Below are 72,089 nucleotides of genomic sequence, written 5' to 3'. Positions count from 1 at the left end.
TCATTTAGGCTGAAACAGGGACGGTGCACATTGGAGTAAAATCTTTTTATTCACTTGAGTCCTTCTTCTCTATTCCACATTTTTCCTCACTTTTGACGTTTACTGAGCAGAAACTTTGGCCACACTGGTTTTGTCAACATTAGGAAATGAGAGAGGAATCTTGTTGTGATTATCAATGTCTGGTATGGAATCATCTGATATACATGATGGACATACTAAAGTCTTGTGACTTCATTGATAATTGGTCAGAAAATTGTCCTTAGTTGTGTGGATTGAAGCAACTTCAATAATGTACCCCACTGACTTTCATGTGCTCTTTCAATAGTTAAATAATTTATAATAGAGTTTAACATTTCCAGTTTTGAATTGTAAGCTGTTTTGCAAGCAGTTTCACCATAGGGACCAGGACATTTTGAATAGTGATCATTATGGTTGGTGTGGGACGATATGATAATTTAGGCTACGGTGGATTTAATATAGGTGGGGCAGTAATTCCTCATTCATCTTTGGTAGTACATAATTCATTGAGACCAGGTTTATAGTCGAAGTGGAATTTAATGGCTTTTGAAAAGATAAGGCACACTTTTTGTTGGGATTACTTGGTCTCATTATCAGATGATGAAAAATTCAGATGTCCTGTGGGCATTGGTCTGGCATTCAAGGACCGTAGCTGCTCCCAAAATCTAGGACCTCCATTTGGGTTCATTCAGCCCTCATAAATCGAAGACCTGTTCCCATCCAATAATCTGAAGCATTTGATGTTATAGATCTTTTCACAGGGGGATTCAGTTTTCCTTTTTAAAGTGTTCATGGGAGCATAAACAGGAGTATTGAGTGTGAGGTCAGGGGTTGGAGAAGGCAATCTCTGCTCTTTCAGTGTAGGGTCATAAACAACAACCCAGTGACTCAGAGGCCTTCCTTTAGAAAGAGACTTGTCCATGGTAAAATAGAGAAACATGAGTCACACATCAGAAATAGATAAATATAAAAAGAAAAAAGAACTAAGTAAATAGTAAATACATAAATGAATGAGAAACTATAAATAATAGTTAAACTACACTTGGTTTATGGTGACCCGACATCAATGCCTGTAGTCATAGCCGGCGTTTCCTCAAAAAGCACCCTGGGCAAAACCACATTTGATGCCTCTTCTAATCCTTCTAATCCTTCTTCAATGTTCTCCCTCCTTCGCCGCTAAACTTCTAGCCACTGTATACAATAACCTTTATTATGACAACTTAACAATGCTGCTTTTGTGCTATGCGTTGTTTGGGGGGAAAATAAGTTTGTGTGTCATGTCTGTTAGTGCCCTTCCATTTCTGGTGCTTTGCAGCAATTTTCAGTTCGTCGTAGAGTTTCTCGTGGCTCACATGGGTGTAATTTTTTTTATATTTATGTGTTTCCCTCGTCTTCACTGCTTGATTTTTGCTCAGGAGTAAGTGGCACTCAGTCATTGAATGTCACTCATAATTACCTGAAATTATGAAAATGGCACACATCAGCAATCTGAAACCTTGGCAGCTATGAAAATCCTGCTCCGCTGTTTGATGCTGTTATATGTTGTACCCATTATGTCGAAGTAGCGCCAGGAAACCCTCCTGAGGGTAACTATGTGCCTTATGAATATCATTAATTCATAAGTAACATTTTATTGCTGTTATTCTAGCTGTTACCATTACCTTTATCAGAAGACAACAGCGTATGCTGTGGAACGAGCCTGCAGGAGAAACAGGGCAATGTTCAGCGTTATGTATGGTCTGTGTCCTGCCACCTTCCCTGCTCCCAACCACCTTGGCTAACCCCTTGCTTCTTAGGTGGTCTCAGTGGGTGGGGCCTTTTGTGATCACAAATCAGCCTGGTCCTGAGTGATCAACATAGCAGTGAGCTGCCTTTAAACACAAATTTCATCCCCCCCCCTCCCCGTCCGGTAACCTGAATCAATAACCCAGGATAATGGAGGTGAGAGGCTATAGAAGGGGCGGAGGGGAGAAAGTGAGGGATACAAACGAAAAGAGTGGGGAGATTTATGAAGAAAATTACTGCTGCAGCCTCCAATATTAAAAAGTAGGCAGATCATTTAATTGTGTGCTCACCCCAAAACCTATGCAAAAAGAACTATTGATGGACTGAATGCAGAACAATATCATGCATTCACCCCAGTACAGAGATCTGGGCCTAAAGCCATCGTTTTTTTGCTCACCATGCCATTCCAGTTTGGACCCAGCCATATGCAAATCAGTCTTGACCCTGTGCCCTATGGGAACAGTCCAGCCCGAACTGCCAGGTCCGGTCCTCTCTGGACTGGAAACAAGCATCCTAGGACCAGTTTCGGAGTTTCACCCCTCTTCAGCCAGGATAGCTTGATTCCAGTGGCATGGAGAGCACAGGACTCACATCTGAGCATACCCGTCCCACTCAGGGTGACAAATGCAAAAAGAACTATTGATGGACAGAATGCAGAACAATATCATACATTCACCCCAGTACAGAGATCTGGGCCTAAATCCATCGTTTTTTGCTCACCATGCCATTCCAGTTTGGACCCAGCCATATGCAAATCAGTCTTGACCCTGTGCCCTCTGGGAACAGTTCAGCCCGAACTGCCAGGCCAGGTCCTCCCTGGACTGGAAACAAGCATCCTAGGACCGGTTTCGGGGTTTCATCCCTCTTCAGCCAGGATAGCTTGATTTCAGTGGCATGGCGAGCACAGGACTCACGTCTGAGCATATCCGTCCCACTCGGGGTGACACATGCAAAAAGAACTATTGATGGACAGAATGCAGAATTGGAGTCAAGCTATCCTGGCTGAAGAGGGGTGAAACCCCGAAACCGGTCCTAGGATGCTTGATTACGGTCCAGAGAAAACATGGCTTGGCAGTTCGGGCTGGACTGTTCCCATGAGGCACAGGGTCAAGACTGATTTGCATATGGCCATGTCTGAACTGGGGTGGCGTGGTGAGCAAAATATCGATGGATTAAACCTAGATCTGTGACTGGGGGTGAATGTTTTGCCAATGTGCAACATTCCGTCCATCATCTTGTGTGTTTTGCCACCCCTAAACCTAGACAGCCTGGGCCCAGCTCGCCCATGACCAAGGCTTGCCCTGCCTGCAGTTTCTCTAGTCTGAGGCCAACTCACAATCCTCATTTAGCTGAATTCGCTATAACAGGAAACTGCGCGGAAGTTATCACCGACCCAATGGCTAGTAAGTACCACGAGAGGCGCACACGTGGAGCACGGCAGTCTCCTCTCCCTGTGGGCATGTCAGCGGGCGATGGCTTAACACATTGTCATCCCCTCACTCCCCTTACCTGACAGAGGAGCTGTGCGGCGGTCCCTCCTGCGTCGATCCTGCCGAGGAGGACAGCCCTTCCCCGGCACCACCCACGCTGCTTCTGCTACCAGCACCGCGGGACTGGTGGGCTGGGAGACCTTCCGCCGAGGTCTAGCAGTCACAGCCCCCCGGAGCAGGAGGACCACGCATAACCCCCGCATGCTACCCACACCTAGTGAGGGGTACACATAGGAGGAAAGAAGGGCCGTACAGTGAGCAGAGGGGCAGCGGTTGACACAAGCTGGCCAACCTCACAGCAAAGGGATAGCAGGTAGAGGTACGATTCAGAGCTGAAAGCATGGGCAAAGACCACGCCCCCTCCCTCTGTCGGGAGGAGTCAGACGTTGTCCCGCCCTCCCGACAGCTTCAGCTAGAGAGTAAGGAAATGTCTACTTGGCCTTTTAAGCAGGACACAAGTCCTAAACAAGCATTTGCTGTTTAATTGGACTGGTATTTACGCAAGACCTACTGCATTGCAAATGCGAGTACGGGCGGGTGGAGGGGTAGGGGGGGTGAGAAGGTACAAACAACGGGAGTGCAGGTGGGGTGGCTAGAAGGTACAGCCTGCAGGAGGGGGGAGAAGTCACGGGCAGTAAGAAAACCTCATTAAAGAAAATAGTGCTCACAATCTAAATCACGCATACCGTGCAACACTCGAAGTAAAGGGGCCAGTAGCCATGGAAGGATACAAATGACAACAAGGCCGTCATAAGGCGAGACTAAAAAGCCTGTAAACCAATCGGAAGGCAGCATTTAGGAAGGGCAAAGACACAAGCCAATGAAAAAGGTGTGCGGGGGAGTGGGCGGGGCTTCCCTCATGTAGTAAACTACCACAGATCAACTCCAGAGCAGCACTTGCGCGCTGGCTCCAGGCTCGACCTAAAACATTTTAAATAAATGGGCAAGCATTTATTTGCAGGTTGCTAAATACTTGCCTGTTTATTTAACATTTTTCTGAAGATTAGTGTTCAGCAACTAAACTGCAGCTAGTGCTGCTGTTCACCAGAGGGTCCGAATGTGAAGGCCAAGAGGGCTGCAAGCACCCCCTGGACAGTACTTTGAGTATCACTGGCTTATACCAACCATAGTTTGGACCACCACAGTGATGCAGGCAACTTCCGTGTGTACGAGAATGTAAACCTTATGGCTAGCAGAATATGGGTGAGAAGTGTATCTGATGACATAGGGAGAGGATCATGTGAATTGATAACTGTGTCACCGAGCAACAGGATTACGAAGTCCATCTGTATCTGAAGACCTGTGATATCCTTCATGAGAGATAGAATTTCTTTCCTACAATTTTCGACAGCTCTACAGGGGCACCTCATATGGGTACATAAGAATCGAATATCATTTTCCTTGTATTTGTAACATATTGAAAGCTGCCCTTAAAAAACAGACTTGACTTGGATGTACTTTGCAAATAACAAAACGCACAAAGAGACATACATACACAAGTACATATATTGCGACATCTTTTGGAGTAGTCGGCACATTTTTTCTGATTGGTTTTTGCTGGGATTGAGACTTTGGGCACTGTGACTGTCAATCAATGTATCATTGCGTCTGAGCTTGCCCTGTAATTTGTTTACTTATAAACGTGAGATTAAAGTGAATACACCCAACTGTCTTGCCTAACTTTCCAGTAGGGATGTATTACGACATCACAGGGAATTCCCCAGTGGTGTGGAAACTGAATTACACATGTAGGCTCCAGTGTACATTGGCACCACCTATTTTTCTATGACACCATTGTGAGCTGGTTGGCTGCAGTTTAAAACCATGCACTGACATATGTCAGAGCAATGGATATGGTCATGCAGAAAACCCTACTTTTAAACATTAGCTATGTCATCAGAAAGTGTACCCTGCAAGGTCACAGGTTTGTATTGTAATAAATATATAAGTGTGTCCCTCCAGGGAATAACTGCCAAATGCTGTTTGTCACAGATTAGATAAAGTAGCATTTTCATGGGAACGGGCTTAATGGTGAATATGTGTCTATTTCTACATTTTTACAGAGGAAAATCATGGACATTTAAAAATGAATTTTAGTAGTTTATCAATAATCTAGTTCAGTGATTGAACTACATTTTTGATATCCCAGGGGGGAAATTAAGTTTTAAAAAACACACGTTCTGCTTTCTGTGAGCATAGTAAAGTTATACCACTCTTGGAACAACACATTGGAAGCACACATTTCTAATATATGTGAAGAATTGTGCTACCTGGAAAGAAAACACTAACTTCAAAAGGCAGGAAGACTGTTTGGGGGGTCAAACACTGAAATATTTGGCTGGGACACACCATTTTGGAGGGTACAGGAATTGTCCAAGAAATCTTTTATTCTCAAACTAGTATCCTGCTGATATTTAGCATTGTCTTTCGAAGTGAGTTAAGCCCTCAGAAGAAAAAAAAACATACCTTACATAAAAGAGTCATATGAGATACTGGCAAACCACTTTTCATATTAGAAATGTAATTTTGACACATTTTCACAAAAGTTTGCAAAATGTCATAAAAAAAATTATGAAATTTTGTACAATCCATGATAGGGATGGACTTGAAGATTCACAAAACAGAAGTTTTTTCATCCAAATTCGTTTCTGAGACATTTGTTTCAGACTACAGCAGACGGGACAGATTTTCTCAGATCATCAAGACAGGATTTTTCCTCATTTGTATAGGGCTAGATCTGGGAAGTGGTTCAGAGCTCCTTAGAGGGAACCCTAACTTCTTGCCATTTTGGACAAAGGCATCTGCAAAGGTTTACAGGTGCATGTGACAGGAAGTTCTGAAAGATAGTGTTGAGGTTTAATGGGAAATCTCTAGATATTGGGTATAGGGACATCTACAATTGTTTGCTAGTGCACTAGATAAAAAAATAGCACCCCCCACAAGCTCTTCAGGGCATTCTGGAAATTGGAAAACAAAATTGATGTTAAAAGAATACTGACCAATCTAGTTGGGAAGATGCTGAGAGGGACTCTTGCTCTTCACTTGCACCCATAAGCTGGAATAGCTCTACAAGGGTTGGCTGGTTAGCCGATTGTTGCCTACCTCTAGAGCGCAAAAGGCGGAAGATAGGCTCCACCCTCTATGAGAGAACCATGTGCTCAGTTGGGAGTTGACTGGACCTTTAGGGACCCTGGCTGCATAGGGAACTAAACCCTAGAACCTTCTGTGAACCTGGGAGATAGATAACGATTCACCCAGATTGACTTTCCCAGTATAAAGAAATATTGGGATGTACGGTTGTATTTAGAGTTTGGCATTAAAACAAATGGCAGATATCACGTCTGCCGCATTACAGGTGTATTATAGTCAATGACACTCTAAATAAAGTAGCTAAGACATACTACTTTTTGATGGAGTCCACTGTTATCAAAACTTTATAGGAGTCTTTTTTTTCAGACTAATGGAGAGCAGGAACAAGGCACAAAATCTCTCCAAGATAGATGTGACCTAGTTGGCAATGAATTGCTAGTTTGTCCCACACTGAGCTTCTTCTACTGGAGTTCAATGATACCACTCACTAAAGATGTTTCACCAACAGTCCTGATAACAAATTCACTCATCTCCTGAAAAGTAAACTGCACACCATTATCAGTAATTAGGGTTTCAGGAATGCCTGCACATGAAAATTTGTTACTCAAAACCTCTATCACCATTATAATCTTCCAAGAAATGTTAGGCCAACCAAGCTAGCGCAGTTTGTGAATGCCTACTTTGATGCTGTTCCGTAATCGAGGAGTGTAGTCAAGACTGCAACACCCAACGCTTCATTGTGAAACCGGGCATCGTCTTTACTGTGGGCTGAACTACAGTGTTTGCTGCCCGTACTGCAGCATTCAAGTATTAAAGCACCATCTTCAATTGGGGCAATATTTAGAAGTTAGTTGCCCTATTACCAGCTGATAGTGATGCCAGGCAGCATCTTTGAGGAGGGAAAAGTTGTCAAGTGTCTATCCTCCAGTTTTCCTTTACTTCTCTGTGTACTGAAGTCTTTCCCATCCCTGTTTTCTTCAGCACTTTATCATTTGGATCTGCTCAGAGGAGACACCTCAAGCACGTATGGTATTGCATTTACTTAATTCTTGGAAGCAGTTTCAAATTACAAAGACTGTAAATCTCTGAAGGGATTTTACTATGTACACTGTGTATCATTTAGCAGCTATTATACTTCTGATCTATTAGCTTGAAGATTCTGCGGTTCTGTGTTGTGGCATAGTTTCCATTCTTGGTGAAGTTACACAATAATCTGGTAACATTGAGTGCTTTAAGTATGGCATCTTCAAACATGTTCCAGCCACCGCAATTCTTATCAGAGAAAGGTGATCCAATTCTACCCTGGAAACGTTGGAAACAGATTTTTGACTCATAATTATTAGCTGTAGGTGGTGAAAAAATGTCTGTGGTCAGGAAACAAGCTGTCTTACTCCATAACCTTGGTTGTGAAGGGTAGAAACATATGGACATTTAGATGAAATTCAATTAGGAATTGTAGAAGGTGATACTAGTAATGTTTATGAAATGTCAGTTTGCATGCAGGGATGACATTTTGGGTAACAAATTAATGAGGTCCTGGAAAGACACAAGTTTTTCACAAGGGTTCAAGGGAAAGCGTAAAAGATTGGAAATTACATTGCTTCCCTAAAGACACTGATGCGAAACTGTGATTTTGAGAATCTTTTTAGAGACCAGTTAGTGAGGTGTGCCAATAACCAGAGAGTGCATGAAAAGCTTCTTACTTTACCTGCACTCTATGGAAATTGGTGGTAAGACTGTCAATGGTTGTGCAAATCAGGACCACCTTACATCATGATCGGAAATGAGAACCGGGATAGTATATTTGGAGGTGGGGTCATAGAATTGTCTCCTCTCTATAATAATCCTATTGGCTATGGGAGTGTGAAAATTGATGTCCTGACAGGGAAACTGTGGGACAGGTGTATGTGGCCAGACACAGTGACAATTTACTGGGATCGAGACACCAGGGTGATATGGGTTTAACATTTAATCCTGATTCACTGCAGTGTGTGGGGCTAGTGTTGCGTGGTGAGATGCCATGTACATTTATGGATGAAATCCTGAGTGTGTTTGATGAGAAATTGGTCATGATAAAGCAATTTGAACATAAGATCATTTTGAAACAAAGTGCAGTTCCGTGTGTACACAAGATAAGGAAGGTACCGCATATGATGTTGCAACCACCTAAGGAGGAACAACAGACATTGCTTGATCTTGGATTGATTGAGGAGATTGAATCATCAAGGGGGACTTGGCCCCACAGTTTTGCAACCAAAGGATGGAGGTAGGAAGATAAGAATGTGTGTGAATCTCAGAGGATTGAACAAACGCGTTTGGGCGGATCGCGAGCCAGTGTCCAATATTTCTGAAACCTTGGCTTTAATAAAAAATGCAAACTTTTTTAGAGTGATGGACCTGTCATCAGTCTACCATCAGGTACCCTACCATCAAGTACCACTACATCCAGAGTCTAGGCATCTTGCATCATTTGTAACTCCCTTGGGGACTTACACATTTATGAAAATGCCTTTTGGCATAGCGTTGGCTGCAGCATGCTTCCGAAGGGTGATGAAGAGGATCTTGGAAGGCCTTCCTAAGGTGTTAATTCTTTCAGGATGACATTGTGGTTTCTGGGAAGGATAAGAGAGAATATGATGTATTACTCAGATATGTTTTGTGTCAATTACGAGAAGCAGGCCTTACTTTTAAACAGAAAAATGTAGGTTAGAGTAACAACAGTTACGTATCTTGGTCACACTATATCTGGTGAAGGAGTGAGTCCTAAGTTAGATTTGTCAAAAAGCATTGTACAAGCACCTGTGCCAGTCAACAAGGACCAAGCTCGTTCCTTCCTTTGACTGGCAGAAATGTTTCTAAACTTATTACCAGTATTTCTAGGCTGTTACTGCCATTAAGAATGTTGTTAAAGAAAAATGTGAAGTTTGACTGGACTAATGAATGTGAATCAGCGTTCAAATGTATAAAGAAGAATACTGGAGCTTTACCAACATTTGGTCATTTTGACCCTTGAAAGAAAGTTTGTGTGGATTGGGTGCAGTATTGACTCAACTCGTGGATAGGGAAGAGAAGGTAGTACCTTTTGCATCGTGCTCTCTTAAGGGTGCAGAGAAGCGCTATTCAGTTATTGAGCGCGAGGCACTGGCAGTTTATTGGTCAGTATTGCACTTCAAAGTTTACTAATGGAGAACACCCTTCATTCTGAGGTTTGATCATCTCCCTCTGACCCAAATTTTCACCTGCAAGCCAACTACTTTTATTTCACCTAGACTAAGACGATAGAAGGAGGGCTTAACACAATTTAATTTTGTTGCGGATTACTTTCCTGGACCTAAATATTACACTGCTGACTGCTTGCCAGATTACCTATTGAGAGTGACAGTACATTGAATGATTGATGTTTGGTAGGATGGATATGTGAGAATGCGGTTAAAGATGGTGAGTGGATTGATGACTTAGAGATGGATGAAGTGTTGCAAGTGCTGGAGGGAGAAAGATTAAAAGCATGGCTAGACTTTAAGACAGTATCTCAGGAGTTGAAGGGATTCTGGAATGTGCTTGAGAAACTTTGCATTTGGAACGATAAGATCTGGAGGGGTGACATGGTAATTCCTCTGGTGGCCTGAGGGAAAACTGGTCAATCTAGCACGATGGTCATCTAGGTAGGAACATGAGCAAGTCTAGACTTCGTGAGTGGTCTTGGTGTTATGAATGGATCACAATGTTGAATCTGTTGTTAAAGAGGGTTTTTTAGGTGTTCAAAATGACAAGAACAAAATTGGTACGTAATGCACCCTAAGCCCCTGTGGAGATTTTGTCCAAGTCATGGACAAAATGAGATCTTGACATTGCAGGACAATTTGATTTGCTGTCCCATAATGAGCGGTTTGTACTCATGTTGGTAGATTACACATCAAAGTGGGTATTAACCAGGTGTGTGCCCAGAGTGGATGCAAGTGTGGAGATAGAGTTTTTGAGTGAAGGTATTCCTGAAACCTTAATAACTGATAATCGGGTGCAGTTTACTTCACAGGAGATGAGGATATTTTTATCAGGATTGTCAGCAAAACATCTTAAAACAGCGTTGTTCTCTCCACAAGCCAATGGACTAGCAAAAAGGATGACCTGGTTAGTGAAAACCTGTGTTCAGGGGGAAGTGGACAGGACAGGAAGCTGTCATTTAAGGAGGTATTGCGTCAGTCATGATGGGTGCATTGAAACACTCCCAATTGAGTTACTGGAGACCCTTCCTTCTTCTTACAGGCAGGAGATCATCCTCCAAACTTAATTCCATGTGGTTAAACATGGGTAGGGTGAGAGGGAACTCTACTTTATTTTCCCAAAGTGAACTTTGTGTCAGAAGGAAGTCCTATCAAAACAAGTATATGTTTATATATGACACAATGAATGCCAGGAAGTCTAACAATTGGTCTGTAGGGGACAAATTGCTGGTAGTGAGGCTGGGATATGTTAGGAAGGGAAGGTCGAAATGGATGGGTCCCTTTCTGATTAGTGAAGTAAAGAAGAATGTGGCAGTGCTAAATTCAGGTGATATGTAGAATAGGAACATATTGGTAAGATATTGTGAAGTGAGAATCCATGTGAGCTCTGATAAGACATTGTTCATGTGACATGTGTGTTAACTGATGTTGATGATGTAATGGAAAGTGGTGGTCATGGCTCTGGTGGACCTGTGAGGGAGTTCAGAAGAAGGGCCTCTTGGCAAAGGTAGGTGTGTAGGTGTGAGTGGGTGTGGCCAAATATGTCCTCATGCTATACAACAGGACAACCATATGTTGTGGTTTGACAATTGCTGAATTGTGGGTTATTATAAAAGTCACTCAGATATTTGTATTGTTATTTACGTTTTCTTGCTCATTCATACTTATCTCATTTTTATAGTTATGTTTTTCTTTCTATCCTTTTCTATTCATTTTTTTAAAGTGGGAAATGTGTGTTATGTGTATCCTGGGGCTTGGAATCTTGAGGGTTGAATGCTATGAGGTTTTGGGATTCTAGAGAAGTGAAGAATGATTGTTGGAGAGAATAGAAGAAATGTTTGTTGTGGATGGAGGCTGGAGCTACTGGTGGTCCAATATGCTATGGTTAAATACATCTTTTAACCTACATACCTGTCTAGTAGAGTTTATTCAGTGTAACACACTCCTTTACTCAAAAGAAGTACATGATCCTCATTGACTACAGGCTTTTATCTTGCACTGCTGAAGAAAAATAAACAACCAAAAAAGACAAGACTAAGCAAGAACCCAGGACTTAGGCAAAGAACAAATTAATCTCTTTTTTGAAACAACTTTGGCTGCTACAAAATTCATCTTTGTCCCATTCAGAGCTTTTGGTGTCACAACTGAAGACTTTGAGAGGAGCCTGAAAATAGTGTATCAGACTAGACGACCATAAAAAGAAAATCCTGTGTATCAGAGGTCTTCCTTTAGAAGGAGACGTCCATGCTAAAATAGAGAAACATGAGTCATAAATGAGAAATAGATAAATATAAAAATAAAAAAGAACAATTAAGTGAAAAGAAAATCAATAAATAAATGAGATGTTATGAATCTTAGTCAAAACATAACAGTGGGTACTGCATATAAAGAGAGAAGGACATTGAGGAGTGGAAGAACAGGTGCGCTTTACTGTAAGTAACTGTCCAAATAAACATTTTTTGCATACTCGCTTAAAATAGACAGGAAGTCAAAAAGTTTGAAAAATCAAATGATAATAGCATCTTCCCGACCATCGTGTATTCACACATTTCTCTTTTTTTTTAAAAGTACTCCACATGTGTGGGTAGGCATATCAAACTGGACAGGAGAGAGCTAGTCTGCAGCCCTCCCAAATGTTCTTCCAAGAAGCAAAAACTGTACCAAAGTACCTTGGGGGACAGATGCAGTATTTAGGTATGGGGACAGCTGACAATCCAGGAGCCTTACAATTCACAGACAATTATGAAAATTGTAAACTCAGGTTAATCCATTGAGGTGTGGATGAATGGATCATGTCATATTGTGTTTCCCAGAATGGCCTGCAAATTACAACTAACAGATATAATTTTCTCAACACTGTTTGACAACCTTATTTACATTTCCAGGGTAAAAATTGAACAACTAACAGCTTATTTTACCAATAGTACGATCTTAACACAGCATTCGGCAGTCAATAGAGTAGAGACAAGTTGTTTCCCAAGAACACCACAGGATTTGCTGGAGGGTAACTTGGGGCACGCAATCAAGGCACTAAAAACTCAAATTGCATTCTGGATATCCCCACCATTATCAGTGGCGGGCAGAATCACAATATCAAAAATGGTAATGCTTCCCAGATTGCTTTATTATTTCACTAATTTGCCGATTATGATTCCAACAAGCATGTTCCAAATGCTAAACACAATGCTGACTGAATTGGTCTGGGCCAAGGGCAGACGAGTAGGTCTTGGTAAGTTACAACTGAACACTGACCAAGGCGGGTTGGGGGCTCCGGATTTCCGTGCGTATTGCTATGCTAGCCAACTCCAGTGGCTCTCCTACTGGACGGCAGGTCACCACTTGCATGAAATTGATATGGCACGGACTACATGGGCCAAAGGTGCATTACATACACTACTACTACCGAATAGTAAAACCCAGCCAACGATGCAACCATTACTTAGAGTAGCTATATCCTACTGGAGGAAAGTGATCCAATATACCAAAGGACAATGTCCATACGATCCGAATATCCTGCTACTGGGGATTCCCACTCCAACAGGGATGCTCTCCAATAGAAATCTGACTGCCTGGATAGACGAAGGTGTTGGTACGGTGGGAATGCTATACTCAGATAACGTGCTTATGGACCACAACACGTTTGTGAGAGAAAAAGGGGTCCCTAACACACTATACCTAATACATGCTAGTATTAGCAGATATTTGAGAAACACCTGGCCTCCTGATGGTGCAGAACCCCGAACAGATGAGCTCGTCCATATGTTATATCTTATGGGGAATGGGAGCCCCCTGGTAAAATGGCTATACAGTAGCATTAGATCACAAGCGACGGTTCAGCTACACATCCTTAAAACTAAATGGTCTGAAGATATAGGGCGTGATGTTCCAGATAAGGAATGGGTTAAAATATTGAAATGTCCCAAGAAAATCTCGAGAAACCCTAAATTTAAACTAATACAATTCATGATAATGCACAGGGCATACTAGACTCCTTACAGATTGAACAAGATGTTCCCAGGCACAACAGACGAATGCCCTCGATGCGATATGCAACCGGCTAAGCTGCTACACATGAGATGGAACCACCCGAAATCGACACCCTTCTGGGCGACAGTCTATAAACCTGTCAATGAAGTGGCGCCAGGACTGGGGAAGGACAATGTGGAAAACTGTATACTGGGAGTCAGTAAACACAAGAAGTCACAGAATACCCAAGCCAAATTTGCAAATGTATTATTAATTCTGGCAAAAAGAGCAATAACAATGCGCTGGAAACCTGCACAACCCCCGACGAAGCTATTATGGCATGAAGAAGTAGTGCGTTGGGGAAAGGCCAAAAGTATGGAGATAAGGAGAGAAGAAAATAGAGGACTTAGGAAACACCTAATTTCCATAGAATGGGATGTACTATTGGAACAATAGATATCTGTTAAACAATCATTGCACTGAACAACGGCTATATTCGATTTGTTGCTATTATCTAATCCCCCAGTAACCAAGTAGTTCCAGTATTAACCCTGATGAGTCATTTATATAAGTGTTGTAAATTGAAGTATGGAAATGCATGACATGCTAGAAACATAATGCATGACATGTACACTGTCTTGGCTGATAGTATTAACTGTTGATACCGTTACAATGGGTCTGGTGGGGAGGGTGGGATATTTAGTAAGTTGTTATTAACAGGGAGGAGGGTTGGTCTAGATTGTTCAATATTTTGTTGCTACATACCCTGCATACGATGGTTAATTGCAATAATGTACCGTGCTATTATTTCAAAACCCAATAAAATATGTAAAAAATAAAAAGACAAGTTGTTTCCCAATGTGACTGACAAACAGCAGAGAAACAAAATTGTGTGAAACTAAATATCAATAAAATATATACATTTTATTTTGTCAGAATTTAGGAAGACTCAGAGGGAAAACTAGGCTGATAAATGGCTAATCTACCCAATATATTTAGCATCTATCCTGAGACTCGCTGATAAGGGCCCATACTCTTGATGTAAGTACGGAACAAAATCCTATTTTTTTCAAATCTGCTTACCCTATTGTACACTACAGAAGTAAGTTTTCCCATGGGGTATACCAACCAAGGTTTGGACTACCACCTTGATGCAGGCAACTTTCATGTGTGTTGGTGAATGTAAACCTTATGGCTAGCAGAATATGGGTGAGAAGTGTATCAAATGACAAAAGGAGAGGATACGTTGAATTTTCCATCTTTATCTCAATTCCTGTGATATCCTTGATGTGCGAAAAAATGTCTCTCCCATAAATTTCAATAGCACCACAGAAGTACCATTTATGGGTGCCTAGGAATCCTATATCAATGTCCTTGTATTCAGTTCACATTGAAAACTGCCTTCAAAAACGGTAACTAGACATAATATAGAAAAAAAAATATCGAGTAGCCAGAATATCGAGTTTTTAATATCGAATGGACAGAATATCGACTTGCAAAAATATAGTGGTGAAGAATATCGAAAAACAGGTAAGAAATATCGATTGCAATAATATAGAAGTAAGTAATATCGACAGTCATAATATAGTTGTTAAAAATATCGAATTTTTTATAGTGTTTTACGTGTTAGTATATGTGTTAAAAGTATGTATTAATATTGGATAGTATGTTAGAATATTTTTAAATTAATGAATTTTATGTTTTTTTATTTTTTTGTAATTTAATTCCGTAGCGGGTTGTGGGTTTATAGGGGAGTAGGGTGGGAAGTAATTTAATTATAGTACATTAAATAATAATTTATAGGAATTATTAATTATTTTTAATTTAATTTTGCGTTTTACTTCTGTAGCGGGTTGTGGGTTTATCGGGGAATATGGTGGAAAGTAATATAATTGTAAATAAATAATTATTTAATTTATTTGTGTATATTGTTAATTAATATATCTTCAATTTAATTTTGCGTTTTACTTCTGTAGCGGGTTGTGGGTTTATAGGGGAATAGGGTGGGAAGTAATTTAATTGTTATTAGTTAATTATTAATTGGTATTGCAAATTAATTGGTTGTTGATTAATTATTAATTGGTAAATAATTAGTATTAATTGGTAATTAATTTGTATTAATAGTTTAATTGATAATTATGTTAATTGTATTCAATTAATATTTGTAGCGGGTATTGTGTTTATAGGGGAATATGGTGGGAAGTAATATAATTGGAAAAAAATAATTATTTAAATAATTTGTGTATATCGTTAATTAATATATTATAAATTAATTATTAATTGGTATTATTTGCATTTATTAATGTTTGTTATTGAAAAACAATTGTTTGTTAATTAATTATTAATAGTTAATTAAACAAAAATGTATTGGTATTTATAAATAATCAATTCTTGTGTGATTGGTAATTAATTGTAATACTTGTTTTTGTATTAATAATTAATTAATTTAAAAAAAAAATACATTTATTATTTTCTCTACTATTGCACTTACTGGGAATAGTAATTTTTACCCCTACGCTATCCAATGCTTTCCCTATTATTGCACTCTCTGGAGTGTGAATAGTAATTTTTACCCTCCCGCTATCCAACGCTTTCCCTACTGTTGCATTCTCTGGAGTGGGAATAGTAATTTTTACCCTACCGCTATCCAACGCTTTGTCTAGTGTTGCACTCACTGGAGTGGGAATAGTAAATTTGACCCTCCCGCTATCCAACCCTTTCCCTACTGTTGCACTCTCTGGAGTGGGAATAGTAATTTTTACCCCTACGCTATCCAACGCTTTCCCTACAGTTGCACTCTCTGGAGTGGGAATAGTAATTTTTATCCCTACGCTCTCTGGAGTGGGAATAGTAATTTTTACCCTTACGCTATCCAATGCTTTCCCTACTGTTGCACTCACTGGAGTGGGAATAGTAAATTTTACTCTCCCGCTATCCAACGCTTTCTCTACTGTTGCACTCTCTGGAGTGGGAATAGTAATTTTTATCCCTACGCTATCCAACGCTTTCCCTACTGTTGCACTCTTTGGAGTGGGAAAAGTAATTTTTAACCCTACGCCATTTGACGTTTTCTCTACTGTTGTAATCACTGGAGTGGGAATAGTAAATTTTGAACTCCCGCTATCCAACGCTTTCCCTACTGTTGCACTCTCAGGAGTGGGAATAGTAATTTTTATCCCTACGCTATCCAACGCTTTCTCTACTGTTGCACTCTCTGGAGTGGGATTAGTAATTTTTATCCCTACTCTATCCAAAGGTTTCCCTACTGTTGCACTCTTTGGTGTGGGAATAGTAATTTTTACCCTACCGCTATCCAACGCTTTCCCTACTGTTGCAGTCACTGGAGTGGGAATAGTAAATTTGACACTCCCGCTATCCAACGCTTTCCCTACTGTTGCACTCTCTGGAGTGGGAATAGTAATTTTTACCCCTACGCTATCCAACGCTTTCTCTACTGTTGCACTCACTGGAGTGGGAATAGTAAATTTTACCCTCCCGCTATCCAACGCTTTCCCTACTGTTGCACTCTCTGGAGTGGGAATAGTAATTTTTACCCCTACGCTATCCAATGTTTTCCCTATTATTGCACTCTCTGGAGTGGGAATAGTAATTTTTACCCTCCCGCTATCCAACGCTTTCCCTACTGTTGCATTCTCTGGAGTGGGAATAGTAATTTTTACCCTCCCGCTATCCAACGCTTTCCCTACTATTGCACTTACTGGAGTGGTAATAGTAAATTTTACGCGCCCGCTATCCTACGCAGAAAATATTGAATATTTTTAATTAATATTACGTTAATATATATGTATTATTATTTTTTTACTTACTTTAATTATTCATTAATTTTACTGTTATTTAAGTATTTTTAAGTATGTGTCAGTTAATTATATGTATTATTTCATTAATTTAACATTACTTTTAAAACATTTAAAAAATTCGATATTTTGACTAACTATATTATTTACAACGATATTTTGGATTCGATATTTTTGTAATTTCCTGTTTGGAGATAGGACTTCGATATTTTGGTATTCTATATTTTGGCATCGATATTTTTGTAAGTCTATATTTTTGTAGTCGATATTATGTCAGTGATCCTTCAAAAACAGACTTGACTCGAAAGTACTTCGTAAATTAATCAATTAATCAATCAGATTTGTAGAGCACAGCTGCATAAACCTGTGAGGGTCTTGAGGCGCTGGGAGAAAGAGCTGCCTGTTCTTCTCTTAGTTGAACATACAAGTCTTGAGATCCTTAAATAACAATACCCACAAACATGCATACATATGTACATACATATATACATATATTATGAAAAAGAGCATCTCGGGAGTAGTCGTACCACTTCTTCTGGTTGGTTTTTATTGGAATTGAGTTTCTGGGTGCTGTGACTGCCATTCAGTGTCCCAATGTATCTGTTTATTCTCATACTTTCTTCTCCTATAAGGATTGTCTGGAGTAGTGAGGAATATCCACGGCCAGACTGGGAACCAAAACCAGCCCTTGAAAAGAGCTTGGAAAGCGTTGTGCCACTTTTTTTGCACTGGGCCGATATTGCAGACACCCCACCACCACACCTCAGGAGTCTAAATCCGGCCCCCACCCTGGCGGCCCACCAGGGAAATGCCCACTGCCCGCTATGGACAGTCCGGCCCTGGAAGCATCCCTTGACCATAATAACCAGACTAAAGCCCATCTAGCGAAGACCTGCATGAGGACAACCATAAGAATAACCCAGACAAGTCCAACCAGGACATACAGCCCATCCAACATGGATCTAATCTGAACTTACAGCTCCAAAAATACTGAATCCAGTACTACACATGTATGTGACCGGAGTCTCCCTGACAAAATTAGCAAAATAAGTGTGTCAACTATTCGGTTTGTCATGATGTCTCCCAAAGCATTTCATGTACAATGTATGCAATATATAGTTTATAATTTGGTACGGTCCAGCACCCATTAGCTGAGTGGGTGGCATTTATGCTTCTTAAAAGTAACTCTTCTTCTTCAGTTACAGTCTGCCAATCACTTATTGTTCACACATTCTCCGAAATTCAGTTTTACATCAGGCCTCACCAGAATATTCTTTGTTACAGCATTGGACATAAGTAAGATATAAGTACAATAGCTCAGTGAGTTAAGCACCAGCAGATGTGATATGAATGTCAATCACCGGATCAGGCTGCCATCAAAGATGACCTTGTCTTTCATCCTAAGAAGGTCAAATAAATAGTACTAATTTCTGCTCAATATAAAAACATTCGATGTTAATAACAACTGGTACAAGTGCTTGATGGGGAGCAAACTGGTATTTTACATTATAAATCAACTCTAGCAGATAGAGATTACTATTATTTCTGTCGTACATGTTATGCTCTTTGAGCTGACGTGAAGACATTGCTGTGTGTGCCTTCGAGCAGTAGATCTGTGAAGGGCCATATTCACCTGCCTCCTCAGAGTGAGATTAAAACATAGATATAGGTGCCACCTTCATGGTTTCCTTGGCCATTGCAGCTCTCCAGACAGACCTAACATGGATTTATAACTAAAGCAATGCCGGATCTGCAGGGACTCAACATTTCTGCACCATCCCTTCACAGAAACAGCAGAATATGGGAACATTCATCTGGGTTTTAGTTATGTTTCTTTGCGATTCAAAAATCTATTTATGTATTTAACTGCCTAAGTAAACGTTTGTTATAAAATACACATATTTGATTAATGTTTGGCAGAAACAAAGCTTACTTTAATTACCACGAGCTTCTTTTGGATGGGAATGTGCTATACTTTATGATGCATTATTATGAGATAACAACACTTCTTCCAGTCTATTTGAGTTGCTGAGATGCTCCAGGTGTATCAAGTGCTGGGATGTCTTCTTTTCCACTCACCCGATTACTGTGAGGTCAATGTTTGATGGTTCCATTGGGGGCGTGGTTTCTTCTGCTAGTTGACTTTAAAAACAAAAATGAAAGTCTCCCAGGGCACTACGCTGATTGTCCTTTTTGGAGTGTCACCTTCCCTCAGGGCCAACTCCACAGAATGGCTGTTCATCCGGGCACCTCCAGCCATCACTGAGATCAGACTCATATCTTCTGTACGATCTTTGTAAATTCATACGTTTTTCCATTGGTTCTTTTTAGTCTGGTTTGTAATTCTGCCCTTAATGACTTTAACAGCAACCTGAAGAACAAAGAATAGACATGATGAGAGAGAGAAGTAAAAGAGTTTGGATTAGGAAGAGGAAGAGAGCAACAGAGACAGAAAGGAAGAAAGCAAGAAAGAAAGCGAGAAAGAAAGAGAGAAAGGAAGGAAGGAAGGAAGGAAGGAAGGAAGGAAGGAAGGAAGGAAGGAAGGAAGGAAGGAAGGAAGGAAGGAAGGAAGGAAGGAAGGAAGGAAGGAAGGAACAGAATGAGAGCGAGACACAGAAAGAGTCTGATATGATGAGAGATGTTGAACCTGGCATCCTTGACGTAGCCCTAACCATATTCATATCCCCTGTTTTTGTTGACTTCGTTTTTGCTGGCTGTTAGACATGGCCCTTTCTGCAGGATCATCCCTGAAATTTCTGCCTTCCTCCTGGAATTTATTCTGACCTGGTGTTGGTGGTTTTAGGACTCTGGGCACTTTAGCACCGCTGTTCAGTGTTAAAGTGCATGTGCTCTCTATGGTAAACATGGTAAGGTTGGTCTACACCTGTTTAGCGTATTTAATGTACCCATCAGTCCCCAGTAAAGTGGCATCTCATATACCCGGGGCCAGTAAATTAAATGCTACTGGTGGGCCTGCAGCGCAGCTTGCGCCATCCAACAAGGTAGCCTTTTAAACCTGTCTCAGGCCTCTGCCATGGCAGGGCCTGCGCACGCAGGTTACTGCCGCTGTGACGTGGCACATCAAACGGTTGCCACGTCTGTGACTCCCCTTTTACTACATATCAGTCAACCCTAAGGTAGGCCCTAGATAGCCCTATTGGCAGGGTGCGCTGTAGGTAAAAGGTAGGACATGTGCCTTAACTGTGTGGCATGTCCTGGTAGTGACAAACAGCCATTTTGGTTTCTCACTACTTTGAGGCTGCCCTCTCAAAGGAATGCATTGGGGATTCCCTGATGTGTGTTTCAGTGGTAATTCCTGACATGAGAGATGTAGCCTGATCAACTTTGGTATGTTTAGATTAGTGTTAATAACTGCTGCATAATGGTGTTCACAGATTTATCATCACTGTTTTAGAGAGGCCACTTTTAGAAGTGGGCATTTTTGTATGCTTTTTGTATTTGTGCCTGCCTGTTGTGTAATGCATGTCTAGCTCTGGATGACAGGGGATGTGGAGGTGCAGTGGCTCCAGAGGGGCTGGGTGAGTCAGTGCTAGGCTGAATAGGCCAATCTGCATTTGGAGTAATGGGAGGAGTAGCACCTGGACCTGAATAGGACTGTGCCTGCCTTACACAATGCTGGCTCTGCCCCCCTGTGGTGTGTCGGGGGCCAGAGTCTACACTAACAAAAGAGGTGTTTGTGCACATGTGAAGAAATGTGTAAGTGCCCCCCAGAACTGGTTTGGACCGGGCAAAGAGCCCTGTACCAGGGGGAGAACAAAGACACTTGCAGTATAAATATTGGGGCTGTGACCCTATGTTGCGGTACCTGCTTGGAGCTGTGGTGCTGAAGGACTGCTGGGCACCAGGAGCAACCGCCTCAAAGGACTTCCCCTCTGCTAGAGGGCCCTGTGAGCTGGCCTGCCTTGGCCCAGCCCTGCCCGTAGCCAGTTTCACGAGAGGGGCGCTGTCTGCCCCTGGTTGTGTCTCATAGTGGGAGACACCAAGCCTGAAGAGCCTCCCCTGTTGTCCAAGCCAGCGCAGGGTAAGCGCTCTACCGTTCAGGGTGCCCGGTTTGCATTTCTGCTTAAACAATAAATTCCTTTGTCTATTAATCCATCCTCCCTACTAAGATTTGGGAACTATTCACAAGGTGCATTTTGTAGTATGTTTGGTCTTACTATAGTAGTACTACTCATGTACTGCAAAATGTTAATCACTAATCTATGTGTGGAGGTCGCTGTCTCTCCTATCTTTTCCGTGTGGAGATTACAGCCCCAGTTGCAGAAATCTGTGAACATGTAAGCCTACTTTTTGATACTATATTTGGGAGGAGGTGGTTGGAAAATAAGAAAATGGGGAATAATTACTACAATTAGGAGACGAAAAGGAAGAAGTAGGGAAGGTTTTATCGGCGAGATTAAAGACCAACATGTAGCTACCCAGAAAAGAGAAACCCTGTTTAGTTTACAAACTGCACTTCTATCGGTACTACAGCCAAAAAAGGACCGAAAGAGTTAATACACTCCAGCCCAGGAGTGAGTCCAGTACAGCACATGGCCAACTGCTGGTACCGCAGAACAGCTGTGGTCCGTGAGGCGGTGGGGCCGCTTGGGGGGTATTTCGAGGGACGATGAAGAAGGAAAATTAATTATTTATTTAATTTCCCCTCAGCATCGTCCCTCAAAATCTCCCCCACGCGGCCTCACCGCCCCACCGCTGTTACCTGCATGGACCACGGCTTCCGCAGAACCCTTCCATATAAAATAATGGCGGTAAGGACTTTTAAATATATAAAGTTGATTTATTGTTGATAACATTATTTGTAAATAATAATTAATACTTTGTTTTAAAATAGTGTAACAAACTTTTGTAAAAAGATTTGCTTTTAATAATTAATAATTTAAATTGGTTCAATAGATAACTTTTGGTAACTTGTAATATATATAAATAAATATAAATATTTTAATTTAGGTGGATATTTTTTTAACTAAAATATATTTTAATGGATTTAATATATGCGAAAAGAGGCCACGCATGCGTGCATTTATAATAACATCTGAACTTCCCTACCCCCCACCCCTTCTGGCTGGCTCTACCCCTGCAAGAATACTCGGCCATGCAGTCTACCCTGGTTGGCACGTTGTGCCCATAGTGGTATGCGTATAATGTGGGGTTTGGGGAACCATGCTACGTATGTGTATTGTTCTGGGACCGATAGTAATGGGGAAGTTGGCATTGGACGATAATTACCATACTATTCATCATTTATTCTAGGAACAGGAGCAGGTTCTAGGGACTTGAATGCTTCTAATAACAGGTCTCATAATAGTTTAATTTACTTTTTACAATTTCCCTACATCTTACCATAGGAAGACATCAGCTCCCGAGGCAGTGACCTCTGTCAACCTTTGCTTCCATGTGAAAAGTTAATGGTAGTGAAGTGGTAGTGTATTGGCAGTAGAGATGTGTCTCTCTCTACAATTGTGATACCTTTATATTCTGAAATGATGAACAGTCAAAAGTAGTAAAGGTACTACAAAGTGTAAGGGTGAATTGACATGTGTAGATTTACCCACATGTAAATTTACCTTTGTGAGTAGGCCTCTATATATTTAATCACTTTATACACATGGCAAAAGACCCAGTGGATTAGAGAATAGCTTAATGTAACCAGTCAAATGTCTTCCTAAACTTAAGCCCGATATCCATGAAATGGGTATGCTGAGATAGCAGAGGCAAGCTCTAGGTATTAAGCCACACCATAGTGAAATAAATGATTAGATAAAAGGAAAGCCTTGAGTCTAGTGTTTGGGTCTGGGATTGAGTACACAAACCAGTAGTTTTAAGGAATACAATTCCAATAAACTGTAGGTAGAAGAATGTGGTTGCAGTCTCCCAGTTTGGCAAGACTAACTCTGTTAACTCTTAAGCCTGGTGGTCAGTGGAAGAAAATGATGCCTCTCCCCCACAGAATGTGAAGAGGGGACCCTGAGTCTCCCATATGGTATAGCTATTACTTGGCTTTTGGCTGAATGGAGGGTGGGGCTAGAAAGGTTATAGGTGCCCCTGAATGGTTAGGGTCCGTCCTGCACTGCAGCGGCTGCTGGGCCTGCATTACACCCCTGCTGGTACCGTGGGCTACTTCTAACTTTCTTGAATGTGAACAGAAATATTTAAAGTGAGAGCCTTTCACTTATCGCGGATAACAGCGTAATACTGAGGGTGGAAAAGTCCAATATATTCCCGTAATAACAAATGGAACTCAAATTGGGCTGAGGTTTCAATGGAGGGTGAGAAGACACTTTTGGAACAACATGTCTCATGAGGTTTTATTCCCAATATAAAAGTAGATGATTTTAAAACAATATATGGCTATGCAGTTCAAATAACATTTATGAGGAACACCGTCGGGTTCAATCCAGAGAAAGCAAGAATCCAAAGTAAAGGGACATTATCTGGTATGAAAGAAAACATCCTTAGTTATATTAGCAAAAAATATATCAGAAGCAGCCTTGACTGCATGAATGGGGCTTGCCAGAAGTATTAGATGTACACCTTGGCACTGGTTCTGTGTATTAACTTCATGATCATATTACTTCAGAACAAATCTTGGGAGAATCATTTTAGAATAAATGTAATTTACATTGAAGCCTGTAGATGGTGCTGTTGTGTTATCAAAGGGCATTGATTTTGATTTAGATTTTTTCAAATTATACGTTTTATATTGTTAGGTCTCGCCTAGCGTTGCAGCGCGAATGCGCTGGCATCGCTTTGCGAGGCATGCAGTATACACTATAGTGTGGAAGCTTTGTAGAAGCTCCGCCCACTCTCCAACCATTGGCTTAGGTTCTAAATGCTGCCTGCCGATTGGTTTTAAGCTTGTTAGTCCCTCCCCATAACAGCCGCTTTGCGAGGCATGCAGTATACATTATAGTGTGGAAGCTTTGTGGAAGCTCCGCCCACTCTCCGGCCATTGGCTTAGGTTCTAAATGCTGCCTTCCGATTGGTTTTAAGCTTGTTAGTCCCTCCCCATAACAGCCATGTCATTCATTTGTGTCCTTCCACAGCTACTGGCCCCTTCACAGCACAGACTACTTTCTTCTTCTTAGGTCTCGCCTAGCATTGCAGTGCGAATGCGCTGCCATCGCTTTGTGAGGCATGCAGTATACACTATTGTGTGGAGGCTTTGTGGAAGCTCCGCCCACTCTCCAGCCCATCTTCTTCATTGGCTTAGGTTCTGAATACTGCCTTCCGATTGGTTTTAAGCTTGTTAGTCCCTCCCCATAACAGCCATGTCAGTCATTTGTGTCCTTCCACGGCTACTGGCCCCTATACAGCACAGACTACTTTCTTCCTGTGTCCCCCCTCCCGCAGTCCGATGCCTTCTCGCTGCAGCCCCCCCTCATGCCTCGTCACCCACACGCATTGCTATTTGCAATGCAATAGGCCTCGCGTAAATGCGAGTCCTATTGCATTGCCAATGCTTGTTGGTATTACTCTAATCTGTTTTACGCAGTGCTATAGGGTCACAACATTATGTAACCTACCCTGTAGATGAGACAATATCCGCGGTTCAGCAATTAGACGAAAGAAAATGTATGCTCTCCGGCTTTCCCTTATTCGCCACGCCAATGTCAGTGCCGACAGGGTCCACAAGAGGGCAGCAGAGCTCCAAACAAAATGACTTTGCAGCAATTTATTTTCAAGACAATCAAATTGTCCATCTCTGAACCATCATTTCAATGTAGGCTGCAGAATATGAAAATTCTCTATTTCCATACATGTGGACTAAGTAAAATTCAGCAATCCAACACACTTAAGAACTGATTTCAGACATTTTCAATTGTGCGCCCCATGAAGTATTGTCCTCTTGTTCCGATCACAATATTGCTTCAAGAGGAAAGGTTTATCCATTTGTTAAAAAGAGCGGCACAAGTGTTTTTTACACTGGAAAATAAACATCTGGGATTTAATAAAAAAAATCAGAGATTTAAGTACTCGAACATTCCTTGCTGAGTACAAACGTGTCCCCTACCTCTCCTGGCCCGACCAGTCTCCTGTATGTGACAATCTCTTGGGGCTCCCAGACATTTCCCAGGTCACAGCGCGGGCAAGAAGATGTACTCTGCAGGAGGAAGAGAGGCTCTGCTGCAGGGTGAACCGTGCGCAGCTTGTTCTAAAACCCACAGCATAGCAAATATGCAGTAAGTATGTTTTAAAAATGACTTAAAAGGTTTCTCTTTGGTACAGAGTACATGCAGTTCTCTTAGTTTATTGACTCATTCAAGTATGTGAATTGTGTAGCTGTGGTGCGCCAGAGCCCTGGACTGCTCACATCACTGGTGTTACATTTTGAAATAATACAGCCTGCTGTGACAGCTGTGTGTATCTCCCAGCCTCTCCTGAGGCTTACCCAGCACCATGCTGTCATGACACTGCTAACTGCGCCAGCCGGAGTCCGCGAGTCAGCTGATTCTAATTAATGTACGTCATAGGCCCAGAGGCAGCTGGGCTCTGTGTTAGGGCCTCTCACACCCCGTTAGGTGGTTCTGCAGTATAAACGCAAGTCCTTGCTCCTTTTAGTGTTAATTCATAGCGGAGCCATGTGACCTGCTTTCTAGATGTCCACTTTTTTTCTTTTTTCCTAGTGGTGACATCTGAGGCTAATATTAGTAGTTACTTTGCAAGTCTTACTTTCCTGCTTACAGCATTCGCTTATGAATAAGGTGGCCCCTGCAGTGACAGCTTTACCAACTTAGTTCACCCCACTCCAAGTGAAAAACCTTTTCCCATCACATTAATTTTTTGCATGGCCTCGTCTTGGACAACAAACACCACCTGGCAAAAGTGATTTGTTTTATTCTCCTTGTTTTACCATGCTCCTTTTCTTTTATTTTTGTCTAATTGGCATTGCTTCTGCCTTTTTATTCTTATTAGTCAATACATTATGCCAACCAATATTCACAAGTTCATTATATGATCAGCATTGTACAAGAGAAGCAATAAAATAGCAATAAAACACATACTTCCTATCACTTTTATGAAATATTTAAGTAAACAAGACTTGGTGTCAAGAACAGAAGTATGGGCATGCTCTTCAATGCTATGTCATGTTAAGTGATGCTCGCCCTCTTTCATATCTGCCAAGGTTTCAGATTGCTATGTATGATATTTTGATAATTTCGTTGTAATTATGACTCAGCCACCTCATGAATTTGAAGCAATTTTAAGATCTTACAGTTTCTCGTTGCTCAAATGGGTCAGATTTCTGATATTTATGTTTCCCTCATCTTTTACTGGTTGATTTTGCTAGCGAGAAAAGTGTCACCCATAGTGGTTCTAATGGCACTCATAATTACACAGAAATTATGAAAATGTCACACATAGCAATCTAAAACCTTGGCAGCTATGCCCTCTGGTAATTTCGGCGTTTCCTGCCTTGTGCTTCAGCTGCCCGGTGTTTCTCCCACCGGGACACCGGAGCACTAAACCCCGAGCCCTGCAGTGCACAAGGAACTTCACTTCCTTTGCAGTCCATTAAAGGAGCAAGTTAGTCAGAGTACGAGCCCGAAGCACTTCCACATGCGGGGTGTGGGAGCCTGCGACTGGAAAGTGAATAGGAAAGCACTGCGCCACAGTGGGATGAGTGCTGTGTGCATCGTCGAAGAAAAAGTATTTTTCAGATGCGTCAGTGCCTAATTTGTCAAATAATGAGTACCGGTGCCCAAAGCTTTGCTCGGAAGCCCTATTAAATAAATGTCGGCGAGCCGCATACCAGGGCTCTCTAGAATTGAAACCACCCCAGGCCTCTTTAATCCAGTACCTGACACCCTTGGCTCGTTTATTCCTCTTGCTTGTTCCTGCTGTCTCCCTTTGTGATGGTACTTAAGTCTTTCTCATCCTCCTTCTTACCCCTTTGTGTGTTTAGGTCGAGCATTCGAGACCTCTTGTATATACGTTAGTATATACTTAATATATACTTATATGTGTTTGTACTATGTGGGCTCTGCAGATCAGCCCTAAGACTTGTGTGCTTCCGCTTAAGGAATTTTTTTCTGTTCAATTGCCTCTATTTGTCTTGATAGAAAACGACCAGCAGAGGTGAGTAAAATACCAGAATCACTTTAGCATGCTCTAGATTCCAGTCCATCGAAATTGTCTTCCACGAGCACCCGTAGACAAAAATATTTTTTTCAAATCTTGTATTTTCAGTGATATGACCACCGAAGGCCCTAATTTCATATTAAAAACAGAGCTTTGGACTATACCATTTCCCGCTGAAAGGCAATATTCCTCTCCATGTGTTCCCATACCTGGCGGGTCACACAGTTTGGTGCTTACTCTCCCTCCATTTTAAAGAACAGTAGATGTTCAGCACCCAGGCAAATGTGCTGCATAGCTAAATACATGAAGGTTCCCAAAGGCGAGACCGATTGCAAATGCTTGTTTTAAGTGCATTTTACTTATTTTTCTATATGGGGGAGACCCCCACAGCCCTCTTTTTAACCATTCTCTACTCCCCTATTATTTAGCTCTATTTATTTGCTGAAACCCTTAACATGATTTATTGTCCCTTGCTCTTATTTTCACTACCAAAATGTTTATTTTTTCGATGCTAATACCCCAAGATATTTGTATTGAGTCAAAAAACAAGACCTTGCCTTAGGCATCATTGGCTCAGCACCTTCGACCCCCGGTCTCAGATGTCATGAATGCAGTAACAAGAACAAGAAGTAAACATGGCTCAAAGAACCATGCCTGCTTTACTTGATTGCCACTCCATGCCCTTACCACCACAGACCCTCAGAGGAATACTGGAGGGTTTTGAGGGTCTACCGAAGCTATAATGATCATCCTCATATTTCATCTGGATCAAAGGTTTTAGAATGCCACCGCCATATCATGGTACCTAAGAGCTAGGAAACATAAGCATCTTACAAATGTGAAACAACCTTTCACCTGTTAAAGTGGGAATGTTGACTATTTAGGATATTCATGTAAATGGCAATGGAGCTTTCTGGAACGTGACTGTAAAGCTTATTCTGTTTTTCTTAAATCATGACAAGACTCCTATGGAGCTGATGGCATTGGCTACCTTATGATAGTAAACTATATTGAATGCCTCTTATTGTAATTTGTATTCGTATTGGGTATTTGTAAAGAGAGCAGCTAATCCACAGAGGGATATCCTGGCACTAGACTATTATCAATACTGGTTCTAAAAGTGGGTCAATTAGTGGAGGCTATAAAGTTAAAAGAATGGCCACCCATTTGGGATTTTAAAAATCTTTTATAAGATATCAAAGCCTGGTTAGGTGATCTAAGGTTCCATAGATGTTTGTGGAAATTGACTTTTCCATAAAGTGCTCTGACCGTATGGCACATTAACTTAAACATTGCCAGTTTACGGACTGAACGCCAATGGAGCTGGTCAAATCAGGCCGATGCTGAGCTCATTTTGCTTTTATTACTAATAAGTGCAGTTGCCATGTTATGAATAGTCTGGAGCTGTGTGAACAGGTACTTAGCCATGCCTACATATAATGCATCAATTAATCCAACGCAGTATTAAAGCTTGGATTGTAGTGTTCATTCTCCAAGCAACTGGAATCCGTCGGAATAATTTCCAAAGGGTGCGTAGCAGTCCAAAATAAACACTTCGAACCCTGGTCACTTGCTCTTGTAGGGTCAGAGCATTATCAATAGAAAAGCCCAGGTTTCAACCACTTTCTTGGGTTTGAGTGTGGGACCTAACATTGTTGGCCACCATGAATTGTTCCAGTTTTACCAGCAAACTCTCTGATGTATATGCATTTAGCTTGAGGAAATGGATGTGCAGCCACTCTGCTACCTCAGAATGTCACTCAACTAGATTATCCTTTATTTCATTATACTTATCGTCGATAGAAATAATCAGTTGAGTGTCATCAGCCTGCATGATGATCTCAAATCCTCTTTTTTTCACAATGTTAGCCAGTGGTGCTAGATAAACATTGAATAGTGTGGGGCATCAAACAACAGCCCTGAGGAACTCCACAGTGCAGATCTTTGGGGCTAGATCTAAAAGCAAAAGCTGTACCAACTGTGATTTATTCCTTAGGAAAGAGAAGAACCAATGCAAGCTTGCTGAATGTAGACCGGTTTCTCCAATTGACTAATATCTTATTTCATAGATCACAACATCTCCGCTTTAAAACCTTATCCCTGCAACCCAACATTATCTAATATCTGCCAGGCTATCTCAACAAACATTCACCTGAAACCACATAGCCCCCACTAACGATCACACCTAACTGGTATTAATGTAATATATTACAAAGTAACTGGAGTAAATGCATGCAATTCTTTTCTTGAAAGCACGTTATGTCATGTAATGTTACGTTAACTGTATTTGTAAAGTGCGCTATCACTAGCAAGGGTATCCTGGTGCTGAATGATATGACTAATCGCAATACCTAACATTTAACTACTGGATTAACCACTGACCTTGGGTTCTGGAGTAGAGTGCTACTAGCCATAAAGCTCTTCCATGCCTCGTCAGGGGTAGTAAATGCTATATTGATACAATGACAATATTGATCTTCATTTGTCATGCGTTGCCAGTGTCCACAATAATATAGGAGCATTCGCTAAAAATCCCTGAAAACCAAGCTGGTCAGTTCCTTGAGGGTTGGAAAAATGTCATCCAAATTCTTCAAGCCCTTGATTCGATGTGCTGAAATGTGTATGAGGTCTGTCAGCATGCTGATGAAGGAAATTATCCGATTCGGGCCACCTGGGTCACTAAGACCACCTCTCAGCCTTCCGAACTAAATAAAGAGTCTGTCAGGCAGTAGAGAATACAAACCGATAAGTGTTTATTCAGATACACTCAGAGTGGAGACCCATCTGTCCAGTCGCTAGGAGTTCTACAGAGGGAACTGAAATCGACAAGCATAAAGATACATTATGTAGGTTTCATAACCGGGTGGAAACACGCCCACAGTGACATTTTCCAAGCAGTTGCAGTCAAACAGCGGAATACAAAAAAAAAACAACTCAGAGCTCATATCTTACACAAAGTAGCGAAGTCCAGGGCCGTTCTATCTGGAGCCTGTCACCATCGCAATGATGCTGTTAGTGGGTATGGATCCAAGGGGTTCCAAGCAGAACCTGAAGATAATGAGGGAGTGTAGTGAACATTTGGAACTACTCTGAGATGAAGACATCCTGAGATCTTGTGATTCCTAACTGTGTTATTTGATGGTATTTCTAGAGGTAGGCGGTGGACTATTGTGAGACTGTGTCTGCAAAGTCCATGCACTAGTCTAATGTTTGGACAAGTGCTTGATGTTTGACTGTGTTGAAGGCTGCAGAGAGGTCAAGCATGATTAGGCGGAAGGGATTGTTTATGTCGCTAATGAGGATGGGGTCATCGATTACTACTAGAAGAGTAGCTATCTCAGTGCTGCTGCATGTTCTGACACAGGACTGGTAGCCCGGTAGAAGACTGCTTGCAGGTATGCTTTTGGAGCTAGGTAGGCACAGCTTTTTTATTGAACTTTTCTTTCAAGGGTAGAGGGATGATTGGTTGGAAGTTGGTGAAGTTATGTGGGTTCCGGGTTGGTTTTTTTCATCAGTGGGATGATCTGTCCTATAATTTTGGTATCCTGAAAGGTTTCTTAGCTGTTTGAGAATTCACTTTGCTGGAGAGAGATGTCATGCAACTTCTCAAAGAATTCAGATGGGCAGTAGAATGCCATCTTCCAAGGAGGTGGCCTTGCCGAGTTTACAATATGTTGAGTTCAGCATGCAATAGGAGGTTGAGACAGTCCTTTTGGGGGTAGAATGATTAAGGGGGAAGAGACAGAGTTGAGGCCTGTTTCGTGTTGTCAATCTGGAATCTGATTTTCATATTCTTCTCAGAAATGTGATTGATGATGTTGCATTTGCTAACTGATGGTTGGGATGGAGGTGCACAACTGGACTGGCATGGTTCTTGACAGCTTTACAGGGTCCCTTACTTCTTTTAGCTGCTTTGTTGATGGTAGTAGCCTTGTAGAAGATGGCTTTATTTGTGGAAAGAAATGATAAGGAAAGAGTCTTTTTCTGATGGTCACTGCTATGTCTGTAAATGTTACAAGCTGCTGGCAGGAAAGGTGGACAGAGGGCAGTCCTTATGCAAATTCTGCAAGGAATGTATCACAGTTCTTTCTTTTTCCTCAGTAAATTAACTATCATTTGGTGACCCGCTGGAGGCCACAGAGAAACCTTCCTTTGTAACACAAGACAAATTTACAATAGCTGCTCCTGTACTAAGCGCCTCCTGTGGCAAAATGACAATGCCTCTCCTTGTGTCAGATACATAGAGATGGCATTGCCCACTCAGGATGCAGAAAGGGGCAAAGAAAGAAGCTACTTATCTATCTGGTAGGAATTCCCCTCCTTTTTTAATCCCTTAGATTTCAATTCACAGACCCTGCAGAAAACTGAAAACCTTACCAAAGACTTTCTATAGACTCTGTGAGAGAGATATTTAATCAAAACAAAATTGCATAGGTTTACCATGGTACATTTTTATTAAACTTCTGCATTTTCTCCATACTGTTGAGTCAGAACTCCAAGACTGTTAAATCTAATGGAAAAGATTTTTCTTCCACGTTAATGCTTTTACCATGTAAAAGTTCTGCGATGGTATCAAATGCATATTACTTTTATTGTAGTATGTTAGAGTTTTGAATAACGACGCTGTATGTAAAAACACATTCATTTGGATATTTCAAAGTCTTCATACAAAACACCATGAACCTTTGCAGAGTCCTTTTTTTATCACTTCGCACATAACTGTTATATCTTGGTGCGAATAAATGATCTTATGCCTATCAAATAGACTAGCTGTAGGGTTCTTATTATTTTACGTCTGTGTTTTCTCAAACCTCATTATGGGAGATGTCTGAGATGGTTAGGTCCACTCTAATATGTTTTTCTAGCATCTGCAGACTTAGGTCCTGATTACGAGGTGTCATTTGATGCACCTGATAAAAAAAACAATACCACGGGGTACATTATTTATTGGGCACATAAATTTCACCTGTTGTGAATTTGTGTGGAATAACATGCGGATTTTGGTGTTTAATGCACCAAAATCCAAATCGTTCAGTAAATACCATGGGGCAGATTTATGAGGCCCTTGCGCCTCATTTACGCCGCCGTTGCGTCACTTTTGTGACGCAGCGGCGGCGCAAATCCTGCGCCATGGTGCGGGGTATTCATAACGTGACGCATCTGGGAGATGCGTCACGTTGTGAAGCTCTGCGCCACATATAGGCGTTCCGGCGCGGGGGGGGCGTTCCCGCGCAGGAACGCCTCCTAAAAGTGGCTGAGTGAAATCTACAAGATTTCACTCAGTCACTGTTGAGCCCATGCTGCGTCAAAACCCTGCGCCTGCTTGAAGCAGGCGTAAGGATTGACGCAGCATTGTACAGATAGGGCACCCCAGAGCCTTGCTGGAGCTGCGTCGCGCTTGCGACGCAACTCCAGCAATGCGCCACTTTTACGGCACAGATGCGTGACGCATCTGTGCCGTTTTTGCCCCATGGAGAGCCGCATTATAAATGCGGCGCATCCATGATGGCGGAGCTGGGGCGCAAAATAACTGGCGCATCCCTGCTGATATGCAGGGATGCGCCAGTTATTATAAATCTGCCCCCAAATGCCTGTCCCCTGCTAAATTTCGGAAGGTTTGATCTGCTGATATTTAACGAAGGTTGAGTTATTTAACATATCCGATAAATATTGGATGCGTTAAATACATTCACACTAATAATTCTGACCCATGTGTAAATAGAGATTTATGCATGGGTCAGAATTAACCAACCCTATCGTAATCAAACCCTATGCTAAGTGATTTGGAAACTTACAGTGGATTCAATGTTCCAACGGAATGCATAGCATACACCTTCTCACACCCTCATGGCATTAAAGCTTCACAATACAGCTCCCAAAACATTCACAAGCTCATATTTGGCCTTCATAGGTACATTCTGCTTCTTTAAAAGAACCATCTTATTCAGAATCATCAAACATTTTAGACAGTGTTTTCTAAATCCTCTTGTGTAGAACAAAAGACCAAAACGATACGGCAGCTAAAATAATTCTCTCCAACATTGTAACCCAGTTCACACACATAAGCACACTCACTGATGCCACACAAATATTATAAGGTTCCCTGACTTGCACGATACTGCACCATTGTCATTTAGCAAGCTGTGGAATGCTTCCAAACTATACAACATACACACCAGAACCCAACACTGACAATCACAACAGGACACATAAGGCAGCCTACCTGCACCTGTACTGACAAAACACAGCACCACAGTCACATAATTTGGCCACCTGACAACAAGGCACAAACCATTGTGGAACAGACAACCATTCATTTATAGAAAATGTTAGAAATGTCAATGCATTTAGACTCCCTCACTCATAACTAATACAAAAGGATCACATACTAATCTGTCTGGAACCACCCCTAAACCCTACATAGAAAAATCATGGCTTAGGCAGAAAAGTAATTGACTTCCCTGAGTCTGGTCAATGTAAAGTACAAAATTGGGTGGAAGGGCACCCTCCACATTGGGGAGAGAGCTGAGTGGTTACACTAAAGCTATACACGTACTGTACAAATGCTCAAAACAACACATCAGATCAAGCCAGTCATCCAATGCTGGCTTCATTATTGCATCATCTGCAGGTTAGGTGATGATTGGCAGCTTTGCAGTTGTTCATGTTGGTGTGAAGTCTGGAAAGTAGAACTGTACGAAATTAGCTTGTGAAAATTTACTTGCAATGTTGAGACACACACTAGCAGAATTTGGCTGTCTCTGTTGAGGCTCAATATCAGGTAAATTCTAGCCATCTGATTTCACTTGAGCCACAAATGAGAAAGAAAATGCGAATGGGGCAAATTATATTGCTGTATTCAAGGTTAGGTTACAGTGACAATTTACAACAGTAATTCTGTACATAAAAATAAAGAAGGATTATTTGTTTGCAGGTGAAATACTCAGGAGTTGGAAGCTAAGCAATTTAATGCGCCAAAGTGAAGCCACTGTTAAGGGAGTTTCCATGCTTTGACTGAACTGGGCATGGGGAAAGGGTCAAAAGCTGTCTGCTGAACTGAAGAAGGATATGAAAGAGAGTAGAAATTGCTGATGACACCAACGTCTTTTCACCAAGCAGTTTCAGCGAATCCTCAAGCAATCATTGTTGAGTTTCTGACTTTAACGGACACATTTTAGGGGGTTCGGTTGTGTTTTTTATCTATCCCGACCAAAATCTGGAAATGGTCAAGATAGGAATGTAATATAATGTAGAACAAGCAGAGCAGGGTGGCTAAGTAGACGGGTTGGACAGATGCTGAGAATATCGTGAAGAGAATAGGAAGAGTCCTGGGCAACACTGCATGTAGGGTTCTGAAATTTTAACTTAAAAGTTGAGTTAGTGATGACATGGCATCTGTCAGAGATAAAGGAGGTCATCGACATTCGTGCATTGGTCAATTGACTAAACGTTGCTCAAATTACTAACATAATAGAGATGCCAAGATCATTTCTGTTTGTAAGCATTTGCATGTCCTTTTGAGATGAACTGACCACTGACTCGGCACTTCTCCGGGGTGAAGAAGCTCATTCCATAGGTTTGGATTAGAAGGGAAGCTGTAGATTGGTCTGTAATATTTTAAGACAGAGGTTTTAAAGGAGTGGATTTTCAGACACAGTGAAGAACTGCTTGTTAAAATGCTGAAAAGAAGCATCCCGAGGTGAGGGCAGAATTGAGGAGGTTCATTTGGAAATGCAAGTTCCTTTAATAGTCCTGATGCTCAGTGGGTAATTGGGTAGCCAAAGGTTGTGTAAGTTAGTTTCCTCTAAAGTGTTGGAGGAGTCATATACTTTCTATAGGGGATGTAGTGAAGCTATTGAGTAGATGATATGGAGAAGCTGAAAGTGAAATGGGTGATGTGCTGGTATTACCTTGGCTACTTTTGTGTATGAAGAAGCTGTAAAATGATTTTCAAAGAATGATGGAAGCTGGGGTTTAAGAACCATTTATTGTGGTGTGGAGGGCCTCAAGGATGGTTTAGGTGTGTTAGAAGCCCAGCGGATCCAGAAAACGTGGTTGTTGAGAAAAGGACGACTCCTCCCAATAGCCATGGTCCACTCTGCTCAGTAACCATATGTGAAAATTGACAGGTGTCTACTTTAAAGAAACACAGCTAGGCCTAAATCCCGACAGGGCGAACACAACTAATTTGGCAACCTGTGTACATCTTGAATGAAGGTATTGTTTTTGTTGATGGGTATTGACAAGGCACCAAACTCCCCCTGACATCAGGGTTGAGAGAAAGAGCCAAGCAGGGGTTGCAGATCCAGAGCCAGTTGATCCACAAGAAGTTGGTCCAAATCCATTTAGGAAAATATTCAAGAAAAATAGCATGCTTTCCCGAATGAAAGATAACATCTGCTGAGCAAAAATCAGGGACAAAAATCTTGAAGCGAAGGGATGAAGAGGGCAACTAAAAATAGAGGCACTAATGCAGTCCATTGTGTCTTGCCCATGCTAAGGCTGCCTTTTATATACCTGAAAAGGAACTGATCTCAGAAGAAGAAACTCTACCACACCTTGGATTGGGAAGTATTCATAGCTTCCAATATAGTGACCACCATCTTGATCAAGCTCTATATATGGCTGAACTGCACCTCCAAACAGGAATTCATGGTGTAGTATGATCAACATGAAACCGAAGTGTAACATTCTATGCACCATGCAATATCTTGGAGATCCGCCATTGCTGTCTCCATTCTAGGCTGTCCACTGCCTGACTGAGACATTTAAGGGTTCCTGTCAGGGCCAGTAGAAGGCACCGGGTGTTTTACCGGTGGGCCGGAAGGGTCGGGTCTGTTTTAGACCCATGGGGTCCGGTTATGTTATTGGGGGACGGTTTTGCAGCAGTGCTGCAATATCGGTCCCCTGTAACAAAAAAGGGATTGGTGCTTCTCACTAGCACATTCCCTCCCCTGCTACCAGGGCCGGTCAAGCAGATTGCCGGGGTTGGCTACTGTTCCCAGTCAGGCTGTGGTACCAGTAGGGGCATAGACGCATAACTGACTCCAAGGATACAACAGGCTGCCTCTGACATGGTGTTGCTTGAACCAACACACTGTACAGTCATGTGTAAAACTTTTCTTAAGTGTGGGAAATTCTGTGTCTTTCCTTAGTGCTTGGTATGAATGTGACATTGACTTGACTATTTTGTATCCCATAGGGTCACCGAAAAGCGAGTGGGTTTGGATAGAGGCGGTAGCAATGTGGACATGATTGTTCAAGGTAGCAAACTTGAGGCTAATATTATGCAATATGAGGCATTAACCATATGGTTAGGCTCTACAGCAATGATCAGTGCTCCTTTCATCACTACATTACCAATTGAAGCAATCCACATTGCTGCTCTGTAGCATGCAACTCCCCAAGCTCGTAGGCCCCTGATTCACTAACTTACAAGTCACTATTCTTTAAAGATAATGCACTAAGGCTGCACACCCTCCACAACACAGTTCTACAGGATCCCTCCCCTGTGGCCAACCATTTTCAAAGGCAGTGCTTATTTCCCTGCTTCACCTCCTCTCTGGAGTATATTTTACCCGAACGATATCTTGGATATGAACCCACATTCCTACTTAACCTGTCAGTGGCAAATTCAATGCAAACCATATCACTTCCTTCTTGAATATTTGGAAATATTAGTAGTTTTTTTAAAAAACAATTGGTTGGCTGTCCAGCCTATAAATTGTCCAGAGCAGTGACTATTATGTTGGACCACCAAGAAGTGAAGTGAATTTGGGATAAATGGGTAGCAGTCAAACATGTGTAGAGCTACAAAATTGGTGAAGACGTGCTCCCACCCTCAGGTGCGTTGCTTATATGGGTGAGTTGGGCTGGTGGGGAACGCGGTGTGGCTCCGCGGCCAAGGCGACAGACGCCGGAATCTGGAGATCACGGTTCGATCTCCGGCGCTGGCGGCAGATTTGCCCAGCACCATGTGACTCTGGGCAATAGCTTGCTTAATCTTCCTGATGGCCCCCAGCGCCTAGAGACCGTTACGGGTGATTGTTCGCCCTTTACAAATGTGGATTATTATTATTATTGTGAAAGGAGAGTGCCAGAAAGATCTGAACAAGGGATGTGTTGTGTGTACCAAATCCACAAATAACCTCCAGCTTGGAAAAGTAGCCTACAGAATCACTAGAATGCCCGAATCATACAGGTAAAAAAGGTTTCTTTTAAAATCATAAAGGTGCTAATCACCTAGGTTGTATGACATACAAAAACTTCCCTTTGGATAGCTAAAAGAGAACTTGCCAGATTGAGTGGATGGAACCTCACCTTGATCCAGTACATGATTACACTCCCTCTCTTCATTAGTCCAACCTCACTTTGAATTTCAAAAGTACCTTTCTTATACCTCTAGTCAGTAAATAATATCCTCACCTGGAACCATAAGTTTATATTCTAGCTCCAAGTTCTTCTCTTCCAATGGAACACGCAGAGCGCAGTGGTACATCCCATCATCTTCTACCTGAATCTCATGAATAAAGAGAGACTCGTTACCATCCATCTCAGATTTGCCATCTGTATTTGCTTTCCGTGAATCTTTAATTCCATTACTACTGAGGAGGACATTTAGGTTGCTGCCATTGAGCACCTGCGGGGCAGGAGAGAAGCATTTCCTGTATGGATGGTGCAAAGAGGAGCAGCTTGTCACATACATTATCCCAGTGATAGTGTAGAATGTCTATGTGGGATTTTGCCCTCCAGGTTTGGTTGGGTGGAAGTCTTTCCAAACTAGGTCTGGCATTTTGTCTCAGAAGAATGTGTTGAGATCTGGTCAGATGAACTGTAACTGTTGAGTCCAGACTCTGCCAATGTAAACCCCCCTTTAGCAGTTTATTCTGCACCATTTTAAAATCTAGATGAAAAATGGAGAGTCTTACTTGGCAGGTCCTCCTGCTCACATTTTTAGGGTTTCTTCTTAAGGATTTACCCTTCTTCTAGAGTATGTGTGGGTGCTTCTAGGTTTGACCTCATTCTCAATACACCTCTATAATACATTTACAAGGACTTACATTCTGAATTCCACTTATCAATTTCACTTTATTGGATCATTCTCACAGAAGGGACACCAGCAATTAAGTGTTTTGTGCACGACAGAGCTTTTTCAAAGCTATAACTAACTTTACACTGCATCTTTAAATAATATTTGGTCAATTACATCTTATATGTCATTAGTTAACACATTTAAAAAGAAAATGATAATTCACTGTATTCCATCTTAATAATGTATTATTTATATATGATATAAGCCACTTAGAACGTATATGTCAAAAAATGCTATTCTTGACCAATATATTCTGTAACAAAATATTTTGGTACAAATGATATTTTTGACACTATATTTGAGTATCACAATATTAAAAACTCAGGGCCTGATACACAAAAGTAGACTTAGACCAAAAGCCTACGTTTAGACCTTAAGTCTAAGTTTAGACCTAAAGTCTAACTTTACTATTACTAAAGTTAGACTTTTGGTCTACGTTTAGACCTAAAGTCTAACTTTACTACCACTAAAGTTAGAATTTTTGGTCTCAGTTTAGAACAAAAGTCTGAGTTTAGACCTAAAGTCTAACTTTAGTAGTAGTAAAGTTAGACTTTAGGTCTAAACTTAGACTTCAGGTCTAAACTTAAACTTTTGGTCGAAGTTTACTTTTGAGAATCAGGCCTGTAATATTTTGTACAGCCACCAAACAACTTTATATTTCACGCTTTATTTTTGTTTGTCTGTGGCCACTGAGTATTGATCAATATACTCTACTTTAATTAAATAATGGGAATCTTAATAGGGTGCATTTCCACCCAATGATATTATATCTCAGCCCTGAATGAGGTCATTTGCAAATCCGTTTTGCAAACAGAAAAACTTGCTACCCAATTACTCACTTGCAGCTATCCTTTTCATAACATATTCTGGCAACTGATTTAGGAGTATCATTGATCGGCTAAAGGGTTTTAACCGAGGATTGGTATTCATCCCATGTACCATGTAATGTTAGGTAGTGGGCTCCATGGGCAATTGGGCAGTACAGAACGGCAGGCAGGCCACATTCTGCACTTTGGATTCCAGGTGATTCAGTCTTGGACAAACTAAGCATCACTATAATGACACAGGAGCAAACACCAGTGGAAAAAGAAAAAGCAGCATAGTGTCTTTTTTACTGAACATGGGTGAGCTTAATGAGCAAAAAAGGAGAGAAGGGAGGCAATAGCAAAGAGAGAGGTATAGTTGAGAGATCCAGTTGTGAACCCCACGGAGAGTGTGTACAGTGTGGGAACACGACAGCATGCTCCGCACAAATCAACATGTAAGTCGCAGTTGGATTTTCAAAGATTAAGTACGCTTCCCAGTGGACCCTGAAGAAACCCAGTGGAAGACAGAAGGTTGGTGAGCCACCCCACCCATGAATACCCTAGTACCCACGTTACCTACACCAGGGAAGCCGGGTGCATAGGTGTGAAGTGGTGTTGGAACCCGCCGTCAAACCCAATGGAGGACTTCAGGAAAGTGCCGCTGCTGAAGAAGGTGAAATGTCCGGTGGAATCCGAAGGTGGATTCTAGTTGAGCGGTACCTGCAAGCAGAGAGGACAGAGTCTATGTCACTCAGGAGTGACCAGGAGATCTGGAAGACAAAAGCCCACCAATGTCGGGAGTTGCAGGAGAGTTGACGATGACCTTGACTCTGCAGCTGTGAGGACCAGGCAGTGCTGAGGAAGACCAGGAGCCACGTAGGAGCTGCCCTACATCGGATGTCGAGTGCTGAGGGGTCGGTGTGCGGCGGGAGCACCAACAAGCCTTGGCAAATTCGACCTATGCAGAAGTCGAAGAAGCTGCAATGTCGAAACCAGTGAGATCCCGGGGACTCACCACAAGCAATCAGGGAAGCCCAAAAGAAATGAAGATGACCCTCAACAGGAACCACAGGCTGGAGGCACTGGAGTCGCAAGATGACCTCGAGTAGCTCACCAAAATATGCAGGCCACGGTGCAAACGATGCAGTGTGGATGAAGACTTTGGTCACTGGAGATGCTTGAGGTTGGGGCTACTTGGAGCCTGTAGATCTTGATGGAAGGAAACCAACAAGCCTTGGCAATGGCAAGTCACTGTGGTGCAGAAGGGTTTGGTTCCTGCAGCTCCCATGAGGGAAACTGGTTTCAATCTTGGTAAGAGGGCAGGGCAGGGCACTGTGGTGAACCACAACTTGTGTTGCAGAACCTTTGAGTCCATAGGAGCTCAGGATCAGCAGACCAGTCAGCTTATTTGCGGTGCCTGCAGATGTAAGGAAGTGACTCCTTCAATTCAAGGGGGATTCCTTCAGGTGTCTTGGATGCCCACAGGCCTTGGAAGGTTCCTGTATGGTACAGAGGCACAGACGATGCAGCAGACTGGAAGGGAGATGAAGTTGAACCCAAACTAAGTTCAGCGAAGTCCAGAGTGCCCAGACGGTAGACAAAGTGGTGTCTGACTGGAATCTTGTCCCACGAAAAATCTAGAGACCCACCCTCAGGTAAGCCCTTAAGTACCCTAAAGAAAGGGTTGGGACGATTCAAGGGACCCTCCCATTGGAGGGTCTGGACTTTGGGGAGGTTACTCCAATGTCCTTTGTTCAGATCTGGTTTGAACTGGACTATGCATGGGGACACCAAATGTGCCCCTCATGCAGACTGAGTGGTTCTGGCAAACACACCCACCCAGCCCAAATACACTAAATCCTTTCTAGGAGGTGGTCACACCTCCCTGTGACAGGATAACTATTGTTTTGCCTTCCCCTGCTCCAGCTTGGCTCAGCAGTAGGAGGGTAGAATTGTGTCTCTGGTCAGCTGCAGCCATGTTGTGCTGTCCAGGTCTAGAAGACTGGCACCGGGAGCACTGAGAGCCTAACGGAGGACCGTTCCAGTGCTTGGAATCATACCTCCCACACCATTTATGGTGTACGGTGTAGGGGTATGATTCCAACATGTTTATACCAAACATGATAGGATTAGTTTCAGCCAATTTTGAGATGGTCATCACGTAATTATGCAGTGCCCCTTTACATAGTGTATGGATGTTGCACTTACAACGCAGGAGAATCGACTCTGTAGGCTGTAGGGGTGTCCTGCTCATGCAGGGGCACCCTTACACTTAGAACCAAGCAGCCTGCCATCAGGATTGATAAGGTCTGCTATAGGGGTTACTTATAGGTTTTAAGTGCAGTGACCTTAGATAAAGGAAACCTATAACTTTTGTAAGTGGTGCTAGCACCAGCTTACACAGGCTGCAATGGCAGGCCTGTAGTTACAGTTTGAATGGTCTCCCATGGGTGGCATAATACATGCTTCAGCCCATGTGGGACCTCTAGGGTACCCATGCCCTGGGTACCTGAGTACCCATGCCCTGGGTACCTGAGTACCATATAGTAGGGACTGATAAGGGTACCCCAGTATCCAATCTGGGATGTACATAAGTACTGACCACAACAATGTAAGGGAGAAAGCAGAGAGACTGATTAGCAGGATCCCGGTCAGACTAGTCAAAAACAGCTTAGCACCAGACAAAAAGTGGGGGTAACCATGCAGAAAGAGCCTACCTTCCTACATGGACTAAACGTCCACAGCTTCAAATATGTATGTAAATATATAAATATTCACAGAATAAAAGAAAGGTTAAAGTGGCATTTTACTTAAGTGAAGATGGTTGGTTAAAGCACAACGCTTTAAACTAACAAAAATACTGAAATTCACCAGTTATAGTTACCTCAAATAAATATAACTTGTGCTAAAGTAACTATTACTCCTGACCCTTCCATGCACAGTTTTTCCGGCTTTCCGTCCAACATCGTAATCAGCCCCTAAGTATTTTTTAATTTCTTCAACAGCAGAGGTCAATACACAGAGTGTGATACATTAATAAGCAACTTAGGTACTAAGTCCATAAAATTACTTTCAACATTTGAAAAATACTTAAGTTACTTGAAGTAAGTTTTACCACTGTGAAAACGAATTGAACAGGCTTTCAGTTTATACAAAGAGTGGTACAACATTGCAGTAAATATTGTTACACACATAGATTCATATATTTATTTTTTTTAATTAAAAAAATCAGCTTTATTTGCCATGTGCACACAATGTACAAAGGGTTTTTTGCTTAATATTACTTTGTGTGACACATGTTTACTATTCAAAACAACAAATTAGAACCATTCAGCCGTGTTAAACAGTTCCTGGAAAACAATTGAAATTGTTAATAGAAATGATAAAAGATTATATATGAGCAATAATGGGGAATTACAAAACTGTGACCAAATGGTTTCTGAAGATGTTCCCTGAATGCAGGAGATAATGATAAAAATAACCCAAATTTTAAAAGTCTTGAAGCAGGTGAAATAGGAACATTTGGAAAATGTTCTGAGAAAAAATTCATGATCAGTTATTTTACACAGACGCAATAAAACTATTGTATTTGAATATGTCTTTAAAACATCTTCAGGAGCAGGCGAAGAAGACCGTGGCCAAGAAGGCAGGGAAACAGCTGGCCACTGTGTTGCTGGTGGTAAAACATCTGACACCAATGGACACAGTGGCACAGAGGGTGAGAGGACTGGAACAGAGGCCACCACCTCATCATCATTTTCAGAGGTGTCCAAAAGTGACCAGTCCCTAGTGGTGATGGACCCTACAGGAACTGTGCCAACCTAATCCTTGGCCACTACCCAGATACGCATCTCCCTCTTGCTCTCCACAGTTGGCCAAACCCCACCCCCAAAAAGGACTGGGGTCTCCTTCACCACAGGCACTTCATCCCCTGCCCCTATCACCCCGGCTGAGCGAGGAGGCTATTGACTTTTTAAGCAGCACCTCTGTAGGTCAGACTGCAATAGTTAGTGGCATCCTGGGCTTTAGCTGCCAAATGCAACACATTGTTGCATTTCTGGATGCCATTCACAGTTCAATTTCTGGCATGCAGAAAACCCTTCCAAAAATAGCCTCCTCACTCACCCCAGCCTCCCAAAAAGCCAAACCTTCTGCCCCAACTCAGGTACCTTCCTCAGCCTAAATCCAAACTCACACCGCAAGCACACTCACTTCTTTGCAGGCACCCACTCCAGCAGACAGAAGAAGCAAAATAACACACAGACACATAAGTAGAAGCACGCAAATAAACACACAAACAGCATATACACATTATTGACATTATACCGACAGGCCTCACAACCACCACCACACCCACAACCATCACAGTAACCACATCCACAACCACCATACAACCAATCACCACAACCACACCAACCACCTCAACAGCACACTTATCCAAACCAACACACTCACACCAAAGCACACCTACACACAAAACAACAACAACCAAAACCAAACACGGACACTCATCAAAATACCAAACACTAGCCAAACCACATACATCTTAACATACACAACATACACCAGACCCACATGCAACTGCCAAACATACAGACACACACACCACAACCACACCAACCACCTCAATAGCACCCTCAACCAAACCAACACACTAACACACAAAAGCATACCTACACATAAAACAACACCAACCAAAACTAAATGGACAAACTCACCTGAATACCAAACACCTGCCAAAGAACACACATCCAAACATACACAACATACACCAGACCCACATGCAACTGCCAAACATACATACACACGCACATCGCCCACTCCAGCTCCCTCTACCTCCAGAGCCCAATCCTCTTCCACCCCTCCTACCCATATTCCTGCTCCCAAATTCACATCTCACCTGTCCTTAACCCTTTTCAAACCTAAACACACCCATCCCAAGAAAGATTCTTCAGGTGCCTGTTCTGTATCTCATTTATTAAAAATATTTTTTTTAAAATTACAATTTTGTCCTAACATTATTTTTCAATTACAATTGTTTGATTAAAAAAAATGTTAATGACGAAAATGTGAATTAAATATTTTTACTTATGAAGGGAAATTCAACAGTTTTCTAAATGTCTTATTTGTAAAGTCCATACACTAATAAAAAAAGATTGTGATGAACATAAAACATTTGGTGCAAGCTTTTATCATGATAATTGACACTTACACCAAAAAAACAATTGGAATGTTTTTCAAGTGTTAATACATGTGGGTTTATTTAAACTTAATAAGTGAATACATAAACAAATATGCATTACACCTTACAAAAATAGGATAATTTAAAATTAATGAAATACAGAAAATGCACTGGACAAGGAGAAATGTTGCATAAATGAACACAGTAAATGATTTCAGTTTAGGACCAACAATGATTTTACATATATTTTTAAAAAAAATGATACACCTTGTCTAGTGTAATTACTAAATTCTACTGCATTTAAATTATTATTAAAATGTGTAATGCATATGTTTATCATTTGATAGTTTATGAAAAATGAGGAAACACACCTGTATGAACACATTATGAATTTTGTTTAATGTCATCATTTGTGTGTGTCCATGATCGTGAAGGAAGCTTGCACCAAATTTGACAATAATACAATTCATTTAATATAGATGTGTTTCTTTAAATATCTTAAATGACAGCATGACACACTTATGCATCTCACATTGGAAAATTATTACTTGTTAGAAAGATTTCAAAATGCACGAGTCAAAAGCTAATGCAAACAGACAATTCAAACGGTAACAAGTAAATAAAGAAGCTTATCTTTGATTCTGGCGTAGACTGGGTTGATTTGCTTCATGGTCAAGTAGCAGCAGCAAAGGGAGGACTTGGTCGATCAGGTTCATGGTGGAAAAGGAAGTAAAAAAAAAGGTAAATTTCTATCTTATATCCCTTCAAAACCGCCAACTAAGGTATGGAGGTTTACCCTCCACAGTTACGTCGATGGGAAGGCACATTGTAATTGGCCCAGCGGAAAAATGGGCTGAAGTACCTCCAACAGCCGCCTTTGAGTGGAAATTTCTGGCGGAGTCGGCAGGACTTGTCCATAGACCTGCCAACATCTAAATAGAGCGGGCATACCACCTAGTAGGGGGCGGAGAATCCAAAAGAAAAGTGGAAGTGGGACCAGATCCACCAAGATCTAAATCAAGATAAAAGATTAAATAAAGCATTCTTTTTAAAATGCAGCCCGTTTTCCTTTAAGCAAAACATGATGCATTTAAAAAAGAAAAATGAAAAGTTTTCTTGAGTAGGCAGTTGACCGTTGAACCACTGCCTGCGCTTAAAAAACAGTTTTGCTACCATTCACAAATGGCAGATGGTCCCCCAGGGACCCTTTCCCGTTTTTGACTGGCTTACCGTCTACTTGAAGTAGGCAGGAAACTGCGATTGGTTTCTGACTGCATTTCGGTCGCAAAACAATCGTACATCCTTCTGCAATTTGCTATTAGAAAGGATGCCCTTGGCACGCCCCTTCATAATAGTGACTGGCAAACCCTATTTTGCTAGTCAATAATCGGAAAATAGGGTTGGTAAATGGCAAAAGCTGTTTTAGCGGTCACAAAAGGCCGAATACCCATTTGCAACCTCTAGAAACTGTTGAACATTGAGCCCCTTCGTTTTCAAGCATAGAGTTTATTTAATCTGTGTAGTAAGATGCCTTTGTATTTTGTATTATGATCAGTGAGCCAAAAGGCTTTTAGTGCTAAAAATAAATGTAGCTATGTATTGTCTTCATGGCATAGTAGTTGTATTTCCTATTGTCTTCATGCAAAATCCCTTAATATATATATACACCCAATATCATTCTTGGCAGGAAAGCTTTTTGAAAAAGCAACATGTGTCTCTGTAAGCAACAAGTCCTGCTTTTAAAATTAAAATGTTTTTCAATTAGGATTACCTATGGATGTCTGGTGCACCCTGAAGTCCTTCACCACTGTGTTCACTGCCATTCATGAGGGGGTCGATGATTGCTTTCTACCTCATTAACATTAATGAAGCAGGACTCGTGCAACCTCCTGTGAATATTCATTTTGGGATGTGTATGATTAGCACTTCAGTAGCATCACAAAATGTTGGAAAGGTTGCAAAACGTAGGTGCTCAATTTAAACCCACTCGCTGTGGCCTCCCTTTAGATATAACAGGACCTTGGAGATCTTACTGCTGAAAAAGTTCAAGGCACAATCCTTAAACATATTTCTACTGCGGCATGATGAAGTTGCAGTCATCCACATGTTGAATTGGTAGTGGCTCGCACAGTATTTAGGAATGTATTTACATTACACAATTCTAACATTTAGGGGCCGATTCCGGCCGCAAAACGTACCGACTGACACGGACCCAGAACGGAGACCGACTGACACGGACTGGCGCCGTACGACCCGTGCAGTACGATGCAACGCATGTGAATTACAACCGACACGTACGGAATACAAGCCGTACGACCGAGCCGTATGGAAAACAGTGACTTGCCCAGAAAACTGATGTGATTAGACCGACCGACATGCACCAGGAATGAACCCGACCGACACGTACTCGCGATGTCCGATCCGTGCAGTACGATGCAACACGCGTAAAACAAGACCGACTCACACGGAGCCCAAGCCGCATGACCGACACGCACACCAAACTGGGACCTGAAGCAATAGAGAACTACGCGACCGACGCATATGAAACACAGAAGAAACTCAGCGTGAAAGACCAGGAGAAGCCCGCACGAGCCAATATCAACGTCAGTCTCGGTCAGAAGAACGTCTCCTTCATGACTAGAAAACCCAAAGAAAAAAATACAAAAAAAGGACCAAACAAGCAATGACAAAGTCAATAAATATAAAAAAAAAAATTGAACAAAGACACACCCACAACTGCACCCATATAAAGGACACCAATCCCTACAATGATCCTTTACAAATTGAATACAACAGCCAGCAGAGAACACCATCACACAGCAACCACAGACACACCCACAACTCACCCCTCACACAACTTCCACACCATTAGCACCTCACCAAAAGCACTCACACATACACCTAGCAAATCCGACACCCACCCACCCCCACCTGCACCCTCACACACACATCACCCACCACCACCACCACCACCCAACACCATGCCCCCAAAGTAGAATCCAAAGTTCACAGATAGTGAGTTAGAAGTGCTGGTAGAGAAGATCATCAGAGTAGATCCACATTTGTTTGGTACATTGGTACAAAGGACCCCCATGTCACAGAAGACAAAGATGTGGGCGAGGATTGTGGACAAGGTGAACGCACAAGCACCAACGTTGTGTTCAAAGGATGATATCCAGAACAGGTGGTATGATGTGCGCAGGAGGGTCAAGAAACTCATCCAGAAAGATCACGCCTTGAGTCAGCGCACTGGGGGTGGCCCTCCTGCCAAACCAGTATACTTCAGGTCCTGGGAGGAGAAGGTGCGGGACATCCTACCACCAGAGAGTGTCCATGGTCTAGCAGACATACCAGAGCCTGGTGAGTACACAAACAACATACTCAATATTGTGTGGCAGGGGGACAGTGAGAACATGCACCGTTAGCAAAGCCACAGCCACCGACAGATAATCATCCCAAGATGTGTATGCCAGTCAGACAAACACAATACCTGCCATCACATAGTGACTTGTAACTGTGTCATGACATGTACAAACCTACCAACCAATGGAGCAAGGCAGTGGCACAAAGCCAAATAAACACTGTCAGACAGTATCCCAACACAAACACACTAACTCACAGTGCAGCTGACTGACAGGAAGGAATAGTGGGTAGGCAGGTTAAGTGAGTGTATCCTAAAGCATGATAGGGTTTGTAGTCACAGACAATGCTCACCCTCCCAATAGACCCATCAAGACCTCTCTGAACCCTGCACACATAACAGGGAGTGGGAAATGACTGACAAGATGTCTGACACTGGGCTCTGTTGTGGGGGGAGCACAAGGCCCTGCTGGGAACTGGGCCCCAACAAACAACAGGAATGCACAGTCAGCCATCTTGCCATTGATGTCACACTCCCTCAGAGGGAAGCAGAGTCCAAAGGAAGGAAGTATGGGCATGCTGGGAAGGGGGGTGTAGCCAAAAGCATGATGGGAGTTGCAGTCACAGACAATCCCCTCCCACATGGCCCAGCAAGCTCACACTGAACCATGCTCACCTCACAGGGACTGGAAATGGACTGACAAGATGTCTGACACTGCGCTCTGTCGTAGGGAGCACAAGGCCCTTGGGGGAACTGGGCACCAACAAACAACAGGAATGCACAGCCAGCCATCTTGTCATTGGTGCCACACTCCCTCACAGGGAAGCAGAGTCCAAAGGAAGGAAGTATGGGCATGCTGGGAAGGGGGGTGTAGCCAAAAGCATGATAGGAGTTGCAGTCACAGACAATCCCCGCCCACATGGCCCAGCAAGCTCACACTGAACCATGCTCACCTCACAGGGAGTGGAAATGGACTGGGAAGATGTCTGACACTGGGCTCTGTTGTGGGGGGGAGCACAAGGCCCTGCTGGGAACTGGGCCCCAACAAACTTCAGGACTGCACAGTCAGCCATCTTGCCATTGCTGTCACACTCCCTCACTGGGAAGCAGAGTCCAAATGAAGGATGTATGGGCATTGAAATGCGTCACGGTGCCTGGACAATGTGCACAAACAACATCAATCCGTGACAACCTTGGACAAAGCAGTGCACATGTACGCATCCTGACGTACAGTAGCAAATGTCATGTGTGTGAACCATTGATGCCAGTAGAAACATAACTTACATTGTGTGTCCCTTCCAAACACAGGTGGTGCCCGGGACACAGTAGCCAATAAAGAGGAGCCCCAGTCCCAGACTCCGGTGGACCCTCAGCTCTCTGGTGTGGATCTGTCACTGTCCTCTTCGGATGACGAAGACCAACCTGGCACCTCCAATGTGAGTCAGCATGCAGCCCCAGCAGTACCAACTCTTACACCCCCTGTACCCACGCCACCAACATCTGGCAACAGACAGGGTACCCCCGCCAACACGTATAGACCAAGGACACAGAATAACGACAGCACAGGGACACAGGCCCCCACAGAAGCTACGGACAACACCACCAGTAACAACACCCAATGGGGCCCAGTGTCACCTGTGCTTGCCGCCTCAGGTCCCACCCATGTGGCATGGGGTGGTAGGAGGGGTGGTAGGCAGAGGTCACGGATTGCAGAGGGGCCGGGACTGCATGATGACCCCCAACTGGCACGCATCATAGATGCGTACCAGGATAGCACCGGAGGATTCGGCCAGGTAGTGGGGATCCTCAAGGACATTCAACAGGCATGCTCGCATGGAGGCAAAGTGGGATGCACTGACTGCGGTGCATAGGGACATACTAACATGCCTCCGCCAGATAAGCACCAACATGTCCACACACCCCTGTGTGCCCACAACATCGGTTGACGCCAGATCTGCCAGTGCCACAGGGAGGGAGGATGACTCTGGCGTAGAGTCCTCTGCACCGCAGACGCCTGCACCTGAGGATCCCCCCCCCCCGAAGAAGAAGAGGGGTCGTCCGAAGAAGGATAAGTGAGACACAGATGGCCATGCACATCCCCCAGGGCCTCAAAACCTGTTCTGGAAAATGTCCGTTGTGCGCAAAATGTTCACCTTGTCGTATCTAACCAAACTCGCCTACATGACATGGAGGGCCCATGTTGCACCAATGTAGCAGATGACTGTGGACTTTACTCTGGAGATCTCAGCTACCAACACTTCCAACTCTTCTGTGAACTTTGGATTCAAAACCCAATGTACAGCACCCACCATCCTGTGCACCATCCTCACAAATGTATGTAAATAAAATCACCAGTTCACTATACTTGCCTCTGTTGTGATTCCAACTTGTCATGTGTCATGGAGGTGATGATCCGCTAAAGAACACATTGCATGCCAACTACCACAGCAATTTGATCATCATAATGTGAGTCAGGGTGATTTGACACAGGTGAGGGAGACACACCACAATGGCACCACAACACATACTCACCATGGCCGTGTACCTCATCGCCTACAATGATGTTGAACTGAAATACAGTGGAATGCACATACACCACGCCCATCCACAGTCAGTGGTAATAAGCCCACAGGTGAGGTAAGCTAATGTCAGTCAGATGTGGGAAGACAGACAACGCACATAACAAAGCGTAGCACAGGTTTATTACACATCAGCAACATGTTTATTCCACCACAGTTGCAGTTAATCATACGTGACAGTGGACACACGGTCACAAAGTGTCAGAGAGTCCTTGGGTGTGTGGTCAATCACTTGATGGGAATCACCTACTTCCACCCTGGGATTGGCTTCTGGGTGTTGTGGCCCACTGTTGAACAAACAACAGGCCATGTACCCTGGAAAGGACAGACATGAGACACAGTCAAAAGCACAGCAGAACAGGAGAGAAATGCAAAACACATGCACAAAACATGTCACAAGAAGCCTACACAGAAACAAGTTATCATGTGGGCAACATTGTGGAGTACAGACTACCTTAAAGGACACATCACAAGTCGCATACAGTCAAGTAGCACACAGACACACTCAAACAGCAACCGAGCGGCCACAACACTTTTCAGGCTAATCCAATAAATTCACATGGCAACACTGTAAACTCACATTCAGGTGAAGAAGTTGTTGATGAGCTGTGTGCGGACGTCACCTTCATCCTCATCATCACTGGCATCGTGGCCCAGGTCTGGATCCTCCACAGGTGGCGGATGTAGGTCATCGTCATCCTGGATGAGAGGCACCTCCTTCTGCAATGCCAGGTTGTGTAGCATGCAGCATACAAGGATAATCTTGCACACCTTTGCAGGGTCATATGAGAGGGCCCCTCCGGTCTTGTCCAGGCAGCGGAAGCGGCTTTTCAGGAGACCACAGGTCTGCTCAATCACCCTCCTGGTCCGACAATGTGCCTCATTGTAGCGCATCTCGGCTGGTGTCACAGGGTTCCTGAGAGGTGTCAGCAACCACGGCATGTTGGGGTATCTGGAGTCAACTACATACAAACAATTGAACAATTAGCTGAGTTTGTAAAGAGGGTGGAATCCAACATTGCAAAACACACACAATGGTAAGCAGTCAGTACACACCGACAAGCCAGGCACGCTGGTTTGGCATCTGTGACATCAGCGTTGCAATGCGACTACTCCTCATTATGTAGGCATCGTGCGCAGACCCGGGGAAACGTGCACACACATGTGTGATACACATGTCCGCTAGACATACCGCCAGTGCATTGATGGAGTGGTAATGCGTCCTGTTGCGGTATGTCTGCTCATGTGCCCGTGGTGGTACCAGTGCCACATGTGTACCATCAATAGATCCGATGACGTTCGGCATCCTCCCCAGTGAATAAAAGTTATCCTTGATGTCAGTGAGTTGACCTGGGCCAGGAAACTTGACGTACAGGTCAAGGAAATGCAACATCCCCTCCAAGACATCGCGTAGCACACGACTGAACATAGTCTGGGACATACCACCAGCAGTAGCCACTGTGTACTGGAAGGTACCTGTAGCGAAGAAGTGCAGGGCTGCCATCACCTTCACCTCTGGTGTTAGTGCTGTGGGGTATGTCCGGACGGGTAGCAGATGTGGCGCCAACTGCTCCGCCAACTCCTCAATCACTGGCCTGGTGAAGCGATACCATCGGATGCATTCGCGTTCCCGCATGGTCTTGAGGTCTGGGAACGGTCTATGGACAGCTGGTGCCCTGCAGTACAGAGAAGAACAAAGGAAGATTGTCAAGTCATCCACCCATGTGGCTATGAACATGCAAAATATCACACGATACATCATGACAATACACAATGTACTGAGGTGTGTGCTGTTGGGTATGGACACATATGTGCACCTACATGCCCATCTCATCATATCTCAAGTCCACATGTCTACATACGTAGCATGTAGTGCAATGGCCAGGCATTGGGGCTGTGTCACAGGACCTATGTACTGCTGTCACGTTCCAAATACACACTGCAGTGACAAGTGAGGCTATATGTCTTCCAGCCATCACAGCTCTTTGACAGGCAGATACCCAGGGTCCCTGTATTGCCACATGGACACTTGCATGACATGGCGTATCATGTACACGCCAATTAACAAACATGACTCCCACAGGTAGTGGCCACTGTTGTCCCTGCCGGCCCTACATGGACGTATCATTGACACACACACAACATCAATGTTGATCCACAATCCACATGGATGTGGAGACTGTCTCCCATTGGGCACATTTGAACAGCCACATCTGAGACACAACATGCACGCAGACTGTGGGAGGACATCAGAATTGGGGCTATAGGTCTCACTGTGATGTACATACCATCACACCCATGACTCAGGGTGTATGTGACATGTCCCAAACATATCCAAACTGCAACTGTGTCCATGACTCATGCCCATAACTGTACAGATGCACATCACAGTGGTTATGTGCACAACACACAAAGGACTCTGTCCCCATGAACACATGCACAGCCTGGGAGTGGCTGCACCAAAGTGCCACACAACAAACCAGGTGTTAAGCCGGCAAAACACACAGATAATGCAGCCTTACATCACATGGGACACAGTGTGGCACATGCTGTGGTGTGGTAGGTGTGCACCTGAGTCCCTGGCAATTGATTGTGTGTGGAAGCCATCAAAAAGTCACATCAATGCGAACCGATGTGGGTGAATATCAAGCGTACGCATTGCACAGTTCCTGACTGAGCCGTGTGTACGCTTGTCCATTGACAACCAATGCGAACCGATGCGGGTGACTATCAGGCGTACGCATTGCACAGTTCCTGACTGAGCCATGCGCACGCATGGCCATTGACAACCAATGCGAACCGATGTGGGTGACTATCAGGCGTACGCATTGCACAGTTCCTGACTGAGCCGTGCGTACGCTTGGCCATTGACAACCAATGCGAACCAATGTGGGTGACTATCAAGCGTACGCATCCTGCAGGCATGGACCGAGACCTGCGCACGCCTTGGCCATGAAATCGTATGGAGACGGGTGCGTGTGTATTTTCAAACTACGCGTTGTACAGTCAGTTGACCGAGCCATGCGCACCCATTGGCTCGGGACTGTCATGGAGACAGATGCGGATTCAAAAATTGTACGAGTTGTGTGCAGGAAATTCAGTTGGAAGCCTACAACAATGTTGCTATTGCTAGGGTTTGGTGAAGGTGAAGATTTGAACGATGCGGAAGACGTGTAAGAGTAGTACAATTCCATGGATTGGCCAGATTCATAGATGCAACCATGTTGGACCTATCACTTGGGACACATGGCACAGAGTCTGCCTCTGCAGCACAGATATAAGGCTGGCTAGCCCCCAGGGAGCTCACTTGCCTGCACTACATGCTACTGGACCACATCTCTGCCACCACTGCTACTGTCTCTGCATCCCCTGGCCACTGCTATGGCACGTACTCTAGAGAGGGCCCCAGCCTTCACTGAGGAGGAGAACCAGGCCCTGCTGGACGGGCTCCTTCCACAGTACAGCAAGCTGTATGGGAAACCAGGGGAGGGGAGCAGGTGAGAGTGCAGTCCCCTGCCTTCCTAATTGTGCATGTTGTCTGACTAGCTGTACTAGCAGTGTGTACACCAGTGGCAAGCTTACTCACTGAGTACTTTCATCTCCCAAAGTGTGTAGGTACATGTAATGTACAGGTGTGCTGCAGCTAAAGTGCATTTGTGCAAGCTTAAACTTCCCAGGCAATGTTAACATGTCATACATGCAGGGCATTTGTCCATTTCCATGGGTGCACTACCTGGGTAAATCATCTCCCTTTGTGATGACTACATATATATCCAACTGGAGTGCAGCACAAATATGGGGCATGTGTGAAAATAGACTTTTACCTTTGTCATCCTCACAGGTTGATGCCCACCAGAAGCAGGAGATATGGCTGACCATTGCCCGGGCAGTACGATCAGTGGGGGTCTACAAGCGCTGGATCTGCAACTGCCAGAAGAGGTGGCAGGACCTCTGGGGCTGGACCTGGAGGATCGCAAGGGTCCAACTGAAGCTGTCGCCTTCTCGCAGGAGGGGTGGACACCAGACCCTGACCCCCCACATGCTCAGGATTCTGGCAGTGGTCTTCCTGGACCTGGATGGGCAGCTGAAGGCCAGACAGCAGCAAGGAGGGGGTAAGTCCATGCCTGATCTATGTACTATGTCTGACATGCTCTTTGCAGTCTTTTGGTCTGGTAACACTTCCACATTCCGTAGGTCTTGTAGTCCAGGACTCAGGTCCCTCAATTGTGTAAAGCACCCTCCTCATCTGCTCCACAGGTGTCGACCCTACAGTCTGTGGCTTGGGTCACTAGGGCACAGTGTCCCTGCATTCAGCAATGATTCATGTTCCGGACAGCATAATGGGTGGGGAAGCTGTTAACACAATGCCTGGATCTGACATGTGTTCTGTGTGTTCCCTTGACCTGTGTTCCAATAGCTGCTGTGATCCGCCACATGTGCCTGGAGTATTTTGCACACATACATGCAGCAGGGGACTCCAAATTGTGGGCCTCAGGAGGATGTATGTCAAGTGTGTCGCAATTGCTTAGTCACCTGACTACTGTCCAGGGCTATACACTGTTTCGCGTAGACATGGGCAGTAATACCTACTCAGGGGCATTTAGAAACACTCTGTAGTCCTATTCCTGTGTATCAACTTACAGGTTGTTGTTCGTGACATGTGCCTTCAGGTGTCTGCCTCTGTGTCATTGTGGTGTGGCTTCCTTTTCTGGACAACTGGGGTGTTCATGAGTTTGAGGGTCAGCACTCTCATCTGAGATGGGATCATCAGAGACAAGACCTGTGTGACATGTAGGTGTGTGACCACTTGACAGTGCACAATGGGGTATGCAATTGTGAACTTCAGAAAGCTGTGTTACATGCACAACCGACTGTGATGTGCTAATGTACAGGGATTTGTGTCCGCAGAGGGTCACATGACTGTTTTGTATGTTGTGGGGTCATCTGGGTCCGGGATATGTTATTTGCAGTGGACGGAGATGTGCACTTGGCAGCTGCAGTATTTGCTTTATCCCTGACCTATGATTGTGACAGTGCATACTGTTGTTGTCTGTAGGCCCTGCCCCTGTGACAGGAGACAGTGATGAGTGACTTTCCAGGCATGCCTGTGCCATGGCATTTAACTTGATATGAGTGATTCTGCATTGGGGTGAAATGGCCTCCAGCCACCCCATTGTGACATTGACTATCAGGACATGAGATAATCATAGTGTGTGTTTCAGGTATGCATCTCAAGCATGTGAAAGAGACTTTGGCCATCCCTTCTTCCTGACACATCAGTGGCAAGATATGTGATATGTGTATGGTGACATACTCCTACATAGCCACTGGAATGTCCCACAAATGTGTAGGTAGTGCATGTCTGCACATTGGGGTTTTAGCATCAAACATGCAACAGACAAATGGTTGCAAGTCCAGGAGGGATATGAGTGCCATGGTTGGTGGTAGACTGACAATTGGCTTATTCAAGACAATGTAAGCACTTAGAGCAGTCTTCAGCTGATGATGCCAGGGCGTTTCCTGTGATGTGCGGTACTCACTGTGTTGTGTGCGGTCAGTGCAGGTGACTTATGTTGTTCCTCTTTTCTTATCTATATCCAGATACATCCACGGCCACAGGAGGGGACAGCTCCACGGGCCAGGAGGAGCCAGTGAGCCAGACTGGGACAGAGAGTGAGGATTTGGAGGGACTCAGTGGCACGGAGGGCGAGTGCAGCCACACCGAGGAGTCCTCAGCACCATCTACCCCAGCTGAGGGCCACAGTAGCTCGGAGGAGGACTCCCTTGTGGAGGCGGGTGTCAGCAGCCACCAAACCCCAGCTAGTGATGCTGTACCCGCTGCCCCAGCCCCCACCACCACCATCGCCACCCTCCCATTGCCTCCCATCCCAGAGGTTCGTGGAGGCTCCCGTGTTCAGGAGCATGTCTCCTTTATGCCAGGCACCGCACCCCCTGCCCCTGTGTCCCCTGCTGCCCTGAGTGTGGAGTCTGTGGACTTGCTTAGATAGATCCATGTTGGGCAGACATCAATGCTGAGTGTCATCCATGCACACACCAGTCTGTTGACACAACTGGTGTCCTTCATGGAGGGCATTTCATCGGGCTTGTCTGCCCTACAGAGGACCCATCAGTCCCTGGCCTCCTCCCTGATGGCAGCAGTGTCCCTCCTCCAACAGTCCCTCACCCCTCCTACCCCTACCCCATCCACGATTCCTAGCACCCTACCTGTCCCAAGCACACACACACCAGCACATTCACCCAAACACACAGACACAGGCAGCACACATACCCCCAAAACAAGGTCTAGACATGCACACAAACAACCTCAGGGGACTGATACCACACTCACAGGGGATGGTTTGCAGACACACAGACAGGCATCCACAACCACTCCGCAGTCCTACGATACCTCTCCCTCCAAGATCCCTTCCCTTGCCTCCCCTGCAACCCCATCTCCCAAGCAGCTCTTCCTCTGTGACCTTGGCCTCTTCCCCACCGATCAAGCAGATCCAACTTACAGGGGGAAGAGGAAGTCCCCACACACAGAGGGGAGTGCCCCTCACACCCGTACACCCTCCGCCAGGCGCAGTCAGACTGAGGCCCCCACCCGCAAGTCCCCCTGGAGCCGGAAGAGCAAGACCCCACACCGCCCCCGCCCCACAGCTCCACGACGAAGTCTCCGTCCTCCATCCCCCAGGCCACCACTCCACAGGTTCCCCCGCCACACCCTGCCCCAGGTTTCCCCACCCACAGATACACCATCCCCAAAATGCTCAGGCCCTCCCCCCCTACCACTTGCTCTTCCACCACCACCACCCCCGGTCAGACAGTTTGTGCCACTGATGTGGGGACCGTGTCCCCCCTTCTGTCCTGAACCCCATTCCACTCCTATTGAGATAGGCACTGCAGTGGAGTCCACGACCACCCCGTCTGACTTGGGCACTACAGTGGGGACCCAGTCCACTCCAACTGACCTGCCCACTGCAGTTGTGCCCGCACCCACCCCATCTGACTTGTGCCCCTCATTTGTGACTGCACCCACTACTTCAGTCAGCTCCACTGCAGTTGCCAGTGACTCTCCTGCATCCACCACCCCTTCACTGCCTCCTTCTGCTGAGCCCTGATCCTGTCCCTGCGGTGCTTGGCCTGCCCTCATGTAAGCCCCTCCGAGGGGATGTCCCCTGTCCTTACCAGTGCAGGCAAGCAACGTGTGACAGTTGTCACTCAAGTTAACTTTTTGTCATTTGAATATGGACTGGCCATTGGCCTTTGTTTTGAAAGGACTTTGCATTTAAAAATTGCTGAATAAAGCTTTTTTTCTTTTTCCTTGTGAATTTGATTTGGCTGTACATTATGTTGATGATGTTTAGCATGAACTTGCAGTTGTAATGCTGGTTTTCCAATGTTGAATACTGAGGTGTTGATGTGAGGTACTCCATGTGGTCCATGAGCTATGTACCCTATTCTGGTCGTTATCCATATCATCCTTTGCAGCTAACTGGATGTGTCATGATTAATAATTGGTGAACATCTCTGTCAACATTTCATTTGCATGGTCACATCTGTGGCTTGCACACATGCACATATGATGTGCTTCCCATTGTCCAATTTGTCTATTTGCCTGACTGCGGGCGCATCTCCACTGGACATGTAGGTGTGGGCATCATTGATGTAGGAGCAACTGGGTCCTCTGTGCAACTTGCTGGACATATGTAATGAGTATGTGCAGATGTCTTAAGGGACACTCCCGTACACAGGCTGTTGTGACCGGAGCCTATATTGTGTGGTAACTGCTGGCTGACTGACCAAGTGTTCTGCTGACATGACTGAGACCTGCTGGGACTATGTTTGGCACAGCTGAGCTTCCACAGGAGTTGAGTCCCCTCAAGTGAGTGTGTTGTTCCATGACATTGCCTGGGCCCATGGTGTGTGTTGTGTGAGCATGTGTGTGTGTGTCCACATCCCTTTTTATACACAGGCAGTGTTCTCTTGATATGTTCCTGTTGTTGATGCTTGCTGATTTGGACTGTGTTCATCCCACATCTTTGTCCTAGGCTACCAAATGTGTGGGTTCATGGCACACCACTGTTAACTGATGTTTCATCATTGTGACTTGTCAGTTCTGAGTGTTGATGGTGTGGTCAGCCGCAGATGGGACACAGTCAGGGGTCCCCAAGGCACTTGTTTATTCTCAATGTCATGTAGTTGTCCCTAGGTGGTACTTTTTGGTGATTGGAACATGTGTATGTGTGTGTGACTACTCCCACCCGTCAGGTTCAGGGCTGAAATTTTGGCAGGTATCAGCATGTGTGCCTTTTGCTTCCCCTTGGCTTTTCCATTGTCCTGTGACTGTGGCAGGGATTCAGAAAGTTACGGGAGCTTTGATGTCATGGCCATGTACCGCATACTGTGCAGTATGTCTGTCATTCCCCAGGGTTGTGTAGTGTCCTTGTGTGATGAGTCTGTGCACCTTAGTTCCTCCAGACATCACTGTGTTTGTCATGGGTGCATGTGCAATATCACCAGTCCATGTGGCTTCACAGATACACATTGGTGAGGTTCAGGTTGTGTGGTGTTGAGGGTGGACAGGTGTGAATGTTTGCAGGGATCGGCACCTACCTCCCATTTGTCCATGGATGACGGGCATGCAGAGTGATTTGTGTTTGTGTTGGTGTGATGTAAGTTTGTGGCACAGGACACATGTCTGGGTTTCACAGTTTGTACGACATCTACCTTTGTCATCACAGTGGACGTATCATGCATGCTTGTGTCACCCCGATGTATGGTCCCTGGGGGTAGTGCTGTTGTGTGTCAGTCTCTTGCTGTTGGATTTTCTGTTCATTCCAGCTTGTGTCACATGTGTCTGTTGTGCTCCCTCTCATCTCACAATGCCTGATGTCCCACTGAGGGACTCCCAATGATGTGTTACTTTTGTATGGCACTGTGTCCACATCGGTCTCACTGTGGTTCAGCCCCCCCTCATGTGTTGTGTAGTTGCATGTGGAGACTGAGACACACACACACATGTTGTGTCAGATGTGCAGTGAGAGGTTGTCTGTTTGTGTTTGCGTATCTGCACCAGTGCATTGGTATTGCTGTTATGGGCCATTGTCTGGATGTTGTTTTGGTGATTTTGCATGTTGTCCCTGTGAGTCTTATCACACCCTTCTGCACATTCATCCTGGTTGTTAGGTCCCATTGCTGGCATGGAATAGGAGTTTGTGACCTTCCACCTACAGTCTACACACGATGTATTGATTTGTGTGTCTATTTTCGAGATGTGTGTGTGCATCATGATGGTCACTTCTGCTTTTGTGTCATTGTACACTGTATGCAATGTCAGCCCCCATGGGTGGTGCTTGTCTGCACATGGCCGAGAGTATGTTTGATTTTCACAGCACTGTTGGCCTCAACACATCTCTGTGGGTATGGGACACAACCACTACTGTGCCACATAAGTGTTTCAGGTGTTGGGACCAGCAATCGTACATGCAGTTTGTTATTTGCAGCTTTGACCATGATGTCACTTACCTTTTGGACACTGTGATGAGGGGGGTTTTAGGCCCCATCACCACAATGCTCAATATTTGCTGCAGTTTTGAACACCACACTTAACTTGTGTTCTACACAGTGAGGGGGTGTTGGTGCACATTGACACAGTGCTATTGTGGTGCTTGCCTTGTGTAGGCCACACTCAGTTTTGGGTCACACATGTGATGTTAGTTACATTGTATGTTTGGAGTCATAAACACTGTTGTGGGCATTTGTCACAGACTGCACACTGTTGTCATGATGTTAGGGGGTGTATTTAGCTGACATACCTATTGTTTGAGTATGACGGATGTGAGGCGCATCACACATCTTATGGGTGGGGGTGTTGATCTTGATAGTCACACAGCACACTATGGGTGGGGGTGGCAGTAGTGATGGGCAACATAAGCTATATGAGTGGGGGTGGCAGTAGTGATGGGCAAAAGGTCCCCTATGGGTGGGTGTGGCAGGAGTGATGGGCAACAGGTCCCCTGTGGGTGGGGGTGGCAGTAGTGATGGGCAACATAAGCCATATGAGTGGGGGTGGCAGTAGTGATGGGCAACAGGTCCCCTATGGGTGGGGGTGGCAGGAGTGATGGGCAACATAAGCCATATGAGTGGGGGTGATAGGAGTGATGGGCAACAGGTCCCCTATGGGTGGGGGTGGCAGTAGTGATGGGCTACAGCTCCCCTATGTGTGGGGGTGGCAGTAGTGATGGGCAACATAGGCCATATGAGTGGGGGTGGCAGGAGTGATGGGCAACAGGTCCCCCGTGGGTGGGGGTGGCAGTAGTGATGGGCCACATAGGCCATATGAGTGGGTGTGGCAGGAGTGATGGGCAACAGGTCCCCTGTGGGTGGGGGTGGCAGTAGTGATGGGCAACATAAGCCATATGTGTGGGGGTGGCAGGAGTGATGGGCTACAGGTCCCCTATGTGTGGGGGTGGCAGTACTGATGGGCAACATAGGCCATATGGGTGGGGGTGGCAGGAGTGATGGGCTACAGCTCCCCTATGTGTGGGGGTGGCAGTAGTGATGAGCAACATAAGCCATATGTGTGGGGGTGGCAGTAGTGATGGGCGACAGGTCCCCTATGGGTGGGGGTGGCAGTAGTGATGGGCCACAGGTCCCCTATGTGTGGGGGTGGCAGTACTGATGGGCAACATAGGCCATATGGGTGGGGGTGGCAGGAGTGATGGGCAACATAAGCCATATGTGTGAGGGTGGCAGTAGTGATGGGCAACAGGTCCCCTCTGGGTGGGGGTGGCAGTAGTGATGGGCAGCAGGTCCCCTATGGGTGGGGTGGCATTAGTGATCGGCTACAGGTCTCCTGAGGGTGGGGTGGCAGGAGTGATGGGCTACAGGTCCCCTATGTGTGGGGGTGGCAGTAGTGATGGGCAACATAGGCCATATTGTTGGGGGTGGCAGGAGTGATGGGCTACAGCTCCCCTATGTGTGGGGGTGGCAGTAGTGATGGGAGACAGGTTCCCTATGGGTGGGGGTGGCAGTAGTGATGGGCTACAGGTCCCCTATGTGTGGGGGTGGCAGTAGTGATGGGCAACAGAGGCCATATGAGTGGGGATGGCAGGAGTGATGGGCAACATAAGCCATATGTGTGGGGGTGGCAGTAGTGATGGGCAACAGGTCACCTATGGGTGGGGGTGGCAGTAGTGATGGGCAGCAGGTCCCCTATGGGTGGGGTGGCATTAGTGATCGGCTACAGGTCTCCTGAGGGTGGGGGTGGCAGGAGTGATGGGCAAGATACCCCCTGTGAGTGGGGGTGGCAGTGGTGCTAGCCATGCAACCCCTATGGTGGCCTGTTGCTGGTGGACTGGATATAGTTTCCCTGGGTGTGTGTGACATTTGGCAGGTACGTGTCGTTTGTTTGAGTGGTGGGTAAGCCATATGTGTGGGGGTGGCAGCAGTGATGGGCAACAGGTCCCCTATGGGTGGGGGTGGCAGTAGTGATGGGCAGCAGGTCCCCTATGGGTGGGGTGGCATTAGTGATCGGCTACAGGTCTCCTGAGGGTGGGGGTGGCAGGAGTGATGGGCAACAGGTCCCCTGTGGGTGGGGGTGGCAGTAGTGATAGGTTACATAACCCCTATGGGTGGGGGTGGCAGTAGTGATGGGCAACAGGTCCCCTGTGGGTGGGGGTGGCAGAAGTGATGGGCAAGATACCCCCTGTGAGTGGGGGTGGCAGTGGTGCTAGCCATGCAACCCCTATGGTGGCCTGTTGCTGGTGGACTGGATATAGTTTCCCTGGGTGTGTGTGACATTTGGCAGGTACGTGTCGTTTGTTTGAGTGGTGGGTGTCTGACTTACCGTCTGCGCCATACGCGTCTGTTCCTGATCCGGTAATAGATGTACAGTGCTGGTATGACCTGCGCGATGGGATTCATGATGTGCTCGTCTCCTACACGCTGCTTGTTGCTCCGTCTCGTACCCGTTGCTAGCTGGTCCGTCTCGTAGCCGTGGATTGTGTTCTGGCGTGAATCGTAGCTGATATGCTGCTTTCCCGGATGCTGTGACGTGCCGGACGTGGCGACCCGTCCAGCGCGTACTTGTCCGGCCGGAAACTGCTGTGGGAACTGCTTCTGAGCGACTCGGTTCAGCGATCAGAGCTATGGCTCGTACGGTAAAATGAAGCTTGAATCGCAGCCTACGTGTCGGTCGCATTTGTGTCAGTTATGCGCATTGTACTTCATTGCCCGGACGGAGCGGCTCCCGGAACGTGTCAGTCGTAAGGTAAGGCTACGGACAGCTCTCGGAGAGCTGTCCGACCTGGATCGGAATCGACCCCTTACTATTTCTATCTACCATTATTTACTTTGGGACAGATGTACGACTTTTCAACCGCAAAATAGGTCAGCCCCATGTAAAACCATATTTTGCAAGTTGCTAACCTATTAGCGACTCGTAAAATATAGTTTGCGATTCGTTATTAGGAAGGGGCGTGCCAAGGGTGTCCCTTCCTAATAGCGAGTCCATCACCCATGTAAGATTTTTTGCCACCGCATTTGCGTCGCAAAACACTCGCAGTTTACTACCCTTTTCAAAGTGTGGTAAGCCACTTTCAAACGCGAAGGGGTCCCCAGGGGACCTCTTCCCGTTTGTGAATGAGTGCGTCAATATTTTTAAGAGCAGGTAGTAGTTCCAGGGACCACTGCCTGCCCCTAAAAAATTAAACTGAGAAGTTTAATTTCCTTTTTTTAAATGTACCACGGAAAATGGGCAGCATTTTATAAACAAAATGCTTTATTAAAAAAGGAGTTACAGACATTGTGGTCTGCTGACCTCAACTGTGTTACTGTGTGTGTGTTGAAGAAATACTTTACACATTGCCTCTTTAGACAAGCCTGACTGCTCTCTGCTAAGCTAACAGAGGGTGAACAGAGGTTATCTTTTAGTGTGTATCTTGCCTACCCTGACTAGGATTGTGGTCCCTACTTGGACAGGGTGCATACCTCTGCCAACTAGAGACCCAATTTCTAACAGTTCAGAGATATCTATCTAGTTTTGCTTTGCTTCAGATTAACCCTAGCAAGAGTTGCAGGGTAAAATATGAAACATTCAGTACAATGCAAACTATTTCAATGATAAATATTGCGAGTTCTAAAGACAGGCATTAATTAAAAAAATATGAATATATTATCTAGGCACCCCAAAAGGATTTGGGGCTAAAAGAGAAGCATTTGGGAGAAAACTAATGTAAATTTGCGATGATCTTCAGGCTCTAGAATTACTGAAATTTAGGGGACTGTTTAAGACCAAGATAGAAAAATCTTCATGACTATGCAGAACCTTTTAGAGTGAGCAGTATCAAGGGCCGGCTCAAGTTCATAGCAGGCTTAGAAGGGATGTAGTGGAAAAAAGACTTTGTGAAGAAAGTCACCTTTGTATTAGGAAGCTTTTTCAAAACTCAGTGTATAGGAGTGGAAGAATATTGGTGCTCATATCTGGTCATGTATTAAAGTCCTTGGTTTGGCTTATTGGGTGATGAAGAAATCTCTGAACAAAGAAAAACCCTGGCTGGCATAAGATGCTGCTGGAGAAGGAAGCAAGACATAAAGACCCTTCATTGATGCAGCAATCTCTCTCATTTCTGGCCAAATGATAGTTTTCAAAGCAGAGTTCTTGTGTGAAGATAAAATTCACAGGTATTCTTCAATGACGGATCGATGTCGATGAAGTGAGTCAATGGATGCTTGCAGTGTAGAAATCTGGAGAAGATGAGTTTTAAAGCAAATTCACCAGCCGAAATAACTCATGCTGGAATTGTGCCACCCACAATTACAAGTGTCTCTAGGCCCTGAATTATCTGGTCCACAGGTTCTGGACTCACTAGTTCTTGGCCTGATCAGGCCCATCAACACTTTGCGGCTGTGGGCTGCAAGCAGTAACGTCGCTTGGCCCCCACTCGGCTCGCAGCTGCATGGGAGGAGCAGACAATGCTCCCCGCAAATTGAGAAAAACCTGCCATGAATCCTTGGACCTCCACTCCAGACACGCACAGTGGCCCTCCTACTGAGGCTTTCTCCCTGCTCAGAACAGGTGGAAAATATCTGCGTATTTCTCCCTAGAATGGGAAAAAATGCACAGTGAAGGACTCTGTATGTGTGGGTCCCTGCAGCCTTTCTCCATTCTGAGGAGCAAACACAGGGCCCGATTCACAGAACTAACATAAGACAAAATCCTAAACGTACTACCATTTTGGTATTCACAGAAGGCACTTACTCATTTTGGTATTCACAGATGGCACTTACTCATTTCGGTATTCACAGAAGTTAGGAGTCCTAACTTTAGGACTCCTAAATGCCTTCTGTGAATACGGAAAGTCTTAAAATTAGGATTTTTCTCAATTTAGTAGTAGTAAAGTTAGGAGTCCTAACTTTAGGACTCCTAAACTGAGAAAAATCAGAATTATAAGACTTTCGGTATTCACAGAAGTCATTTCGGAGTCCTAAATTTAGGACTCCTAACTTCTGTGAATACCGAAGTGAGTAAGTGTCTTCTGTGAATACCAAAATGAGTAAGTGCCTTCTGTGAATACCAAAATGGTAGTAAATTTAGGATTTTGTCTTAAGTTAGTTCTGTGAATCGGGCCCACAATTTGGTGTGGTGATAACAGCCGGAATCAGAATTTCCATCCCACAGGAAATCTACATCCTATTCTCACTAGTAATAAGGTTCTCTGTATTTTTGAAGCAGTTCAATGAATGCTAGGTCTTAACTTACAATTTTGGGGAATTATCTTCCTTTAAAGAATATCATCACTGTCACTATTTCTCAGATAAAAGATGAAAACTTAAATCTCCTAACTTCACAAGAGTTTGTTTAGTGTAGCTTGGAATCATAAGAAAAACATTTCAGTGGCACCTGCTCCAGAAAAATATTTTGTGTGTTGTAAAGAATTTAAAGAACTATGGAACAGTCCTGAAAGTATCTGCCTCTTGGTTAAATATATGTTCTGATCTTCATCTTCTAATAATTCAAATATATGTTCCTCCTTATGTTCATTACTTGTTCTCTAACTTTAGGCTGTGAAAAAAATAACTAAAAAGAAAGTTGTCAATACCTACAGTAACCTTCATCATTCTAAGTCTTAAGTCCACCCGCCCGAGTCCTGAGGTTGCCCCACCACCAAGACAGCCCTTGTCCACTAGTTTTAATGTAACCACAGATAAACCCTTCCTCCTCCTTAATATGTCAATATGATCAAGTAATGCCAACATTTTATTGAAAAGAATAAAAGCACTACAGTCACTTCATTGCAGCTTGCAACACTCCTGAAGCGAAGAATCCAAAGTCATCATTATTATATTATGTAATCTATAATGCGAAACAAAAGTATTTTGGGAGGACCAGCTTGCTGCTCTACAACTCTCCTGTATAGAGATTCCAGCTAACTCTGCCCTAAAAGGCGACACTTGTCTGATTGAGAGACCAGTATATTTTTCGGAAGTTCACGATGCAGAGATATATGCTTCTGAGATAGCTTGCTGAATTTTCTCACCTCTATTTGCTAACCCGCAACACACAAATAAAGAATTAGAGGTACGAAATTGCTTTGCTGACCCTGGGAAGATCAAAAGACCTCTTTTCACATCTAGAAATAGAGGGAAAGGCTGTGAATTATTTTCATTATACACGGGTAAAATAATCCCCTGCTCTAAATGAAACTGACTCGGAACCTTAGGTCTAAATTTTGGGTGTGGTTTGAGGACCGAACTATCTGGAAAGAAACTAACATGTGTTTAGGATATAACCAGAGCTCCTCACTTACCTAACCTGTTGGCTCAAGTTCTTTCTAGTAAAAAAGCAACTTTTAATGTCATCCATGAATTGTCTTTTTTACTGAAAATGCTGGCCCTCCAGAACAAATCTCAGTACTGAAATAGGAATCGTATAAACCGGGGAACAACCTTTACAACGCAACTTTTACAACGCACTACCATTACAACGAAACTGTTACAACGAGAGTGCATTGACAACGCAGGACATTACAACGCAAGTCTTTACATCGACTTGCACTAGATGGCGTGCTAACATTAAAAATAGTGTAGTTTACTATCCCAACACCTTCCCTACTGTTACGTGGACTGGAGTTGGAATAGTAAATTACACTTTTTTAATGTTAGCACGCCATCTAGTGCAAGTCGATGTAAAGACTTGCGTTGTAATGTCCTGCGTTGTCAATGCACTCGCGTTGTAAAACTTTCGTTGTAACAGCATGCGTTGTAACAGCATGCGTTGTAACGTCATACATCCGTATAAACCTCTTTCTGAAGAATTCCTTATGCTCCATTATGACAGACTGACAGCGGTAAGAGATGAACTTCTATATGTTCGTATTACCTGGCAACTGACCATTCATCTTCAGAGATCTGAAATCCTGGTAGTTGCCTGTGTCAGGCATTTGCAGGATAGCACGGTCTGAAGCTGGGATGCTCCTTGTATTCGTTGTCCATGTGGCATGCCGGATAACACCGAAACTGCTCCCCCCAGCTCAGCACGAGTGGGAAGCGCATTATCGAATATCACACCACTATGCTACGGGTTCGGCATTGCAGACATAGCAGCAGACAATGTTTTAATAGGGCTAGGGCTACCTCAACGTTTCAGAACTAGGGGGCATATCAACAACAACCGGCGATAATTATCGCTAAGCGCACTTAGCGCTAGGATAATTATCGCCGGCTAGCGTTGATTTTTATCGCTGAGATAGCGTGCTATTAGCAACGCTTATCTCAATAGCGATAAAAATCCTCACGCTAAATGGCTAACGTGAGATTATCGCTGGAAACCCAGCGATAATCTCACGTTAGCTTGTTGATAGGGACAGACAAACTTAGCCATGATATCCTCCTTCCATAGGATATCATGGCTAAGTCAGAAAAATACCAGACGTAAAAAAGCAGCGTTAACCACGGTTAGCGCTGCTTTTTTTGTCTCTAACAGGGTTAGCGATATTCTTGATAATAGGAGAAATGTCGCTTAGCGACATTTCTCCTATTATTTTACTCTTGAACGCCCCCTTTGCATCTAATTAGAGATGCAAGGGGAAGCGTAGAGTAAAAGGGCGCTAACATGCAAATTTGCATGTTAGCACCCTGTTGTTGATAGGGTGCTAGTTTTATCACTGATTTTTTGGCTTTTAAAGCCAAAAAAGCAGAGATAAAGCCCTTGTTGATATGCCCCTAGGGGCGGGTAGAATTCGTAGAATTTAACTTTGCCGAATTTCAAGGAGTTATATAAAAACTCAGCGTGATTCCGCTGACTTCCACCAACAGGCAGAAAAAGGAACGTCGCACTGCTCATGCTGTGATCTAGCACCGGTAGCTTGTTCCACAAGGACCTATGTGGTGCTCCAAAGGGTGCAACTACTGAAGATGATTTGCTGCTGCACAAGTAGAGTTTCTACTCAAGTGGCAGCCCTCTGACTGCAAATGGTTGTGACTGCCTGCGTTAGAAACCAACCACAATTCGGGCAAGAGTATGCTAAATGTCACTGGCACTCGCTGACTTATCATTCTGGAGCCGTGCCCGAGACAAAATTCCACGACGAGGTGATTGGCAGAATGTGCCTTGAATTCCGCGTTACCACCAAAATATCGCCAATTCTGCAGAAGAAAGGAATATTCCACCCACCCTTAGTCAGAACTGGGACGAGGTGCCTGGATGAAATAATATACAACCTCAAATTTCTCCTGCTTTTTTATTATTTAATGACAATTCTTCATTTCCTATCCTGACAAGTATTCTTAGAAGTGGGAGATTAAGACTACGATGATTGCCAAAAGATTTAACATGTGAAATTGATAAACAATTGGAGCATTAGGATGATGCCATGGTCACAGCAGTAAAAACAAGGACATGCGCTCAATACCCCCTTGAGTAGACATATAAATTGAGGCTATATGAGTGGAGGAGGATGGCAAGACCAAACCCAGCTAATTAATCTGGCCAGTCAATGTAGTAGAAGTTACATAAACCAGCTGTGCCATTATTAGTATTCTAATCATCAGGGGTGATGAAAGTGGGGGCGCAGGAGGTGCTGCAGCACCCAAAGACAAATTTTAAAGGAGTTCAAAAGGGGAATGAGCGGGGGCGTGGCTAGCGCCAGAAGATGATGGCGGACTGTCCCTAGCTCTCCCGGGACGGGGGAGAGAATGACCGACCTAGCGCGGCTACGAACTCACGCACGGACCTCAGCAGTCGAGCTCGCCCAGCGGAAATAAAGCTGCATACATGGAAATGAGTGAGAAAAGCGGCAACAGCATGTAAGGGGCGCTTTTTGGTTAGCACGTCGGAGCGGTTCTGTCACAGAAACGGCCGCCATTTCAAACTACACTCTGTGAGGAATTTTACCTCGCTTTGCATATGGGGAGTCTTCTGCATATTGTGACTCTGTCATGCCCCTCAGCTGACTGACAAAGCTTAATATTGCTATACTGAAGCCCACAATTTTTCCTTTGCCTGGTTTCTTGCATATTGCATACGCTTTACCTGATATAACGAAGTTCATTTCCTCATGCAGCTTGCTCTCTTCGATGCTAAGCAATATTTTCTACAGCCTTCAGGAACCTCATATTTGACTTTCTTTTTCCTGCTCACAAGTGCTTTGCTGCCATCTGCTGCCCAAGCGCCTCAGTGCATCAGAGACTAATTCTTTTAAACTAAGAATGTGGTTCTTTTTCAAATGCTCGCTTTCTGCATTGTTAATTTTCCAGCTATTTTTTGCTCTGCTGTGAGCCATGGTTAACGAATGGCAATTGCTTGATGATTGAATTGTTAGCAATTTCTCCTTTTTCTGCCTAAATATACTTAATACTGGGTCATCTAACAGTGATGCTTCCACACGCTTTGGCCCTTTAGGCATACGAGGCTGCCTTGCACTACTGGATTCTGTTCTCTTTTACACCAACTGTATCCTGTCTGCTCACATATATTTGGTGAATCTCTCCCCTCTGCATGTGACATTTTTCGGCAAGTGAAGGCTATATCAGCATTATTTTTATTCATTTATTTATTTATTTATTCTTCATCTGCCTTTTTACTCGCAATATAGCTGACCCTATACAACTTTTGTCAACCTTCTCTGGTTATCTCACCGATAGCTGGGTCCTTTATTGTTTTTGCGTCACTAGACGAGTTATATTATTGTCATCACCTTTTTTGGCCGTACCTCTCCTTTTGCTTAGTTCCGTCTATTTATTCAATTATATCTTATCGAGGAGCCACATATTAAGGCTTTACACATGGACAATTCACTGTTACTGGTCTTCCATTCACTAGATTGTTTCTATTTATGGGACGATTAACTAAGAACTTCTCTCAGCCTAAGTCCTCAACACGTACATTTTTAATACGCACCAGCTCTCGCTACAGTTGTCTCTCCATGGAGGATTCTACCAACGGCTCACTTGAAGGTGCGTTGACATCTACTACCACCGCATCCTCAGGCGCTACTAAAGCACCGAGTAAGAGGTTGAAGAAAGATCCTCCTTCTCCTCCTAAACAATCTACTTCAGCCACAATGGACTTACTGCTCGAAGAAATCCGGGCCTTGCGCCCGTTTATGGAAGAAACCAATTCCAAGTTACAACTCCTTACTGATAGGTGGTCAAATGTGGAAGACCGTGTTAATGCACTGGAACAAAATGTTGACTCTTTGAATTCCTCTATTTCCAAAGTGGATTCCTTGTGTTCTCAGGTGTCAGTGCTGCATAAGCACATTGAACATTTCGAAAATAGAAATAGAAGAAACAACCTCCGCATTTATGGATTGCCGGAGGGAACGGAAGGTACGGACCCAATTGTCTTCTTTAAATCGTTTATTCCAAAGCTCCTTAAGCTGCCGGAAGGTACTCTTTTCAACATTCAGAGACCTCATCGATTGGGCCCGACTTCACATTTGCCGTCTTCTTCTACAGGTAGAAAACCGAGGGGAGTGATCCTATATTTTCTGGAATACACTGACTTGTTAAAAATTCTATCTGCAGCTAGGGCAATGACTCGCATTACACGGTCAGGGAACTCCTTATTTTTTTCTCAGGACTATGCCAAACCAACTGCAGACCGTCGAAAGGAGTTCCTAGCATTGAGACCGCAGCTTCGCTCAATCGGTGCACGTTATGGCCTTTTTCATCCCTGTCTCTTCAAAGTGACCATCAACAACAAGACCAGCACCTATGAAGATCCAGTAAAGCTGAAGAGTTTCCTCTACTCTTATCATGCTGACTCCATGGACACTTCTACATCACATGTCAAATAGTTGCCTTGGCCTCTGAAATGCTTCTACTCATGTTACATATTTTTCAGATCTGTTCATGGGTTGCTTGTGTGTTGATTAATAGCAAAATGCAAGTTTTTTTTTAATTTTTTCATTAGCATTTCTTCGATTATAAAAATAATTTCCTTTTTTCTCTTCACAGGTTCTGTCTTCATGTCACATCTCCCCTTGTGTTCCATCATACGTTGGTTTGTTCTTTCCCCCGTTTTCCCGCATGGGCTTTGGACGCGTCATCATTCCGTGTGGCCTCTCACCCCTCCGCCCTTCGTATGTCCTGGATTATATGTAAGTCTTTCACTTTTTTAAGCTTCTTTTTCTTTCATTTCGTATTCTTTTTCTTTGAATTTTTCTTCTCCGTGACAGCTTTATCTCGATGCCTTTTTATTGTAACATTATCCTCCTTTTCATGTCTCTCCCTCACATTTCAAATGTTGTTTATTCGCCTTGCCTTTCTTTCCTCTCTTTGCTCTTCTCCTTCTTACCTGACTCAATTTATATGTAGGTTGTTTGGTATTTGGTATTGTTTGAATTGTTCAGAGAATCGTTGTAATCAGTGCGTATCATTCATTTATAGTTTTGTTCTATGTCTTTAAAACTTATTTCGTGGAATGTCAGAGGTTTGCACTCACCTATTAAAAGACAGAGGGTTTTGACCCATTTAGCTAAGTTGGGGGCAGATATTGCATGCCTACAGGAATCTCATCTGACGGCTGAAGAATCGGTAAAGTTAAAAAGAGGTTGGGTGGGGGAGGTCTTTTTTCCCCAGGCGATGGCAAACGTAATGGAGTTCTCACTCTCTGTCGCAAGTCTCTTCCTATCAAAATGTTATCGCAATGTACGGATAAGTATGGTAGGTGGCTATTTGTTAAATTAATGGTGGGAAATGCTCCAATCTCTTTGTTAAATATTTACGCACCCACGGCTGGAGATACTTCTTTCTGGTCTTCCCTAGCCCAACAAATCACACAATCTTTTGATGATACTTTTATCCTTACAGGAGACTGTAATGAAATTCTTGACCCTTTTTTGGATCGAAACTCATCCGTCCCCTTTGTCCCTCATAAATCTCATAAACTTTTCACACAAACAATTGCACAACACAAGCTTATAGACGCTTGGAGGCTTTGTAACCCGACATTAAGAGAATATTCTTACTACTCCCCGACACACCATACTCAATCAGGTTTAGATTATATCTTTGTGTCCCACAGCATTTCTCAATCATTGGTGGCGGCAGATATTGGTTCTATCTTAAT

The sequence above is a fragment of the Triturus cristatus genome, chromosome 7 (genome assembly GCF_964204655.1).
Source record: "Triturus cristatus chromosome 7, aTriCri1.1, whole genome shotgun sequence".
Classification (NCBI taxonomy): domain Eukaryota; kingdom Metazoa; phylum Chordata; class Amphibia; order Caudata; family Salamandridae; genus Triturus; species Triturus cristatus.
This window is presented reverse-complemented; position numbering follows the sequence as displayed.